Source organism: Adiantum capillus-veneris, chromosome 24 (genome assembly GCF_014529385.1).
Source record: "Adiantum capillus-veneris isolate H3 chromosome 24, ASM1452938v2, whole genome shotgun sequence".
Lineage (NCBI taxonomy): Eukaryota > Viridiplantae > Streptophyta > Polypodiopsida > Polypodiales > Pteridaceae > Adiantum > Adiantum capillus-veneris.
In genome coordinates, this window is record NC_140954.1 from 67,605,686 (window position 1) to 67,677,774 (window position 72,089).

Genomic DNA, 72,089 nt, shown 5'->3' on the forward strand with positions numbered 1-72,089 from the left:
TGGAGTTAGAATAGAAGGCCTGTTCAGAATTATTTCTGCCATGAGAAGAAGATGTGTCAAGGTTCTTCTCCTCAAGAATAAGCATAGAAATTAAATCTTGGAACACGGGGATGTCGTCTCTTGTATTCATGGAAGACCTAAAATGTACATACTCATCTCCTAGACCATCCAAGCATGCACGGACAATGTCATCATCTTCCACTGAGACTTTAATAGATCCAAGAGCCTCAATGATACTCTTGATCTTCAAAGCATAATCATTGATTGAGAGGTTGTTTCTCTTAACCTGATTTAGCTCCGACTTTAGTTGAAGCTTCCTGGCCTTGGTGTTCACCTCGAACACTCTGCCTAAGTTTCTCCATGCAATGGCGGGGGTTTCAGCATCCTGTAGACAGCCCATCATGCCATCTGTGATGCTCATAGAAAGCCAATACATCACTTTGCTCTGGCCTTGTTGCCAGTCCCTCAAAGCTTTCCTTTGTTCTGCTGTAGCATTTGCCTCGGGAATCTCTGGTTCCTTTTCATTGTCTCCTTCTACATAGTCCCAATAACCTTTTCCTTTTAGGAAATTTGTTATTCTGAACTTCCATGCAGGATAGTTATTTTTCTCAAGCTTCTCAGTAACAATCTGACTGAAACCGTCAGACATCTTGAAGCACTAAGACAAAATAGTTGCAATCTGCAAAAACCTGCAAATCTGCTGAACCTGCTATCGTGGTACCTGTAACGCTTTCTACACTCAACGAGTGTCCACAATCAAGCGTACATACAACCACTGTACTTGTACAGTAAATCTCTGTATACTGCACTTTGGAGACCTGTTCAGAAACTTGTGCGAAAAACCCCTAAAATTTTTTTCGCTGCGCGAGGCGTCTTCGGCATCTGGTCGTGGATTGCGAACGAAGGGATTGTGATGCTCTTGCTCTCTTAGCCTCTCTTGCCTGCACCAGGCTCTGATACCATGTAAAGAATGAGGATGCAAGAGAGCTAAACAAGACAAGCACAAAGCACACAGAGATGGAAAGCTTCTTCTTCTTCTTCACAGAAAAGAGAGTACAAAAATGACTAAGTGCTATAGCTGAAAAGTAGCACATATGTACATGCGGTCACTAAGTGTGAACTCGCTAGAAGCGTACTAGGCTGGCACTATAAGTGTAGTCCAGCTGTAGAATCACTGGCAGAGATCCTCCGTGTCGGTCACCTAACGCGCCAATGAGTAAATGCCGTAAGCGGCCAAGACCCGTAGTGGATGCCAGCTCAAGGTGTAGAGCTCGACATCTCAACATCTTGTATGGTCCTATTCATCCTCTCAGCAACACCATTTTGAGGAGGATTGTAAGGAGCAGTAAGTTCACGTTTTATACCTTTTGACTCACAAAAGTCCTGAAAGGCCTTTGAAACATACTCTCCACCATTGTCAGTGCGTAAGCATTTAAGCTTCTTGACACTATGATTCTCCACAAGTGTCACAAACGTTTTGAAAACACTAAACGCTTCATCCTTGTGCTTGAGAAAGTAAACCCATACTTTCCTCGAGTAATCATCTATAAATGTCATAAAGTAAGAAGCTCCCCCTAGAGATAGGTTAGGCATAGGTCCACACAAATCACTATGAACAAGTGCCAACTGTGTATCTCTTCTACTGCTTCTATGCTTATGTGGCTGCTGTGTTTGCTTACCATACAGACAATGTTCACAAAATTCAAAATCATTAAATGAAAAGCCAGGAAAATAACCAGAACGAGACAAGATTTCCATTCCCTTCTTGGACATATGTCCTAACCGGCTATGCCACAAAGAAACGTTCGGCTGCTCGGTTACATTGATTACATTTTTAGAGACATTTGATACATAAATCATGTAAAGTCCTCCAGACTTTACTCCATGTGCTACTGTCATAGAACCCTTGGATATCTTTCACATGTTCTGTCCAAAAGTGGTGACGTAGCCAGCATCATCAAGTAAACATGTGCTGATCAAGCTCTTTGTAATGGCGGGAACATGTCTCACATTCTTCAACGTGAAAGAAGAGCCATTCTGAAACTTCAATTGAACATCTCCAACACCTAAGATCTCACATGTCTACCCATTGCCTAGCCGAACATGATCTTTAGTGGTCACATAAGAAGTAAACCACTCCTTGTTTGGAGACACATGAAGTGATGCCCCTGAGTCTATAATCCAGTCACTCAGTGCATGTCCATCAGATGCTGTAAGAAGAGCTGAGTCCATTGTATTCTTCAAGAAGTAGATGTCTCCTGACACTAGACTGTCATCCTCTGCAACAGTGTTTGTCACATTTATTTCTTGAATCTTCACCGAGGACTTGTTCTTCTCACCATGGTCTTCAGCTTTCTCTTTGCCTTTTTCTGCTTTCCATTCTCTGCAGTCTCTTTTCATGTGAACCTTCTTGCCACAATGGTAGCATTCTATGTCACTCTTGCCTTTAGCACTGCAGGACTTGCTACGAGACTGATTCCTCTTTCCACCTTTGTACTTTTCTTTGGTCCTTCCCCTGACAACTAAGGCTGTTCCTTTGCCTTTGTCCGTTGTCTTTCTATTGGTTTCTTCAGTAAGCAGACTTCCTTCTACACCTGCTATGTTCAAACCATCTGGAGGTGCAGAATTACTCAAAGATGTGCGAAAAGTGTTCCAACTTTCCAGCAATGTGATCAACAGGAACATAGCTCTAACAGGTTCATCAAACTTGACACCTTGAGCTGACAACTGACTATAGATTGTGTTGAATTCATTCAGATGATTGGACATAGGTGTCCCTTCTTTCATCTTCAAGTCAACAAGCTTCTTAAGCCAGTATACCTGTGAAGCTGCACTCTGCTTCTCATAAAGATCACTCAGCTTTAACCATGCTTGATAAGCCGACATCTCGTTCGCTACATTGAAGTAAACGCTTTCTGCCAAAGTCAGCATAATGGTAGAAAGTGCCAATTCATCCATTTCGCTCCATTCATCTTCGTCCATATCTTCTGGTTTTATCCCCTTGAGCTTTATAGGTTTTATCTGCTTCTTTTGTACCAACACGTGCCAAATCTGCTTCTTCCACAATGGGAAATTGGTTCCATCCAGCTTCTTGATATTGTAAAGAGCAGTGTCCTGTGATCCAGCCATAGCTACGCTTCACAGTAGTTTACTTTTCTGGGAAAATTTCGACAGAGTTTCCCCTATAAACTGACCTCTGAACCAATATCAACCTGTCAAATGAACCAAGAAAGCTTCAGATTCTGCTGAAATTTTGGCAGAGTCTCCTTTGTAAAATGGCTCTGGTGTACTAAAAACAGACCAAAAAACAGCTCAAAAAACACTGTCTCTCTGACACTGTAAGCTGCGGGTAAACCTGTCCTGCACCTGTACTGTCTCTCACTGTCCTGTCACTGTCCTATAAGTATAGACTGCGACAATGCCTCAACGGCAGTAAAGCAAAGATGCAATCCCAACTGTCTAACTCACAGTCAATACATCCTAGCTGCCTATCTAAGGGTGCTCGAGGGATCGCTCCAAGACCTGTATCACCGAAAGGATCTCAACATTCGAGAATCCCCCAGCTCAATAAAACCTCACTCGACCCTCAACAAAGGCTGCAGTAAATCTGACAGTACATAGACTTCCCACAAAGTCATACATCCACAAATTTCCCACTATATGTTGTAACCGCTACGGCGGTTGTTTGCTGCGTGACTCACAACCAACAAACCCTCAACAGACATACATCATCTCTAACAATACATCCCATGTGGAAGTACCTGCAATATCAGGATGAAATCTGGAATATCAAGCAGCAAACACAAGCTACCTGATGAACTAGTGGATGTCGCCTACAGTCTGTGTGTAGATGCGTCCGTGTCGTATGTGACACGCCTCCAAGAACTGTGAGCCGTCCTTCGATGTGTAGACAGCCACAAATCAACACTCTGGGAGTGTCGATATCCTCAGCACCTACAATCGTAGGCCGAAAACCCCAAATTTGCAGAGTCGGCGGATCTGCACCCACTGAGACCACGTAGTCGAAAATGGCCTGCACAGAACTTTGTCGAAGCCGAACGGTGGCCGAGATGACCTCAGAATGAAATTCTGAGAACATCGAGTCCTTCGGCCTCGCCCACAGGATTTGGGGCCGTGTCTTCGCCTATCGAACTTCACTCCAATCTGAGTTGGTGACTCTAGCCTCCTGCAGTGCTGCCCCGAGCCTCGATCTGAGCTCAGATACCAGTTGAAGGAGTACGAGCGGAAGTGCGACGCGAGAGAGAGTGCGAGAAGAAGAGCACGACGATATGGTGAACTCGCTCTACTGTAATGTGTAGAGCATAGTGAGTTCTTATTAGGTTTTTACAAAAGAATATGTGTACATACCTGGCGACCCGCCCACTTACCTGGGCGACCACATTGGGCTTTATACCCCAACAGTTGTTAATGATGATTTTTAATTAATATTATTTATAAAATAACAAAAGTTATATTTTCTTTCATTCTTTTGTTTGAATTGAAAACTGTGTGCGTACGCCGTATATAGTGTGTTTATATTGTTTAGTGAGCATTTTTGTTTACTTGCGTGCATGTTTATGCGAATGTGTGTGTATGTGTATATGCAACAAAGAGAATGATAGAGCACTCACATGCGGCCTATTTGAGCAAGAAACACTTGAAGAAATGTCATCAAACCTGGAAAAAAAAAAAAACACACACACACACACACACACCCACACAAAAGTGAACAAATCTACTATACGAATCTTGAAAAGAAGCTTACATTATTGATGGGGAATAGCATATGAGTGGATATCTCAAGTTCGGCAAGCCGTGTGGCAGCAGATCTACATCAAGTGAGGAGGAGGAGGGCAAGAGAGGAAGAGAAAAACGAGCGAAATGTGCAGGAGAAACTCGCGGGTTCTGTTTTTGCAGAATCCTCCGGTACAAGCATCGGTATATGCATCTATGTAGATGCCAAAATAAACGTCGATATACACATCAACATGGGCCCCGATATACGTGCCGATATAGGGTTCAAAAATTTCAAAATTAAATTTGTTAAAAATTTGATCTCCCTCCAGATTTACCTACACATATATCGACGCCCACTATTGACGTTGGTAATCTGACGTCGGGATTTAAGTGATCTCTTGTAGTGTGCCATCACAAAGAAAGGTATGTGTACCGTTGTTTGACACAAAATGTCTTCAATGGTTGTTATTATCAACACCAGTCACATGTACCATCACACTTGTGCAAATAGTGAAGACCCAGTCAAATATGAGGATTGATGTAGGCAAGTGTTTTTGAGCAAGATGGGAATCAAGATTCCTTTTAGGATCTTGGAGGTTGAAAAATAAGATTTGGAACAACCTAAAAGGAATGCAAAACCTATGGCAATTGGCAAGGTTAGATTCTATTGTGAAGGTGAAGATGGATACACAAACCTAGCTGTTGAATATCAAGAAGTGAAAACATTAGCTATACTTTGCCATTACAACCAAGGAGACTTGGGAGAAATGGGAAAAACAAATTTGTTTGGATTTTCTTGGCATGAGATAAGAATAAAAATTTAATTTGTAGATGGAAATGTAGAAACACTCATAAGAGTATGGGAACAATAATTGCTACTTCTTGTGAAATGGAGTATGAACATACTTTTTCCATAATTGACTTTGGCAAAAGAACAATTTATGATGTTGTTATGGGCACCTCTATAGCAATGTATCCCCAAGAGTAAAAACACATAAAATTGGCACCAAGAACACACCAAAATAACAATTGGCAGTCCACAACACAAAATACCAATGCTCCTCTAGGAATTTACTAGCAAATGCCCACCTACAAGACCATCATAGAAGGTAGAAAGCACTTGTTCTGGCATGAAATTATGAAATTTGAGGAAAATAGCTTCCCCCTTCACCAATTCCATCTTTAAAATCATAATTTCAAAGTATGCATAGCCCACAAAGATGTTGGCTTCCATAGCTTCTCTACACCCAATTGCATGCACGTTGTTGTTTGCGGGCCTCCACATCATGTACATCGTAGGAGATAGAGTGTATTTTTTAGAACATATCTCCAAAAGAGATGCTTTAAAGCTTGAATAATTCTATGCAATATCTACAAAAAAAAGTTGTGAACATAACACAATCCCAAATTGAACACAACTCTGTAGAAAATTGGTGCAAATAGGATGCAAACATAGCATGATAGCAAGAAAGAAGACTAGTCAAGGGCAAACTATCATCCAAAATCACGAGGGAGGCACCACAACTTAAAACCAAAAAAATGTGATAATAAGCAGTCCTCTTACTTACTTATAGCTCAAATTTACTTATATACAAGAAGCACCTCAAACAATTCTCATACACGTATATGTAGTAACTTGCTAGTTGGTGCTAGTCAACAAGCAACTACCTTACACGTATATGTAGTAGCTTGCCTTACTCATACACGTAGATGTAGTAACTTGCTAGTTGGTGCTAGTCAAGCAAATTTCCTTACATATCCATGTTCTTAATATACAAAGATAAGCTTGCACAAAAAAAGAGCATGTACACTCTCATGTAGCTCTAGAGCATCTCCATATGTACAATATGTACACAAAAATGTTCTTCAAGATGCACACAACATACTTTGCCAACCCACTAAGTCTACTAGAGTATTCATGCTCAACAATAGGAAGAAACATATGATATTAATCATCCACCTGAATCAAAAGGAGATCAAAAGGCCATAGAACATAAGATCCAATATCTTGAAAAATTATTAGCCATATCAAAAGGCCATAGAACATAAGATCCAATATCTTGAAAAATTATTAGCCATGTCAATGCTGCTTCTAAAACCATCTACCAACATAAAAAAGGAATACCATATGTGTCATCCAATTACTTTTTGAGCAAGAAAAGATATCAACAAACAAGACAAAAGACTCACCCATCATCACCTCATTTAGGGGAAAATTTTTTATAAAGGCATCATATTTTACCTCTTCAATTTTCCTATCCTCAAGCATATCAAAATTATGATTGCCATTATCTCTTTGGCCAACATCCACTTCCACTATGTCATACAAATTGGATACATTATACTCTTCAACAAGAGAATCATGCAGGACATCAATAGCCATATCCATCATTTCTCATAATTAGACTCCTCATTAACAAGGTCAAAAGCATTCTTAACACCATTATCATATGTCTAAAGAGTTCAATCCATTTCTAGCTGGTTGTGGGATAAAACACCAATGTATACTTCCATATACCACACTGCAAAATGGTGTAGTAGAGAGGAAAAACATATCACTTATGGAAATGGCCCAATGTATGGTCAAAATCCAAGCTTTTCCACATGCATTTTGGCTTGAGTCTATCATGTGTGTTGCATATATACTAAACATGTGTTCCATTAAAGCATGGTAGTATATCATTCCTTATGAAGCTTGGCATGGCAAGAAGACATCCATTGGTCACCTGTGTATGTTTGGTTGCTAGCTTATGTTTTAGTTCTTGAGAAACACCATATAAAATTGGATGATAAGGCTATGAAATGTATTTTTTTGAGTGAGTCCAAAAAGAAAAGGTTATAGGTTTTATCACGTGCAACCAAAGCATTTCTAGATTAGTCAAGAGGTTGTCTTTGTGGAAGATGCAATTCACCCCTTGTTAGCATGTACTACGAAGATTAAAGCTCACAAAATGTATACGATACTTTGTTGCCTCTATTTAGTGGTGGAAGTATGCATGTTAGTCCTAATGAGGCATACGTGTAGCCTATCCAAGTTTTAGATGACTTTATAGATCAGCCATTTTTGACACAAATTTGCAATATGCAACTGCTAAGGATAGGGTTAGAAATGAGCAAGCTAGAGGTATGCCAAGGTGACTAGTGCAAACCTTCAATCATGTTGTCCATCTTTGGCTTGAAAATCTCTACCTACGGATGTTGTTCTAAGAACATTTATGGAGCCATGGGTGCCGTAGCATTTTAAAAACCAAAAACTCCCCCTCTTGTGTGGATCGTTTGTAAACTTTCCTAACTGGATACAAGTCTCTTGTTGTCTCGCTAGAGTTAGGGACTTGTGTAAAGCATGGCCTATACATCAATTCCAAAACACCATCGATCAATCTAGGCATCAACATTCAACAAATTAGCTTACCTCCTCATTATGTCGTGCAACCATTTGATCATGAACCAAACTATTAACATTCTTCCATATGCTAAAGAGATACATGACATTATTGTTACACAACCCACTTGAAATTGCTACAGGGACATAGCATTGTCTATGAGAGGCACATGTCTTGATCAAGTGCAATCATTGCTGCTCATTTTGTGTCTAGAATTGTGCAACTTTGGTTTAGGAACTGCTGCAATTGGAGGGCAATCCTAAATTGACACAAGCATATCAGTGGCATTGCACTTATGTCATTCTCACCAAAGGGGCTACAAGATTAGTGATGTACAAACCTCATCAAATGAGCTAGAGATAGAGATTAGAACTGACATAGGTCTACCTTTAGAGGAGCATATTTGTTTCATATCTCAACAAGATCTTGAGACAAAGGAGCATTCCTGTTGCTTAGGGCTGTATTTTTCTCCTCCCTCTTTGTTCATCCCCATCATCGGGGATGCATTATGGATACTCACTTGTCTCATGAGTTAAGATGCCCAATTTGACAGATACACACTACATCACATCAACAATTAGAGATAGAGGTTAACAGATATAGATCTACACCTCTCTTGATGAGATGTTTTTATTTGGGACCTAGGTCTTTATCTTGTTACATCCACACCCCCCCGCCCCCCCTTCCCCCCTTGATGCTGGTATCACATCTGATAAGGTTCTATAGTATAAATAAATAAATAGATTATATATATATATATATATATATATATATATAGATAGAGAGAGAGAGAGAGAGAGAGAGAGAGAGAGAGAGAGAGAGAAGAACATATAGATAGTGTTATTGTCCTTGAAGAAATATGACCTATGGAACTAGAAGAAATATACCATGTGGTGTGTGTGGATCTGACAAGTGACTCTCAATGCCCAAGAATTGTGGAAATAAGCATCACAATTGAGAGTCCACATCATGGTTGGGAGAGGAATGTGTGTAGGGAGAGCTCATGGTTGAAAATGTGGGGAAAGAAAGCTCTTATGTGATCAAATCTCATCACTTAGTAGGGTGTGATGCTCAGGCTCACAAAATTTTTAGGGACATAAAGTGCATAGTCAATGACACTCCTCGGCAGTGCCCCAATGCCATGCATGTCTCACATTTTAGAGACTCAAGAGTTGAGCTGGATGGGGGTGATAGTGCAAATTCTCAAGGTGATGGGCTCAAGCATGTAAAGTTGGGTACAGTTCCCTCATTCAAAGAAGAACTTGGTTTTGTGGTCGCCAACAATATAAGTGGTATAATGTATGGTGTGAGCCTCTAGATTTCTCCCATGCTGTGATACATTGGCACTACAAAAAAATCTTCATTCACTTTGGAATCTATCGAGGCACCATGAAGCAAGTGAAATGCTTCTCATCTTCCAAACCACCTTGATGTCTTGCATTCATCTCAAACTTGATAATTTTCTTTTGTGCATCTTTTGGCCTTTCTTACTTGCTTCCCATGCAATTCTCAAAAGTCAATATGAAGGGTTTTGATGTACTCTTTGACTCTCTCCATAGCCAAAACCTCAATGGGAAGTAATAAGAACTCAAGAAGGAAGATCATGTATGGTGTTTGTGTCTTGACTTGGAGAAAGTTTGTACAAAAATGCTTTTGGACATTCTCAAACTCTTTCCAAGTAGACTTAGAGATGCTACCACCTCAAACTTCAACTCCATAAAGAAGCATCGGTGTCACCAATGTGTCAAAGAGGTATTTGATGAGAACCCAACATTTAATCTCTCTCTCTCTCTCTCTCTCTCTCTCTCTCTCTCTCTCTCTCTCTCTCTCTCTCTCTCATTGCACATATGCTAAAATGCATAGTAGGCTCTCTTTCTGGCTTCCAAGGGTCGTGTGCCATAATCCACAATCATTCCATTTGAGGTTAGCCGGAACCTCAAGGCCAAGGTATTTGAAGCTCTCTGCCACTTCAAGGGGCTCTTTATTGTACACGATGCATGGTTTCTCCTTGTTGAGAGTTTTTACAAGCATAACCTTTGTTCTAGAGCCATTCACAATCAATCCACTATGCAAGAAAAAACTTTTCAAGACAATCATAAGGTTTTGTGTATCCTTAAAGTTTAGGGCAAAGGCATCACATGAGCCACATATAGCAAAAGCATGATCACTACATTCCTAAGCATAATCCTTCAATACCTTCTTGTTGCATAACCTCAAGTGCCATGTGTTCCAAATCATTGATGAGTAGCCCAAAGAGAGCAGGTGAAGTTGGGCATCCTTGCTTGACACCAATAGTGCTTGGTGAAAAACTTTCAAATTTCCTCACATCGACATATCACCTTCTCAAAAATGAAAGAAATTACAGGCATATAGGATTTCCTTCAAATATCTCAAATGATTCTCTTTGGGTATCAAAAGCTATCTTAAAGTCCACAAAAGCAACAATACAATCCTTTACCTTATGAATTGGATGGACTTCTTTGCTTGTCAAATAGGGGGCACTGTCGAACTTTAGTCACGAGCTGAGTGTGCAAACATGAAGATAAGGCTTGCCCTAGAGTGATGGATTAGTATACAAGTCGTGGGAAAAAAACATATAATTACACCCCTCCAACTCTTCCACTACAAGCTTTCAAACTAATTTCTTCGGAGTCCGCCACTAAAATGTTAACTTTGGATTGAGTGCATTGAATCCATCCTTCAAAATCAACCTGCACATACACATTTCAAGAGCCATATCCGTCTTTTGGCATATGATTGCGCTCCTCCACCACAAGTTTCTCAAGTAATTTCTCCCAAGTCCAACTCCGTTGCCTCTTCCCAAGTTCCTGTATTGATCACGATGATGCGGCTTTGTTAAATTTAGCAAAAGGTTCACCCTAAAATCTTACGCCTTAGTGACATTCACTCCAAAGCTTAGACGAAAGATTAGTGTTGGAACAATTTTCAGCAAAACTTCCTAGAAATCCATGTCTAAGAGAAAGCCTCATCAACTTGCGTCCTCAACAAAACAAAGAGTATAATGTCTCTATCATGCACTTTGCGTTGGCCTAGGGACCTCATCTGTAGGATTCAAAACTTCAAATTATAACCGTATCCATCTTCTAGTATACAATTGTGCCCTTCCATCACCTCCACCACAAGCTTCCGAACATGTTGACTCTCCCTCATGGCTCTTCAATCTCATCCATCTCCTCTCTCTTGACCACAACTCGCAAGCCCCTTCAACCACAATCTTCTCTACGCCACCCATGCTGCAATGATTCGACCCAAGATGAGTGGAAGCCGAAAAGGGATTTTGTAGCTTGCCCAACTTTTTGTGCGCTACAATTCTATTTCGCACCTTGCACAACTTTTTGTGCTCTGCAGTTCTATTTCTCACCTTCTGCATACTTTTGGCAAGCCATTCATAGTGGGCTCAAGTGGCATTATTCTCCTTGCCCCTACACCTTTTACACCAGGTTTACTTCGTCTCAGAATTAAGGTCCCCTCAAGAAAGACTTTAAGGACATATGCCCTTCACCTTCGCTAGCTTTACTACAACTTTGATGGTTCACTACTCTGTGTAACTGACTCACATATCTATTTTAAGCTCATCCAAGCGTATGCAGGCCTGATGGCGAACGTCGAGAGCAACGATGGTGTTCGGGAGACCGTGATCTTTCTACGACCTTCATGTTTTCTGCATCCAGGCAAGGTCGACTAGTGTGCTTTTTAGATCAACGCGCAAGGGCAACGTTCTTGGCTTTTCTGGTGAAAGAGGCAGGCATAACACAGAGAAATTCTGCTAATTTAGGCTTCCACGAAGCAGATTAAGGCTCTAAATCCTGCTTTTGGTGTCGCAAATTCTGTGTACTCTGCCATGGATCTGTTTTCCAGATTGCCTCTTCCTGTGTTGGGCAATCTCAGCCCTCTTTATCGCATCTCCCTGCTCATCGTCTCCACACTTCTTCTGGCCAAGATTTTGTCCACCCTCTTTTTCAGGTCAGCACACAGAAAGCTTCCTCCAACCGTGCGGACACTGCCCTTGATTGGTGGTGTTCGCAAATTCATGAAGGGACCCATCAACATGATACGCGAGGAGTATCCGCGCCTCGGCAGCATCTTCACAATACATGTGCTCAACCGGAAGATCACATTCTTGCTCGGGCCTGAGGAGTCCACTCATTTCTTTAAAGCTCCTGAGTCTGAGATGAGTCAGCAAGAGGTTTATCAGTACAATGTGCCTACTTTTGGTCCCGGGGTTGTGTTTGATGTCGACTATTCAGTTCGGATGGAACAGTTTCGCTTTTTCAGTGAGTCACTTCGGGTCAGCAGCTTGAAAAGTTATGTGGAGCACATGGTTTTCGAGGCTGAGGTATGGCCATTTTCAGAATGCAAATGTGATTTCCTCTCATGATTTCCTTTTCATTTTATTGTTGGCATTCTTAGAATGCGAATGTGACCCTTCACCTTGTTTTCTTTTCGAATTTTGTAAATATATTTGGTGAGACTCGTATGTGTGGATACGATTGGCAGGTTTGTGAATTCTGGAAGTGCTTGGAGTTGTGGGTTTCATGCATGCTATGCGTGTTATAGTCATTAGAGATATTTAGCTCTTATCATTTCACAAGAAAAAGATCTAATGTAGCTGTGAGATGAGTGCTGCATGCTTCCAAGTTTCAAGAAGACATGCAATCAAGGATCATGTTAAAGGAAAAACTGATCTTTGTGCATTGCTTTTTGCCTGGATTTGTAAGTCAAGTTGGTATCTGAGCTCCCTTTTTCTATGTGTCCATTGTTTTCTATTCAGAGCTTTTTCTCCAAGTGGGGTGACGAGGGCGAAGTGGATCTGAAAAGTGAACTAGAACATCTGATTATCCTTACCGCGAGCAGGTGTTTGCTAGGGAGGGAGGTCCGAGACCAGCTATTTCAAAATGTGAGTGATCTTTTCCACGATCTGGACAATGGGATGCTACCCATAAGTGTGTTGTTTCCATACCTCCCGATCCCTGCCCACAGACGGAGAGATCAAGCACGCAAGCAGTTGGCAGAGATATTCTCTAAAATTATCCAAAACAGGCGTGCCTCTGGAAAAAGTGAGCCGGATATGCTCCAAGCATTTATCGACTCCAAATATAGAGCAACAGGACGCTCTCTCACAGATGATGAGATCACTGGTTTGCTGATTGCGGCTTTGTTTGCGGGTCAACACACGAGCTCAATCACATCGACATGGACTGGTGCTTATCTGCTAAAGTGAGTGATATACTAGTTTGTCCCAAAAAAAAAGCATCAATCTTTTTCTTTTTGGAATAATACTTGGGGATTGCTTGCTCTACATTTTTCATGACTGTAACAGTGCTCGAAAAAAACGTAGGTTTAGTGTAATTTTACCTGCAAATTTTGGAAATATACCTCTAAATTCTCAATTTGAAGGTGAGAAAACCTACAAAGTTCAAAGAAATTTAGTGTTAAAACCTTACAGTACAGTAATTTTGCCTCTGAAATTTTGCATTATAGATTTTTCATGTTTTTAGAAAAAAGACTGCCTTTTTTTTTCAATTGTACTAATAGCCATATACATAAGATTTTTATAATGTATTTAGTTTTCTGTTGTGTCTCCTGTGGTGGTGGTACATTTTTCACGACATAAGCTTTCTGTTCAATACTTATCAATCTTTCTTTACTTGTTATCGCTTGCAGGCAGAAGGAATACTTGGCACCAGTGTTGGATGAGCAAAGAGAGGTAATGAAGCGCCATGGTGACAAGCTAGATTATGACGTTTTGGGTGAGATGGATGTCCTTTACCGGTCTATAAAAGAAGCTCTTCGCTTGCACCCGCCACTCATTCTTTTGCTTCGCTACAACCACAAGGACTTTACTGTGAAGACTAGAGAGGGTGTTGAATATGTGGTACCAAAGGGCAATGTGGTTGCGACGTCACCGGCTTTTGCAAATCGACTACCATACATCTACAGGAACCCAGATTCGTACGACCCCGAGAGATTTGCTCCTGGTCGTGAGGAGGACAAGGCAGCAGGAGCCTTTTCATATGTTTCATTTGGAGGAGGAAGACATGGGTGTTTAGGAGAGCCCTTTGCCTACCTTCAGATAAAGACTATCTGGAGTCACCTGTTTCGCAACTATGAGCTAGAGTTGGTTTCACCGTTTCCAGAAATCGACTGGGACGCTATGGTTGTAGGTGTGAAAGGGAAGGTTATGGTGAGGTATAAAAAGAGGAATTTGAATGTGGTGTAGCAACATGACTTTGGCTGGACTAGTTTTGATAATTCTGGCTTTATTTGAGGGCCAAAGGATTTTTGATGTGTATTAGGAAGTGAATTTACAAGCCACAAGCAGTGCTTTTTCTCTGTAACTTTGGTTTTTTGCAAAAATTTTCAACATTTTCTTTTGTTTGGGTATCTGATGCAACAGGGTTCTTTCACAAAGAATGACAATGTGTTTTTTGGGGTTTGCTTAGGATTACTACTTATTATGCCCCTGTTGTTGATTCTCATTTTCTGATTAAGGCCCCAAAAGCTTGTTTGCTTTGTTTGGTGCATGTACGCAGCGATGTTTGTTTTTCATCACAGGACAATAGTTAATCAATAGTATGTCATTTAATGATTGGTACTCAACTCAAAATGGTCCTTCATGAAAAAAGTGCCTGTACATTGGTTACCATTCTGGGACCAGGCTAAGGACGCTTGGTAACATGAAGATCTCATTCGCATCTGAACATAGAAAACCTGCATATGGAAAATTTCAGACTATGTTGGTTTTCGCACTAATTTTTTTTCTCTAGGGATTACAGGTTTTCTTCCCTTCTAAGTTAAGACTTGAACTTCAAAATTTGTAGGTGCTGTTAGACTTAAACTAGGTTTTTTTCGACTGAACTCATTGGGGCTTCATACAAAAAAGTTGTCCTGACTTGGAAATTCTAAGAAATACTTGCTCTATATGGTGGTCATTTCTGGCTATGGAGGTTGTGTTTGAGCACCTTCCCATAGTCCCACCAGAAGTGCCGTTGAAATCACCACTTTACTACAATCCCATACACCCACCAAACATACCGGCTTGTGTGTGGACCAGTCTCTTCACCTCCTATTGGAGGTTAACGATGGGGATGTGGATACAATTTGGAGGGCCTTACATTTTGGAGGGCCATCTACGAGAGGTGGCTGCTGGCGGGAATATGGGAAGGCCCTCTAATTCTCCACTGCAACATAGAATGAGAGAAATATAAGCATTTTCCATCTCTACCTGAAGCTCAAATTGACCTCAAAGAACCCATTATCTTTTGCAGCAGGAAGAAGAGAAAGGCACAAAATCATTAGTCATGTGTGCAGACTACCCTGCATTCTGCTCTCAAGGTAGAGTTCCCTTTTCTCTAGCCCATGGCCTGCTCTAAAGGTGGAGAAGAAGAAGAAGATAAGTTTTTGACTTCGTCGGGACAATCCCAATAGACCTCAGAGATCTATTAGACAACTCTTGAACCCAAGGCCAGATATTCAAGAGGGAATTGGGAACCACCCGAGAGAGAGAGAGAGAGAGAGAGAGAGAGAGAGAGAGAGAGGATCAATGACGACCCTGTTATGTACACGATATATTATGGCCAATCTAAACCAGTCTGGAAATGGAGGGTGCATACAACTTGTAAGATTCATCAGTTGGCCATGGTTAATGCAACCCCTGTGCATGTCGATGAGCTCAAGAAAACGCGGTAATTTGACAGGAAGCGCTCCATGTTCATTGCACCGATTGTGGATTGGGGATATTTACATGGCGATATTATATTCTATCTGTATCGTCTTATAGTAACAATACATAGTAAAAGGGTTAAACAAAGCGCAACAGGCGGGGATAGCTCAGTTGGGAGAGCGTCAGACTGAAGATCTGAAGGTCGCGTGTTCGATCCACGCTCACCGCATTTTTCCTCTCCCAGAGGAAGGTCTACACAAGGAAAGAACCTGCCTCCGTCAACGACTTGGTTGCATTGCATTCTAGTAAGCATTATGACACTTGAAGCAGACTAGATAGGATGTATGTGATGCATAACGATATTTTTGTATTAGCAAACTTTGCATATGACAGTAGAAAGGCAACATGTTCTTTCTAATCATTTCCCTCTTGTGTTGGAAATTATGCATCACTCTGTTGATTCTTACTAATCTTTGCTTACAAGGTTAACTCTTCGTTTCAATCAAAGCATCTTGACCATAAGGTCTTTCAAAAATTTATGACCCAACTGATTGATAACTTCACAATGAATGTGGTTAAACAAGGATTGCCGGCTTGGGAACATTTCCTTTGTAATGTTCAGCGAGTAGCGCATCATAATGGTATACATCATGCTGAAATAAGAAGAAAAGAATTACATATCTTACAATCTCTCTTGGGAGCATTGCAATCCAAGGCTAGAAATATAGGTATAAATAAGAGAGTGGAAACAGTCACTCGGCTATCCACGAAGGTTGTTGAAGATCAGGAAGCCAATTATGTACAATCGAGGATGTTCTCACCAAAGGCGACTTTAAATGACAAAAAATATTAAATGCATAAGTTCAATGCTCAATTGCATGCTTCATATGCTAGAGAAGATACTGTTCAATTGGAGAGTTCACAAGGAGAGATACTTACGGATAGACTGTTATTGATTTATGGTTCCATTTCTTGTATGAGGTATTATCTATTGACATTCATCATGCACGTGAGATCATATTGCAACTAGTATCAAGTCCCCTTAGATGTCGCTTTTACACTTGATGCAAGCATTATGGAAGAGGAAGTTAGATACCAAAAAGGAATTTTGTCGATGATATGGAGTGCCCAATTACTGCATGTCAGAGCAAGGAGACAACTCCATATCTGACAAGCCACTAGGCAACAAATAAATATGTCTTGACTTGTTTCTTGGGAGGTTCAACAGAAATAACAATATCCAATTGAGATATTTCTTCTCTTTAAAGTAGATGCCAAAGATAAACCTCCCAACATGACTCTCCAAAGGAATACTTTGCCTTGAAAAGAAATTTTAGAGTGCCAAGCACTAACAAGAAGTCACTTCCACCAAGATGCTCTGTTTTTCCTTTTAGAAACTTTGTTGGCCACATTAGAAAGCCATTTTTTCTTGTACTAAACAAGGATATACATCATTAGTAGAAGGTCTTATCAATCAAATGTGCTTATGCAAAAGGAAGTTAACGTGAAAGTTTGATGCATCTTTATCATGTACTCCACAATCCTTTTCATGCCCATAACCTCAATTGGAAGAGATCCTGACTCAAGAAGTAGGAGGACATATGGTGTTTGTGTCTTAACTTGGAGAAAGTTTGTAAGAAAATGCTTTTGGACATTCACAGACTCTTTCCACATAGACTTTGAGATACTCCCATCCCACTTCAACCGTATTAAAAAAAACTAGTGTGACCAATGTGTCAAAAGGTACTTCTTGAGAATCCAACATTTGATGTTTCTTGCATTACACATGTTCTCAAATGCATAGTACGCTCTCTTCTCGGCTTCCATATGATGCATAGCACATTCATGCCACTTATGATTGGCTGAAACTTCAACGCCAAGGTACTTAAAGCTCTCAACAACTTCAAGTGCTTCGTTGTTGTACACAATGCATGGCTTCTCCTTATAGTTAGCCTTCAACGGAATAACCTTTTTTTTAGGTTCATTCACAATCAGCCCGCTATGCAAGCAAAAGTTCTCAAGGATAACCATAAGCTTTTGTGTGTCCTCTAAAGTGTATGCAATAAACACTACATCATCCGCAGGGAGAGGGAGAGGGAGAGGGAGAGGGAGAGAAATGAGAAAGAGAAAAAAATGGCTACGCTAGAGAGAGAGAGATTTGGGAAGAGAGTCTTTGAAAGATGAAATGACAAACAGACTGTGTGATATGTGTGTGTGTGTGTGTGTGTGTGTGTGTGTGTGTATATATATATATATATATATATATATATATAGAGAGAGAGAGAGAGAGAGAGAGAGAGAGAAAGATAACGTGCACAAGAGGACCCTTGGTACTGTTATTGCCTCATAATGTATTGCTTTTGCTTCATAGCTCCATTTACAATTACATTTAACCCGCTCGCATGACCCGTCTTTGGTAGGTCTTGCTTGCTCTTACCATAACACATGGTATTTATAAGGTGTGAACAAAACTTTCTTCTAAAAACTTGGGTAACATGGTATTTATAAGGCTTTGATCTGTAAAAAATCTCTTCGTTCCATAATTTCATGTTCATTGATATAATATAATAAAAGTTCTTCAAGTGCAAACATAAATGCTGATATTTGGATTTAGAGCTTATAAATTCTTAGCTCATTGGTGTATGACCTTGTATGAAGTGGATACCAAATAACCATATTATAAGTACCGAGACAGTTTGTCCCACTTCGCCTTTAGGGAGAGGGAGAGGAGAGAGAGAGAGAGAGAGAGAGAGAGAGAGAGAGAGAGAGAGCTGCAAGGCCAGAGGCCTTTCAAACCGTCCAGTACTTGATACATACATAGTGTTCCAAACAGCCTACCAATCACTTTGTCCCACTTCACCTCCAACGTGAGATAGAGACATAGAGTGAGTAGGAGTCTGAGAGAGGGAGAGGAGAATGTGTGTGTGTGTGTGTGTGTGTGTGTGTGTGTATATATATATATATATATAGAGAGAGAGAGAGAGAGAGAGAGATAAAGTACTAATAAGCATATCATTAAAGAGTGTTTCTTCAAACAATATATTTTTCTATAGCATAAAAATTTTAGAGAGTACATTACTTTGGTTGGTATCCCCAATAGCTATATGACCCCCTGTGTTAGAAATTTCATGTAATTTGAAAATAAACATTTAAAAAGACAATATTTAACTCTTTGCAACTTCTAAGGGAAACCTTTTTGCAATGACTTAGACAAATGCTTTCACAATGCACAATTAAACTAAATTAGCACGCACAATAAAGAGTTGGTAATATTTCTTATGTCCAAAAATACGACAATGTCCAAAACAATATTTAAGCATAGTACATAAAGATCAAGCTTTCTACCTTTTAAAGAATAGCCTACAACATATTCTACCATGGTATCGAATCACCCATGGTTCATGATGTAAGACACCTCGACCAATCACTAAAGGAAGAGACCTTAAAACAAAAATGCATAGGGAACAAGTACCACGGCTAAAACTTTGAGCAAACACAACATTCATTGGGAAGGTTTCGTTTAACTCTGCAATGTGATACGTGCTTTGACTCCTCTCTGGATAGCAACCTGGACGTAGCAAAGCAAGCTCAAATCATATGAGGCTTCATATATACTTGCCAGCAAGAGCTGTGGATAATTTTATACATACCCAATAAAAAAACTATTAGCAAAAAAAATAGATACAAAACAAAACCTAATTACTTTACTACATCAACATTGTTACCTTGCTACATCCAAGACCTCGAGAAGATGAATAACCTCCATGGCTATTATAGGACCCCTAAATGGTAGTGGATCTAAAACATAGTTTTTGATTGTGAGTTTCAAATTCTTTAGAGAATTACAATATCACAAACATACATACAATCTTTTACCTTGGATGTGTTGAGATCACCTTCCTAGTATGTAATTCATGGAGGTGTTACGCTCCATCTTCCTTGATGCATAAAATATTAAGAATTCATCAAAAAACGCATGAAGTAAATGAGGGTCCAAGATTGGTGAAATCTTTTGTAGATAATCCTCTGCTTCTCAACAATTATACCTTATATGAAGCCATACCATGTTTCATCTATAATTTATCAAAAAATATCGATAATTACAACACTTTTTTGACAACAATGTTAGGTTGTCAGTAGTCAAATGTTTGAATGGTAACTTCATAAGGTCAATTGCACCTTGTTACAAGGATACAATTTTCATGAACACTGCTTTGGAAAGAAGTTTCTTAGGGGGATGGGGGGAGAGAGATGCCAACTTTGTAGGGTTTGTTGCAACGTATAACACAACATCACTAGCTAACGCTTTACCCATAGTCTCCATGGTGCTGATGAGAAGTGGGAATTAGCTGATGAGTGACTGACCAACTAATCAAAGCAATGTCTGAAGCAACAGTAGCAGATCAATACAGATGTACATAGTCCATGCCTGCCCTCGATGATCCCACCCATTACAATGGAGATGAGAGTTTCGGAAGGTCGAGGTCAAAAGGTGCAATAATACAACATGATGAATTCTCACATCTAAAATCTACGAGACACAAGTCCATTCTAATCAGTTGGTTTTTCTCAACCTCTTAGCAAGGAGCCTTCTCAATTCTGATTCCTTTCAAGAATCTCAAGCTTGATAACTCTCATCCTTGACTTTGTAGGGTTTGTTGCAATTGAAGAAATGCTCAATCACAAATTTCACTTTTCATCTACCGTTCATGTAGGTGGGATAAATGCAAAGTGATGAAATCTGGATAGAGACATGCTGAACTCTTTTAAAAATCTCGTCTACTATCAGAGAAGAATAAGTACTCCCCTCAACAAATTGCCCTACCCAAGATTTTGACAAATAGGTAAAATAAATACCTAAAGCCAAAGTAAATATAGGGATCGCATTGGGCTATTCTGTTGAGATGCTATAATTTTACAAGACCAATATAAGATGACGATAAAACCTAAAGGAGAAAATTTTGCAAATTGTCTGGTGCAACCTTTTGTGTGCAAAAAGATAGCTAGCTTACGGATGCACAAAATACAATGTAGGGAAACATTTCAACACAAGCCTAGTCTAATTCACATGGAACAAAGAGCAGCAATCAATGGTTTACAAACAAGGACATAGATCTTTACACAAAAGCAACTGGACGGCTCCTATAAGGCTCGAACTTTGCACCAACTCAAAATGTATCTTGAAGTCATGAAGCACTGCACAAAACGTCGATATAAGCAAAAGAATTCATGAGGTTATTCGCGACAGTAGATTTCTTGAAAAGAGCACTTACGCAACACATACATAATATATATGCCAAATGTGGTGTACTTCAAAAAGCACAAAGTGCTTGACGAATTGCCTATCCAAGATTCTCTCTTGTTGGCCTTGCCCTCAAAAAACTTTGGATTGTTTTCAACAGATGCAAAGGGAGGACATCTTTCTAGATGCAATCATGTACACTTGCACATTGAAGTGCATGTGACACTACACAAGACCCTAACATAGGCAAAAGAACTCAGTGATATTGTTAATCAAGGGCTACTGAAAAAGACACATCATGCTTAACAGTATCTTGATTGACATGTATGCCAAATGTGGTGTGCTTCGAAAAGCACAAAAAGTGCAATGGCCGTGGCATGGAAGCTCTGGGATTGGTTACTTGGTGAGCCAAAGGCTCTTTTTCTAGTATCTGAACGCAAAAGCCACCACGTGGCATTAGATTTTATTTGTTTTAAAAAAATAAACATGCTACCGTGAACGCAGAAGGCTCTAAATAAAAAAGCTTGCAACGAACAAACCTGCTTTTGAGAGCAATTGAGCAAGGCAGAGAATCGCCTTCTTTTGTAATGAAGCTTAATACAGCCACCCCGATCTCTCTCTCTCTCTCTATCTCCCACACACACACATCTCCAGATCAACTCGTCAATGCCCCGGTCAACACCATATTTTGAGCTCGAGGACTACGTCTGCAAGCATCCGAAGTACCCTCCATCTTGATGATTTGCAAATATAACCAGGTTTGAAAGGTCTCCAGTACTCCTTTCCGGTTCTGCCCGGCTTGCTGATGCACGACAAACATCGCGGAAAATAATTGGTGCGAATCTTTAGAATTACGCAAGGGGACTTGCTGCAAAATATTATTTTCATGAACATTGAAGGATGGCCGAGGGCACAGGACTGTTGAATCTGCATGAGCTATGGTTGGAGCGAGTTGCGCCTGCAAAAACCAGCTGAGTATGGTAGTACAAGCTAGACATGATGAGCACTCTCAAAGATTAATATTTTTTTGATATTTTGGTTTGGTTGTGCGAAAAAACAGCGACTGCGCTGAAAAGCTCCAAGCCCAGCAGCGCTACTTATCGCCTGCGTTAACTGTCGACGACGCCAAAAGCTCATCTTTCTTTCAACTTAGCCTCATGCTGAAGCTTCTTTGTTTTTGCAGAGAAAACCCACGGAAGCACTCATCTGGCTTGGAGCGACACGAGGAGAGAGAGAATAGGGTCGCCACCAGGGGGAAAAGGATTGATTGCAAGGTGGACAAGAACAACATGAGAAAATGTGGATTAATATAGAAGTAATTGTAGCCGCACGAATGGTGATCAAAGGAGTCATAGAGAGCACGGTGATCGCAGGGATATAAGACCCAAAGAATATGCTAGCAATGATGAAAATGATGAGCGTAGCGATCAAACCAGTATGCTGGCAAGAACGGATCGAGATGATATACACAAAGCAAAGATCATCATCTGTGCAGAAGACGGCAAGCATTTTAGGTGTTTTTTATGGAGCTCTCATCGCAAGGTATGCCCAATATGGGTAGTCAAAATGCCATCAATCATTAAATACGGCATAGTGGTAAATCTCCAACAGTTTTCCCTGATTGTCGAAGTCCTTGCCTCCCAGATGAGAGTCTCCTGTAGCAACGGCCTTCACATGAAATACCTTCTTCAATTGTAAGAAGAGAGACATCCAAGGTGTCACCTCCAAGGTTCAAGATCAAGTAACTCTTTACTTGGTGAGCCAAAGGCTCTTTTGTCATCCCTATGGAAGAATTACTAAGTATGTCTTCGTGGTAAAACACCAAGCCCCTCTTTGGCTTTCCCTTACCCAATTGCCCACCCTCTCCCACTCGCCCATCCTTCCCACTAAGCTCGCTCTCTCGCTTGCCATCCCGACTCGCCTAACCCCAATAGGAAACTGGATACAACATAAGGGAGGAGAAAGAGTTGACGGCCGAGCAGAGATAGATAGTGAAATTTTAACAAGGAAACATCTATCGAAAAGCATACATAACTCTTTATATAGAGAACCTTCGACATGTAATATAAAATTAGATATGCTTCTCTTTAGGCTTAATCAATATGTCACATCTCCTGTATTTGTCTTGATCCGTGTTTTGTGTTTGGCAAGGAGGAAATATATTCACAACAGTGGGCATTTCCATTGCACAAGCACGACTCAAGCTCGACAACGCTACAAGGTTCGTTATCTGGATACAGCACCCCATGACTATGAATTTGCTTGGCGCAACACATAAACGCTACAGGGCAGGGCACGGCTTCCGTTTCTTATAATTTTTGGAGAGAGCACAGTGCCAGCTCTCCACCATACTTTTGTATGGCACCTCTGCATGACGTGCTCTGTATACTTTGCAATTTGAGTCTATGACGTTACATTGCAAGACGACATGTTTAACTATTCACATTGCTTTTTGGTAGCTTGACTCAAACATTGTCCTCCGGCTTCCACAATTGGATGACATTTATACACGATTATCAAGTCGATAGTGTAGTGCAGTTTTTATAATCAGTTTATGCTTTTTGTATTTTTGAGTTTGTCAAAGCTTCCTTAACTTCAGTTTAGCCATATGTGTTTTTCATGAATGCATGCTCAATTTCGATCATTGTATCTATATATCAACTAGACTTGCATTTCTTTTCTTACAGTTAGCAATTTAACCTATATATTGAAATAAAGAAAAATTGATTACGCTTTATTGAGAATAAGATGGGTATCTCAAAGATGGTTCCACGATTTAGAGACTAAATGGTCGATATTTCTAAGTTGAATGGTACAATCTGCAAACAACTATCAAAGTAGCTTAAGTTGCAACCCTTCTGCTCGAATCAATTACCCTCTTTAGTAGCCCTTTGTCGTATATTGAGCATTGTGAAACACAACTTGCTTCTTTTCAATGCTCATCTAGTCCCAAACTGAGCTATTATTGGTGTCTATCAATAGGTTCTACTCATTTTCTCGTCTCACCACAACAAAACCCAAGGCGACAACAATCACAACTAACTAACCAAGTAACCAACTGCGCTCCAAAATCTATTAGATTATGTACGACAAAGGCCCACCAAGCAAGACTAGTTTAATCAAATGTGGAGTGAAGGCCTTTCTCAAACACTTATGCTTGCGCTATGACGTGTGGCCTAATGCAAGATGTTGATATGGGTGAAGGGAGCATTTTAACGTTGTGGGAAACTATCCCAAGAGACCTTAAAAATCTATATGACGAGGAGAGTTGACCTGGGTGAGAATCCACGATGAGGTCACTGATCAATGGTTATTGGAGAAGAACGTTTATGCGCTTCACAATCCTTCCAGCAATATGTGTGGCACCATCACAAGTACCAAGAAATCTTGATGGGCTTTATCACAAGACCGTCTTCACTTAAAGCCTACTGATTGCATGATATGCCCAGCATGGCTGTTGGAACGGTCTGGGCTGTTGTCACAAATGAGAAGGGAAGACCTTCCTCCAAATGTATTCACAATGGATTCACAAATGCCATCTCAGAAGCATTAATGTTGCCAAATATGGCCCAACGTGACTGTGGCAAGGAAACTCTTAAGCAGTTTCAGCAATATGCGAAGAGAAGTCCTTTGCATTCACCTATGCTTGCACCAAGGTAGCACTGGCTTGACGCAAAGGAAAGGCCTTTCTCCAATTGCAATCACCTATGCTTGCACCATATGCAAGACTCACAAGAGGATCGAACCAGCTACAGGTCCAAGCCCTCATTGAAGGGTGTTTTTCATGACTGTTGATGTTTATATTCATGGATTTAAATGTCAAATGAGATATTGTCAGACAGTAGACGAGATGTTTAAAACGGTTAACATATCTATATCCAGATTCAATCACTTCGCATTTATACCACCTATTGGAGCGACAGAAGGAAACTGTCTATATCCAGATTCAATTATTTCGCATTTATTGCACCTATTGGAGCGACAGAAGGAAACTGAAATTTGTGATGAGCGTTTCTTCAATTGTAACAAACCCTACAAAGTCAAGGATGAGAGTTATCAAGCTCAAGATTCTTGAAAGAAATCCAGAATTGAGAAGGCTCCTTGCTAGGAAACTTGCTAGGAAACTGAGAAAAAACAACTGATTAGAATGGACCTATGTCTCGGGGATTTTAGATGTGAGAATTCATCATGTTGAATTATTGCACCCTTTTGACTTTGACCTTCAAAAACCCTCATCTCTATTATACAAGGAAATGGGTGGGATCATCAGGGGCAAGCATGAACTATGTACATCTGTATCGACCTGCTGTTATTGCTTCAGACATCGCTTTGATTAGTTGCTCGATCACTCAACTAATTCTCACTTCTCATCAGCAGCACCTTACAATGGAGACTATCGCTAAAGCGTTAGCTAGTGATGCTGGTGCTAATACGCTACCACAAATCTCTCTGCCATTTTGGGCAGCAAAAGCTTGGTTTTTTGACTCACCTCTTCCATGCCCTTCAGCATGCCAACAACCAGCCCTACTTGAACATGGATCCCATTGATTTGCTGCCCATAGGCCTCGAGTACCCGGTGTATATCTTCCAAGCTTGCCCGGGGCTTGTGAAATGGGTGTGATCATGCTCTCAGCACTACATCGCCAGCCTTTGGCCCACCCACTAGATGCAGATTGGACATTCTCTGTTGCCAATTTTCTTTGTTTTTTTCCCAGCATTTCTTTCAGCAACTTATCATTTTCAGAATATTAGAGGTCCGCCTTGAAGCTCGTAGAAGACGGGGCAAAAGAAGTGGGCATGGGAGCTGGGAAGCATGAGGTGCTGCAACTCCAGCATGGGGCCTGGAAATAGGCTCTTGGGTAGAAAACTTAAAGAAGCTTCAAGACAGCAGCGCAGAGGTACACAACATCATCCATCTTCACAAGGAGAGAACTCATTACCAAAGTGAATATACATAAATTGAAATAATTGTCAACATCTATGTAAAACCAGAAACTGCTGAACCCCAATGGAGCATGACAAAATAGACACATGAGCTGTCTCTTATGACTAATCTGCAGCTAGAAAGTATTCAGCTTTCTGCTTCAAACTACATAGGTTATTGCAACAGATAATCATAAGACATGCGACATGATTTGATGCAGAACAATGAAGTATACCTCAAAAGATGGATTGTACTTGCCCAAATCCTAAAAGGTCAACTCATCATCACTAAAACTGACCCTATTTAACAATAGAGGCCATAGCTGTTGAATGGGAGAGCTTCAACATGTCAATACCAAAAGTTCCCGAGAGAGAGAGGAAAGGTGGCGTTGTCATAAGGGCACAAAAAAATATGGTATAGAGACTGCTTGCATCTGAAAGTAACCAATTTGCCACATCTCAAAAAACAAGGTCTAAAAACAATGTGAATCCACACCTTAATAGTTTTTCAACATACGAATCATGTTCATCTTACTGATCACAATAGCATCACTAGTAAAGACTTCAGGAAAGAAACAAGGAAAATTAAATACAAAGCAGCCAAAAGAAACCTCCAAAATGCCACCAATCAAAAGAAGTGATTTAAACAGCAATTCTGCCTTAATAAGAACAAAGAAGTATTTTGATAAAATTGCCAATAACACGAGTTAGCGTTGGGCAATGCACTGACCTTATTCTGATTTGGACTTCTTTCTTGGATAAAGGCAGGCATGAACGACTGAACAGTCAGTCAAAGCGGTTCCTAGAAATAGTACATGTGGAGTAAATAGCTATCATCACCTGTTATCAAATAGAAACTTTACCGACCCAGCCATCACATTGGACGTTACCTGTTGATGGAAATTTCTGGGGCAGTAAAGCATGTCTGATAAGCACCTACAGTCACTACTTCCATAGATGTAGACAAATAAGTGATAAAACAACATGTACAAATGGATTGCCACATCACATCACATCACACAGAAGTAAACTATTGCATTAATTCACTATTTCAAACACCCAAAAACAATATCTAGTTTTCTAAGAATGCATATCTGCAAATTAAAAAGGCATAAAACAACCTTCAAAAGCATTGTTAAGAACGCTGGAACAACTATTTCCACCATGAAAAGTAGCTCCTTTACTTATGGAATAGCCAAAGCAAAGCTATATCCCATCTTCTTTAAGGATTTCCACATAAAAAACCTGCCTATACTACAGAGAAACATATATTTAAAATCTGGTCCCAAAATTTCAACCTTTGCTGATTAAACATAAGCAAAAACAGAAGGCTGTTAAAGCACCTATCATACCATCATAGCCCATGCTGCACACCAACGATTCCATGACCTAGGTGAGTGCAAAGAGGACATCTCCAAAGAGATTAACAAAACTCGCCACTACCAACACTTTTAAGAGACCCCAAGAATCCTGCATTCCAAGTAACTGATCATCAACATAATCTTCCTAAAATTAGGGTGCTTTATTGTTTTGACTTCTTGAGCACAGACAAGGAAAAGTCAGGCAAACTAAAGTAGTACCTTGGACTCGAGTGAATGTGTCTTTACCATGAGGAATTGAAGCCCGAGGAGCAATAGTATTGTGTTTTATCCGTGTATCGGTCGTTCAAATAACCACCCATCTGACTTGTAGGGACTCGTAATATCCATATGAAACCTCATGAGGAGCACAAAACTCAAATTGTTGGAGGTGCTAACCTGTATTTGCAAAGAACCAGGTGAGCACAAGTTGCGGGAGGCCCTGCATAAGTAAATATATAGGGAACCCAACAGAAGCACCAGACATCATGTTGATGACTCCGGGTATGTATGGAGGAGGAGCATGAGAAGGAAAGGGGGGTCGGACAACAAACAACATGCTCACTGCAATCACCAGCAACATCGTCGACAAAGAAAGAATCGATAGCCCGCACTAGAAGGAAATGATGGGGAGACGAATCACGATGACAATTGTAAACGCCTATCTCACAACTCTTCCATATAAATAGGCGTTTCTGAAAGCAACACTGCCACATAAAATGAACCAATAATGGCACGCCAAAAATTGGTAGTTAATTCCTCTTATCTTCCTTTGCCTTTTGGCAGCTTCTTCTACAAAAAAGGCATCCTTCCTTTTGGCTGGCGATATGTTCCTTGCAGCTTCTTTAAATATAAGCATCATCTCCAAAATCTCAACCTACCCAACTAACACAATCCTTCAGTCATGATTCACGTAATGCCATAAGAAGCATGATGAAAGGCGTGCCCTCTGCTATTAATACATGTGTGAATTTTGAGTTGATTTTATCTACAAATACCATTTGTAGCCAACTAGCATTCTACACGTTCTTTGTTGAAACGACAATGGTTGTCATACCCTTCAGAGTCCACAATGGAATGATCATGCTGCATAAGCCTTTCCCAGATTAGGAGCAATTGGGACCCTACGAATTATAACAAATGAGTTGAAGAAAACAAACCCAATCTTTCAACATTACTGCTTCACATCATAAAGCTACACAACATCTGCATGTTCAGGTGTACAAAGTAGTGTTTCCAAAAATTGACCAACAGGGATTGGATCCAATCTTTCTTGAGCTTCCATATAACAGCCACTAGAATAAACTTTGTCACAACTCCCCTCAGGGTCCCCGAGTCGCGTAACTTGCAAGGTACATCTCACCAGGTGCTTCAAGGTGGCTTCTCGGACCTTTGGAGGATTCTGCAAGAATGGGCTTTGCTGACAAATACTTCTTCCCTTGATTTCCTCATTCAGACAAAGGATCTTGTCATATGTGACGTTGCCAGCCTTTCTCCAAGCAGGATTCTTGCACTTTTGTCTACTGCCGCAGAGCTTTCCACACAGCAACCACTAGAGCGAACTGTCACAAAACCCCCTCATGGTCCAGGAGTCACGTAAGCTACAAGGTATTCCTCATCCACGCCCTGCAACGCGGCTTCTTAGACCTTTGTAGGCTTCTGCTAGAACAAGCTTTGCTGACAAACAGACATAAATCCTCCTTTCCTCCAATTCCTCACACGGAGAACCAGCCTTTCTACAAGCATGCTTGTTGCACATATGGAAAGCTCCGCTGCAGTAGACAAAAGTGCAATGGCTTGGCTCTGTGTCATTTTCCCTTCGCATGCACCCCCATTTGTACCTCCATTTTTCTAATGGTCTACCATACAGCAGCCACTTTTTGGGCTTCCAAAGATCTTCTGCAGTCAAACCTGGAGATGGCCAATGATGAGCCATGTTTGGCAAGCAATTTCAGCAGCTGGAGAGCCAACTGCAGAGACCTCTCACTCCCCTTGTTGCACGAGATTGCTGACTCTGGCGGCAGTGTCCAAAAATTCTGCAAAGTCATGAAAGAAGAGCCTTAACGCGCTCCTAGCTTGATAGAATGGACTGAGACATTATCCCGATTTGTTTTCTGGTGAAGGGTGGGATCTTTCTCGGCAAGAACACCAAACCGGGATAATGTTAGAGCGCGCAACTATCTCCCCCTTGTTCAAGAGCATTCACCAACTATCCAAAAACCCCTTCTGGGGTTTCATTGCAAGGTTAGGGTTGGTGCCGAGCTTCTCCTCCTCCGCCTAACATCGCTTTGTCTCTCTCTCTCTCTCTCTCTCTCTCTCTCTCTCTCTCTCTCTCTCTCTCTCTCTCTCTCTCTCTCTCTCTCTCTCTCTCTCTCTCTCTCTCTCTCTCTCTCTCTCTCTCTCTCTCTTTTGTTACTCAGACTTTGTATCAGATCCACCACATTGTAACTTTTAGGTCTCATAGGTCACTTTGGCCTTTTGAAGACGTTAATATGACATCTCTCTCTCTCTCTCTCTCTCTCTCTCTCTCTCTCTCTCTCTCTCTCTCTCTCTCTCTCTCTCTCTCTCTCTCTCTCTCTCCCCAAACGTGCTCCGACTCTTTTGACGAGGTGTTGTGTAGTCCTTCGCAGTCGTGGGCGCCTGGATTTCCCCAGTTTAATCGCTCGATCGATCAATGTGCCGCTGGTGTGAGACGAGGGGGAGCTCTGCTGTGGGAGTGGCTCTTGCGGCTGTCCTGTGTCTACTCTCAAGAAGTCTGTGATCCGTCTTTGAGACTGGCTAGCCCTGCCATTCATCATGCTCTCTCTGTGTTTGCGCAACTCGAGCAAGAACAAACCTAGGCATCTCTGGTCTTCGTATCCCATTACTCTTGCGAGTGGTCCAAAACCCTCTCTGAACAAGCAATGGAAGCGGCCTCGTATCTCGTAGTAGACAAGGCAGCGGCATGTATAATGCAGCTCTGTCTCCGGTTCCCTGTCTCCGGTTCCATGTCACACAAGGGGCATGTCCTGGCCTCTGCTGGTACTCCGCTGTATCTCCCAGTTTCAATCCGCAGCTGGAGAGACGATGTGCGTAGTTGGCCAATAGCACATCGTATCCCATGAGACAAGTGGGTATCCATGTATCTTGGTCTCGTCACAAAACCATCTTCCGTAAGTTGGAGAAGGTGGTCTTTGTAGAAAGCCATCTTCATGCCCAATTCTTGTGCTGGTTGTATCCATGTCCTCCTGGTGTCTAGCTGGGTCAGGTCTTGGCGGATGAGCTTGGTGATCTCCGATCGTGTAAGAATGAGAGATGGTGCATCCAGTGAGTACTGGAATGGTGGCAGTCTGTCTATGCTGAACCCATGCGCATGTAGCCATGATGTCATCTCCCCATACCAGCATGTTGTATCTCCTTGTATGGCTAATTGTCGAGAGGACTCAAGTGCTATGCGAGCATATCTGTCTCTGGGAAGTTCCCATGTGCGGTTTATGAAGGAGATTGATCTGGTGAGCGCCTCCACCACTAGTGGGGGAGCCGCTAGCTCTGCGCGGATAATGGCCCGTGGTACTGATGCCTTGGCTCTAATGAGCCGCGAGATCATAGAGACGAGAGGTTTCTCTATGTTCCCCCATCCGTCTGTGCGACCCGACCTCCCGTGGTGATCTAAAGAAGGCCCCCATATCTTGGCCCCATAGAGCAATGCTGAAGCCACCAAGGTGTCAAAGAGCCAGAGCTTCGTCTTGGGCTCCTGAAACTGAACCTGCGAACACATCCTCTCCAATCTACCCAGTGCTGCGTGGGCTCTAGTCAGTCTGGTCTCTGCTGCTCTTATGAGTGAGAATGTGGGTCCGTTGAAAACCACTCCAAGGTAAGTGTAAGCGTCTGTGTACTCCACAGTCTCCTGGCCGTATGTGAATGTAGGTGCTGACCTCCTGATCCACTATGGGGAGGTATTAAACACCATAACCTTGGTTTTACCAAGGTTAACAGACAAACCACTTTCGTGGGCAAACGTATGCAGAGTATCCAGTTGACGTTGCATTCCCTCTGGGGATTCGGAGATCAACACAATATCGTCAGCATATAACAGAAGTGGAATCCATGTCCCTGCCAACTGTGCACCTTTATCCCCATCGCTGTCAATGTAGTCAGAAACCTCATCCACATACATACCGAAAAGAGTAGGAGAGAGCGGGCAGCCTTGCTTCACCCCAATAGTGGAGTGAACCGGTGTAGAAAGTCCCTCCGGGGTGCGTACATGCCCTACTATTGATCTGTACAATGCCATGATCCCCCAAATGAGCTCTGTGGATACTCCCATTTCCTGTAATCTGCGCATCAATCTAGCTCTAGGTACTGTGTCAAAAGCTTTGCGGAAGTCCACAAAGCTACAATAGATCCGTCTCCCATGAGATCTGCCTTCCTCGATGATGGCCTTGAGTGTGAAGATATGGTCAAGAGTAGAGAAGCCTCTCCTGAACCCATCCAGCCCAGTTGCACGCATTCCTTCCCTCTCTGCCCATCTACTCAACTGTTGCTCAAGAATCGATGCATACAACCGTGCCAGTGTGTGCCCAATCATAATAGTGCGATAATTCCCAGGCTCCATGGGGTCTCCTGCCTTGAAGATAGGTATGATCGTAGATAGGCTCCAAGTGTCCGGTCGGCCCTCACACATGGCACGGTTAAACATAACTGATAGAAGCTCTGCTAGTAGGTCTTTGGATGCATGAAATGCTCAGCGACTAAGCCATCATGATCATATGCTCTCCCAATCCTCATCCTGTCAATGGCTTTTTTCACCATCTCAGCGGTGAAAAAAGCACATGTGTGTGGGCATGGGTCGGGGGGGTTGGGGAGGGGCGGTTGTCCAGGTACTGTGTACAAGGATGATGCGTACTGACCCCAGGTCTCTGTGGAGGAAATTGCAAGGGGGGAGGACTGCTCATGAAAGAGCCGCCATGCCTCCCGCGAGTCCTGACTCAAGAATAGCTGATATAGATCTTGCTCGAGTCGAGCCAAGAAAGCTCTCTTTTTCCGCCGTACCAAGCGTCGGAAGTCAATCTGTGACTGTTTGTGAGTGACATTCCCCAAAAGCACCTCCTTCTGAAGTTTGGCTCTAGTCTGGCGGCACTCCTCATCGTACCAACTGTTCTGGGGCATGCTTCCTGATCGGCGGCTCTGCTCAGGCTGGGTGTGTGGGTATGCTTCTGCTGCTGCCTCATGCAATGTCTGTGCTGCTGCTGCCTCATGCAATGTCTGTGTCATTATAGAAGTTAGCTCCTCCAAAGGTCGCCCCGGGTCCTCACTGCATAGGCGTCTGTAGATCCCGTCCATGTATACCGAATCCGTCTCCCGTGTGAACGTGTAGCGAGTAGAGGCTGCTACCCGTGGCCTGTGTGCTACATTGAAGTGGAAAGAGATGGTCATCGACACCAGAGCATGATCCACTGCTACCCCGACCGGTCTGGGCCGACTGTGAGATCCTCGATACTAGCGATGAGATTCGGCTGTGCCATGACATAGTCCACTGTGCTGGCTCCATGCCTGTGTGGGAAGCATGTAAAACCTCCTGCAGCAGGAAATCTCTGTAGGCCGTTCAAGATGGCCAATCCATGTGCAGTGCCCATGTCTATCACGTGTCGCCCATACTCGGTATATTCCACATCATGTGATAGTCTGGACAGGCCCGTCTCCATGACATCTAGCTCTCTTAGCATCTCCTCTGAAGTATCATAAAACACTGCCTGGTGATGGGCAATCCTAGCATTGAAGTCCCCTAGTATGATAATGTCACCATCTCTAGAGAACTCCCATATGTCATCATCTAGAATAGAGAAAGGGGACTGTCCTCTGGGTGATGCATAAACTGATGTACTCGAGGGACAGTAGCAAATAGCTAGGTAGAGGTATTTGCCTGTCCCTGCTTTCAATCTCACCCACATGTACCTAGCCTATTCATCCTTGCGGGCTATATGTATCAGTGGCTGCAAATCTTCTCTAAATAACACTACCACTCCCCCTGAGCCCCGTCCTCTGTGCTCTGAGCGTGTCTCCTGTCTGTAAGCTGTCTCCCACCCTAACCATGGAGAAAATTGACGAGATTCGCCAACGACCGATGCTAATTTTTTTGTGATAAACCGCCCATTTTTGCTTAGTCTTCTGCTTAGCTCACATCGACCAACCTAGGATCCCATAGTATATATCTTTGTTTTGTACTGTTGTTAGGTTATTCATCTCTCTCTCTCTCTCTCTCTCTCTCTCTCTCTCTCTCTCTCTCTCTCTCTCTCTCTCTCTCTCTCTCTCTCTCTCTCTCTCTCTCTCTCTCTCTCTCTCTCTCTCTCTCTCTCTCTCTCTCTCTCTCTCTCTCTCTCTCTCTCTCTCTCTCTCTCTCGCAGAGTTTAGATATCAAGGGACACTCTGCGCAAGAAGAGAATGACACGCTAATGAACATCCAGAGAGTTCGAAACCATTCATCTGTTTTCCCGCGTTGTTCAGGGTTCTGGTTCCCACCATGGGCTAGTGGGGCTCCCAAATATATAGGGGAGTACAACAATGGCTGTACAAGGGAGTATAAGGGAGTACAACAATGGGTCGCACCCAACGCCAAGTTTGAGAAATTAAAAACTTTAACACCTTTCACCTAACATCTAACCCCACTAGTCCTTGGTCGCACCCAACGCCAAGTTTGAGATAAAAACTTTTAACATCTTTCACCTACCGGCTAGCCGGGTTAGAAGCGCCATACATTTCCTTTGAAAAAAAAAAAACAATGCAACCCAGCAGCCACACTACGGCTCTATCAACCGATCACCTGCAGCTCCTCCACTCCTTCAAATGCAGCAAACCTGAAGCTGAGACTATACCAATGTCTTGCCTTTGCGTCTATCAATCTCTCATCCTGCCGTAAACCTTACAGAAAGCTCTCTCTTCACAAAGCCTCAAGCTTAATCAATCATCCCACCTTCAAGAGGCAGGCAAATGCCCTGCAAGTTCTTCACAGAAAGCACAACAGTATTTCAAGATTGCTGAAAACAGAAGATAAGGTTGACTCATCGACTCCTGGTATGTGTAAGTTTTTGCATGCTCTGATATCAAGATACCAAAAAGCACATATGTTGATCTCCCTGCTCTTTCTTTGCAGAATGAATGCTGCTTCGCTGGTCCCAGCACTTTTGTTCAAATAAGCTGTCGTGAGCTATGGGGTACAGAACATTGCGCGGACGCCTTGCCATTACAATCATCACTAACGACCACACGATAGGAAACGACACCAAGTGAAAGGTGTTGTGGTATGTTCTCGCCCTGCTTCTCTGTGAATATAAACACAAATTAAATAAAAACAACAGTCAACTGCATGCATCAGTAAATATTACTTCTCATTGCGTTTGCTTGCCCACATGCAATGCCTTTATGTGCTCAAGCGCGCCCACATACACAACACACATTAATACAAACAAAGATCACCCCATGAGCAGTTCTTGAACCTTACCCAAATGCCTGTATTTGCACTTCATAATAAGGAACAATCATTCTGGAAATCAAAATTCTGGACTTTCAAACCCACACGACGACCTGCATGAGAGAGCAGGGGACTTGAACCCCTTACCGACTTGGTTTGCACCAGAGTGGATACGCGATGCTCTCTTTCGGGAAAGATCAATCAAGTATCTGGTCCACTTTGCAGTAACACCAGTAGCTTGCCTAAACCCCCCCGCTGCAAACAAAACCATGGAAAGCATCAGATGGAAAATTAAAGAACATAACAGTGAACAATCGAAATAAGATCCATGCATAGCATCAGATTGCATATTGAAAAACATGATGTTGAACAACCGAAATCAAAATTGAAGCCCGAGGAGCATTAGTATTGTGTTTTAACCGTGAATCGGTTATCTGGATAACCACCCATCTGACTTGTAGGGACTCGTAATATCCATACAAAACCTCATGAGGAGCACAAGACTCAAATCGTTGGAGGTGCTAACCTGTATTCGCAAAGAACCTGGTGAGCACAAGTTGTGTGAGGCCCTGCATAAGTAAATATATAGGGAACCCAACAGAAGCACCAGACACCATGTTGATGACTCCGGGTATGTATGGAGGAGGAGCATGAGAAGGAAAGGAACACAATCCTTCAGTCATGATTCACATAATGCCATAAGAAGCATGATGAAAGGCATGCCCTCTGCTATTAATACATGTGTGAATTTTGAGTTGATTTTATCTACAAATACCATTTGTAGCCAACCAGCATTCTACATGTTCTATGCTGAAACGACAATGGTTGCCTTGCCCTTAAGACTCCACAATGGAATGATCATGTTTGCACTTAGAAGCCGTTCTCAGCCATGTACATGAGAGCATAGCCTGCTGCATAAGCCTTTCCCAAATTAGGAGCGATTGGGACCCTACGAATTATAATGAATGAGTTGAAGAAAACAAACCCAATCTTTCAACATTTCTGCTTCACATCATAAAGCTACACAACATCTGCATGTTCAGGTGTGCAAAGTAGTGTTTCCAAAAATTGACCAACAGGGATTGGATCCAATCTTTCTTGAGCTTCCATATAACAGCCACTAGAATAAACTTTGTCACAAACTCCCCTCAGTGTCCCCCAGTCGCGTAACTTGCAAGGTACATCTCACCAGGTGCTTCAAGGTGGCTTCTCGGACCTTTGGAGGCTTCTGCAAGAATGGGCTTTGCTGACAAATCCTTCTTCCCTTGATTTCCTCATTCAGACAAAGGATCTTGTCATGTGTGACGTTGCCAGCCTTTCTTCAAGCAGGATTCTTGCACTTTTGTCTACTGCCGCAGAGCTTTCCACACAGCAACCACTAGACCGAACTGTCACAAAATCCCCTCATGGTCCTGGAGTCATGTAAGCTACAAGGTACTCCTCATCACGCCCTGCAAGGCGGCTTCTTAGACCTTTGTAGGCTTCTGCAAGAACAAGCTTCGCTGACAAACGTACATAAATCCTTCTTTCCTTCAATTCCTCGGCCACACGGAGAACCAGGTTCATATGTGACACTGCTAGCCTTTCTGCAAGCATGCTTGTTGCACATATGGAAAGCTCCACTGCAGTAGACAAAAGTGCAATGGATTGGCTCTGTGTGATTTTCCCTTCGAACCATGCACCCCCATTCCCTCAAAATCACCTTGCTTCTGCTCTGCAAAAGCCGACAGTTTTGTTAATGAGGCATTGTACCTCCATCTTGCAGCCCACAATGGTCTACCATACAGCAGCCACTTTTCAGGCTTCCAAAGCTCTTCTGCAGTCAAACCTGGAGATGGCCGATGATGAGCCATATTTGGCAAGCAAGTTCAGCAGCTGGAGAGCCAACTGCAGAGCCCTCTCACTGCCCTCGTTGCACGAGATTGCTGACTCTGGCGGCAGTGTCCAAAAATTCTGCAAAGTCATGAAAGAAGAGCCTTAACGCGCTCCTAGCTTGATAGAATGGAGTGAGACATTATCCCGATTTGTTTTCTGGTAAAGGGTGGGATCTTCCTCGGCAAAAACTGCCGAAGTCCTCAGGGTTGGCACCTGCTGCCGCTTCTCCTCCTCCTTCGCCTAACATCGCTTCGTCTCTCTCTCTCTCTCTCTCTCTCTCTCTCTCTCGCAGAGTTTAGATATTAAGGGACACTCTACGCAAGAAGAGAATGACACGCTAATGAACATCCAGAGAGTTCGAAACCATTCATCTGTTTTCCCGCGTTGTGAAGGGTGTGAAACTAAGAGCTGGGTCCCACCATGGGCTAGGGGAGTTTTAACTCTAACCCCACTAGTCCTTGGTCGCACCTAACGCCAAGTTTGAGAATAAAAACTTTAACAACTTTGACCTACCGGCTGGCTGGGTTTGAAGCGCCATACATTTCCTTTGAAAAAAAAATACAAAGCAACCCAGCGGCCACACTACGGCTCTATCAACCGATCACCTGCAGCTCCTCCACTCCTTCAAATGCAGCAAACCTGAAGCTGAGACTGTACCACTCTCTTGCCTTTGCGTTCTACCAATCTCTCATCCTACCGTAAACCTTACAGAAAGCTTTCTCTTCACAAAGCCTCAAGCTTAATCAATCACCCCACCTTCAAGAGGCAGGCAGATGTCCACTTGCAAGTTCTGCACAGAAATCACAACAGTATTTCAAGATTGCTGAAAACAGAAGATAAGGTTGAGTCATCGTCTCCTGGTATGTGTAAGTTTTTGCGTGCTCTAATATCAGGATACCAAGAGGCACATATGTTGATCTCCCCACTCTTTCTGTGCAAAATGAATGCTGCTTCGCTGGTCCCAAAACTTTTGTTCAAATAAGCTGTCGTGAGCATTGGGGTACAGAACATTGCGCGGACGCCTTGCCATTACAATCATCACTAACGACCACACGATAGGAAATGACACCAAGTGAAAGGTGTTGAGGAATGTTCTCGGCCTGCTTCTCTGTTAATATAAACACAAATTAGATAAAAACAACAGTCAGTTGCATGCATCAATAAATATTGACTTCTCATTACGTTTGCTTGCCCACATGCAATGCCTTTATGTGCTCAAGCGTGCCCACATACACAACACACACATTAACACAAACAAAGATCACCGCATGAGCAGTTCTTGAACCTTACCCAAATGCCTGTATTTGCGCTTTGTAATAAGGAACAATCATTTTGGACTTTCAAAACCACACAACGACCTGCATGAGAGAGTAGTGGACTCGAACCCCTTACCGACTCGGTTTGCACTAGAGTGGATACGCGTGCTCTCTTTGGGGAAAGGTCAATCGGGTATCTGATCCACTTTGCAGTGACACCAGTAGCTTGCCTAAACCCCCTGCTGCAAACAAAACCATGAAAAGCATCATATGAAAAATTAAAGGACATACCAGTGAACAATCGAAATAAGATCCATGCATAGCATCAGATTGCATATTGAAAAACATAATGTTGAACAAACGAAAGAAAACCAGGTCGTGTTTTACAAATAAAACAGTTTGCTTTAGAACTTTGTTCCAAATGCTACGTAAACCCGGTATTGAATGGCTCTTCACATATCGAGCTTTGGAAACAAAAAAATATGGCCCTGCTCAATGGAACGGTACACTGTGGTCTATCCCTGAAAGGGATTACTGAAGTCTTTGAAATGATTTCGGCGTCTCCTAAACAAAAAAAACCAAATATCAGCAGCTTAAACTACTCTTACTCATTTCAACTACTGAAAAGACGAGGCATCTGAATCTATTTTCATTATGCATAATTAGCTGGTCTTTAATTTTATTTATCTCTCGGTTGCTGGTGTCAGTGGACGAACCTATACTTTCAGTTTTTGTAATCTATTGTTCCTCAGCTTTTATCGTTCTGTATTATTTGATGGTGTCATACCCTGAACCCACGTCTTCAAATTTCAGTCGGTGTCAACTGCCAGTGTCATTTGCTGGTCTGGTATTTACAGGTTCCACCATTTGCTGATCCTAAATTGTCTTGTTTTACAGGTCTAGGAGGCATGGATCTTTAGAGCACTTGAGAGGAACAATTCCATCACTAAATTCTCTGATGTGTGCCTTGCTTCAGGAGTGGGAGTCTTTGCACTGTCTAACATCTAGTACACAGTCAATTCAAGAGGATGAGATGGAGTTTGAGGAATACATTGCCCCATATCTACCTCTTCTTTGGGCAACAGGCTCCGCGCAACACACCCCTAAGTATCAAGGTTCATTCAACAACGTGCTTGGTTGATGGTATATAAATCCACGCTCTTCGTCAATCGACTGGTGGAACCATTTTGTGTTCTACGCTCGTGTAGATGAAGAGCAGTGGAGAGAGATTTTCAAGTTGCCCGTCGACCTCTTCACGAGCCTGACTGACCTCATTCGCGAAGATGAGCAGCAAGGAGATATACCCGCGAGATTTTGTAACTTGCCAGGTAGGGTCTTCACTGTGGAGAAGAAGGTGGCAATTTCTGTGATAGTACTTGCCTCTGGAAACACGCACTACCATGTGGCAAATGCTTTTAGTTGTGGAAGGTCTATTGTCACCACCTTCATCCACGAGTTTGTGCGCTCCCTGGTCCACACAGGGGTGGACATCTTATCAAATGGCCAACTACAGTGTCTGAGATGCAAGACGTAAAGGATGGCTTTCGAGCTCAGAGGGGAATACCCAATTGCTATGGAGCCATAGATTGCACTCACATCAATATGAATTTACCAAAGTGACAAGAGGGTTTTGCGCAACTCAGGGATGTATAGACTTTGCCAAGTGAAGTCGCGGAGCGGAGCGTGGATCGACTCACACACACACACACACAGATGCACAGAGAGCTTACACAGTACACAGTACGCAGAGAACTTTGTTTTAAGGGTTATCTCCCAATGCCTTATTATCCACAAAAGTATAAGTAAGTATATACAAAGAGTTAGTGATAAGTGAGTTAGGCGGCCGGCTGGCCATATCCGTATAAGAGGCCACTTGGGCTTTAATCCCAACAACCTCCCACTTAAAGTCCAATGTGGCACTTTAAGTAACTGTAAATCTATGAACATAAATGTATAAAGATTTACATGGCTACCATCTATCCAATGCCCAATAACTCACGACAGTGCACAAAGCCCTCTCCTGGAAGTCCCTTTGTGAGTAGATCAGCAGGATTGTCCTTGGTGTGAATCTTCAGCAGTTGTATCTGCTTGTCTTCAAGTACTTCCCTAATGAAGTGATATTTCACATTAATATGCTTAGTCTTCGAATGGAACACTGGATTCTTTGCCAATTGTATAGCACTTTGACTATCACAATATAACTCTGGCATATCTACTTTGATTCCCAAGTCTGCTACCAATCTACCAAGCCAAATAGCTTCTTTGCATGCCTCATTTGTTGCAACATACTCAGCTTCTGTAGTAGATTGCGTAACACAATCTTGTAATCGAGATCGCCATGATATAGCACCTCCAGCCAATGTAAAGACATAGCCTGATGTAGATCTCCTCTTATCCAAGTCTCCTGCATAATCTGAGTCAGTGTATCATCTGACACTCAAATCCTGACTACCATAGCATATGCGCATACTCTTTGTATGTTTTATGTATCTCATGATACCTTTCACTGCCTCCCAATGTTTCTTGCCGGGATTTGACATATATCTGCTAACCACTCCCACTGTAAATGCAATATCCGGACGTGTAGCAATCATTGCATACATCAAACTACCCACTGCAAACGCATATGCAAACTACCCAATCTTCCTTGCCTTTCTCAACAAACCCTTCTGGCTGCTGCATGTAAATTTCCACATCTAAATCACCATGCAAGAACGCTGTCTTGACATCCATTTGGTGCAACACCAAATCCAATATAGCAACCAATGCAAGAAAGCATCTCAATGTAGTCATCTTGACCACTGGAGAGAAGACTTCATCAAAGTCAATGCCTTGTTCTTGCTTAAAGCCCTTGGCAACAAGCTTTGCTTTGTACTTTGGCTGACTATCATGAGCGGTGATCTTATACCTGTAAACCCATTTACAAGGTAGAAACTTTTTGCCCTATGGTAATTTAACTAGCTTCCATGTCTGATTTTTATGTAGAGCCGTCATCTCTGATTGCATGGCCAACTGCCATTTCTTCGAGTCAACCACTTGTAATGCTTCCTTGTAACAAGATGGTTCTCCGCAATCTGTGAGCATGACATAATTTAGAGATGGCACATAACGATCAGGTGGTTTGAAGAGACGCTCAGAACGTCTCACTACAACTGATTCTGCCTCTCTAGCCACTATAAGTTCTTCCTGAGCCTGACCATGCTGTCTTGATGTGCTAGCACTAGGTCCATCTTCCCTGAAGACAACTCTTCTGATCTCCTCTGTCTTCTCTGGCTTAGCATGAAACTTGGCTTCATTGAAATGCACATCATTGCTACGAATAAGTTTTCTGGACTCAGGATCCCAAAGCCGGTAACCCATCTCGCCCGATTCTCCGTAGCCAAGAAATATACAGTTCTTGCTCTTTGGTTCTAATTTATTCATGAACTCCTTAGGAATATGGCTATAAGCTTCACAACCAAAGACTCTGAGATGCTTATACGAAGGTGCCTTGCCTGTCCATAGCATCTCGGCCACTGCACTCTTATCCAGAACCCTACTAGGAGACTGTTGGGGTATAAAGCCCAATGTGGTCCAGAGTAACAGGGAACGGGCGGAACGGACCCCTCCCGTTCCCGGAACACGTTCCCGGCCAACTTGGGTCCCCGAAACGGAAACGGCAACGGAACGGCGTTCCGTTCCTGGGTGTAACCAGAACGGCTGGGCGGAACGGGCAGGGAACGGACAAACCGGAACGGGAACGCGTGAGCGGAACAGAACGGGAACGGCAGATTTCAAATTTTGAAAAAAATGACCGTTTTTAAAAAAAGCAGGGGGCGTTTAGGGACTGTTTTTGAACGTTTGAGGGAGGGGTAGACTCTAACTCCTATATAATGCCTCAAGGGCAAGGTTGTGAGCTCTTTGCCTCATCCTTCTTTCAAGGCTCAAGCTCTCTACGTCGGCTCTAGCCTCTTCCAAGTTCCTCAAGCCTCAAGGCTCAACCTTCAAGTCTTCAAGTCTCTCTCCTTCTCCCTTGGGCCTCAAGGCTTTAAGCTCAAGGCTCAAGTGAAAGCTCACTCTCCCTCTCTCCATCTCTCCCTTTTCCTCTCTCTCTCACGGCTCGCCATCTCTCCATAATACTTATCTCCCTCATCTCTCTCTCCCTATCACTCCTCTCTCCCTCTCCTCTCCCTATCTCTCCGAGTCCCTCTTCCTTTCTCTCTCAAGCTCCCTCCCTCTCTCGAGTCTCACATGGCGCAAGCTTCCGCATCAAGTGAACGTGTGTCCTTGGGTGCGAAGAAGAAGAAGGAGGAAGTATCATGGTGGGACGAAGTGCATTCCCGAGTGTTGGGAAAGTCCGGTGGTGCCCGTGCATGGAAGTGCAAACTATGCGGCTTCGAGAGGCAATCCGGCACAACCAAAGTCCGCGCTCACCTCCTTAAGCTAGAGGGACAACAAGTGGCAATATGCAAGGAGGTCAACGAGCATTTGTTGAAGGTCTTTCAAGCCAAGGATGCGGCCAAGCCGAAGCGCCCCGCAATCGACCCCAACGATTTGCTCTTTCCCTCTTCTACACCTTCTTCATCCATCGGTGGTAATAGTAATGCGGCGACGGCGGAGATGGGGGCGACATCATTTCGATCGCCATTCTCAACCCCTAATACTACGCCGGTCTCCACTCCCAAGCCGCACCAACGCACTCTACATGCCACTTGGGATCCGAAAAGGAAGGAGGATGTGGATGCAAGTGTTGCACGCTTCTTCTATCATGACCACATTCCCTTCATAAAGGCTCGGTAAGACATTCTTCCATTTTTGGATTTAGATATATTGACCAGTTTATTAATTTAACTTTGAATCCTAATACCTATGTGTTACCTCTTATGTGTAGGTCGGAGTACTTCAAGACTATGTGCACAAGGATAGGAGAGTATGGGGCACGATATGTGCCACCCTCTTCCGAGGCCCTCCGCACTACTCTACTCGATAGAGAGAAGGCCGTTGTGGAGACGGCAACCCTTAACATGAAGAGGCAATGGACCAAGTATGGAGTGACCCTCATTGCGGATGGATGGAGCGACACCAGGAGGAGATCCATTCATGGCATTGTTGCCTATTTCAAAGGGGAAATGTATTTTGCCCACTCCCATGATGCTACAGAAACAGGAAAATCAGCCGATGTCCTTGCAGGAGAGTGGGCCTCCGCCATAGAGACCATTGGGTCCGAACTTGTGATAGGGCTAGTCACTGATGGGGAGGCATCGAACAGGGCAGCCGGGGCTATTTTAGAAGGCACATACCCCCACATCACGATGTCCTTTTGTATGGCGCATTGCCTTAACAACCTCCTGAAGGATTTCGGCAAACTACCTTGGATAGAGCCTCTCTTTGCCTCTACAGCCAAAGTGGTTTCTTTTGTCAACAACCACAACGTCCTTCGAGCAGAGTTCTTGAAGCGGTCGGAGGGAAAAGTTCTTCTCAAGTATTGTGAGACCCGCTTTGCCTACAACTTTCTTATGGTAGGCCGATTTGTGGAGTGTCAGAGTGCAGTGCGGCAGCTCTTCACTAGTACAGAGTTTGCTGAGACTTCCCATGCACGTACAGCAGCAGGGATCATTTGTACAGAGAAGGTAGAGGATCCAGAGTTCTGGGAGTCTCTCAAGACTCTTGACAAAATGGTAAAACCAGTGATTCACTTGCTTAGAGTGATAGATGGTATGCAACCTTGTGTTGGCAAGGTTTATGAAGCAATGGATCGCATGGTGGAGGCGCTTGGAGATCTTGAGAAGGACCCAGATAGGCTTGAAGAAATCAAAGTCCTATGCAGCAGCAGGTGGAACTCCTATAGTTCACCTCTTCATGGTGCAGCTTTTGTGTTGGATCCAGAGTTCCAAGGTGCAGGACAGGAGCATGATTCAGAGGTAAATACACATTGGAACACTATTTTGAAGAGGCTTCACCCTGATAGAGACATGCAGCGCAAAATCAAGGATCAGCTTGCATTTTACAGGGATATGCGAGGATCATTTGGGACTGCCGATGCCCAAATTGATCGCACCAAGATTTCCTCGGTCTTGTGGTGGCAAGAAAATGGTTCATATGGTCCCGATCTTCAGCGACTTGCTATCCGCATTCTCAGCCAAGCGGTTAGCTCCTCTTGCTTGGAGCAATTGTGGAGTGTTTACAGCCACATTGCATCTAGAAAGAGGAACGGACTTGGAGTGGAGAAAGCAAATGACCTTGTTTTTGTCAGTGCAAACTTACGAATGCTTTGCAAGTCAGCATCTAAAGTGACAGACCCTTTTCTACAGTGGGAGATGGAGCCAGAGGCAGAGGTGCTTGGAGAGGCGGCAACATCTACACATGAGGATGAGCCTATGCAGGAGGATTGGGATGATATTCATGAGATCCAGGACACCACTACAGATTGGGAGGCAGGAGGCTCTTCTCAAGCATGACTCATGAGTCATGACTGATTGCTCCTTATATCTTTTTGTAGCGCCTTGGCTGGCCTTGTAAGCCATCGTCATGATCTATCTAGTATCATTGTTTTTCTCCAAGCTTTTGTGTGGAGTCTGGACTCTTTTAATTTTGAGTTAAGTTAATGTCCTTTCTATGAAGAATCAAGATGCTTCTGTGTCATGTGAATGGTGGATTCGTGTCATGAGTCATGACCGCACCTTAAGACTTAAGCATCATTGCAAAGCATGCCTAAATAGGATTCTACTTGGAGTAATGAGTGTGTGTGGCTCTCTACTAACATATAGGTTGAATCCACCCTAATTTAAGCATAATTCGAGTTTACCGTTCCGGCCCCCGTTCCCATTCCGCTTTTTCGGGGGGGCTCCGTTCCGGAAACGTTTCGGAGGCCCCCATTCCCGTTCCCCGTTCCCGTTTCGGGTAACTTTGATGTGGTCGCCCAGGTAAGTGGGCGGGCCGCCAGGTATGTACACATATTCTTTTGTAAAAACCTAATAAGAACTCACTATGCTCTACACATTACAGTACAGCGAGTTACCATATCGTCGTGCTCTTCTTCTCGCACTCTCTCTCGCGTCGCACTTCCGCTCGTACTCCTTCAACTGGTATCAGAGCTCAGATCGAGGCTCGGGGCAGCACTGCAGGAGGCTAGAGTCACCAAATCAGATTGGAGTGAAATTCGACAGGCGAAGACACGGCCCTAAATCTTGTGGGAGAGTCCAAAGGGCTTGGTGTTGTCAAAATTTCATTCTGAGGTCATCTCGGCCACCGTTCGACTTCGACAAAGGTCTGCGCAGGCCATTTTCGACTACGTGGTCTCGACGGGTGCAGATCCGACTCTGCAAATTTGGGGTTTTTGGCCTACAACTGCAGGTGCTGAGGATATCGACACTCCCAGAGTGTTGATTTGTGGCTGTCTACACATCGAAGGACGGCTCACAGTTCTTGGAGGCGTGTCACATACGACACGGACGCATCTACACACAGACTGTAGGCGACATCCACTAGTTCATCAGGTAGCTTGTGTTTGCTGCTTGATATTCCAAATTTCATCCTGACATTGCAGGTAATTCCACATGGGATGTATTGTCAGAGATGATGTATGTCTTTTGAGGGTTTGCTGGCTGTGAGTCACGCACCAAACAACCGCCGCAGCGGTTACAACATACAGTGGGAAATTTGTGGATGTATGACTTTGTGGGAAGTCTATGTACTGTCAGATTTACTGCAGCCTTTGTTGAGGGTCGAGTGAGGTTTTATTGAGCTGGGGGATTCTCGAATGTTGAGATCCTTTCGGTGATACAGGTCTTGGAGCGATCCCTCGAGCACCCTTAGATAGGCAGCTAGGATGTATTGACTGTGAGTTAGACAGTTGGGATTGCATCTTTGCTTTAATGCCGTTGAGGCATTGTCGCAGTCTATGCTTACAGGACAGTGACAAGACAGTGAGAGACAGTACAGGTGCAGGACAGGTTTACACGTAGCTTACAGTGTCAGAAAGACAGTGTTTTTTGAGCTGTTTTTTGGTCTGTTTTTAGTACACCAGAGCCATTTTACAAAGGAGACTCTGCCAAAATTTCTGCAGAATCTGAAGCTTTCTTGGTTCATTTGACAGGTTGATATTGGTTCAGCGGTCAGTTTACAGGGGAAACTCTGCCGAATTTTTCCCAGAAAAGTAAACTACTGTGAAGCGTAGCTATGGCTGGATCACAGGACACTGCTCTTTACAATATCAAGAAGTTGGATGGAACCAATTTCCCATTGTGGAAGAAGCAGATTTGGCACGTGTTGGTACAAAAGAAGCAGATAAAACCTATAAAGCTCAAGGGGATAAAACCAGAAGATATGGACGAAGATGAATGGAGCGAAATGGATGAATTGGCACTTTCTACCATTATGCTGACTTTGGCAGAAAGCGTTTACTTCAATGTAGCAGACGAGATGTCGGCTTATCAAGCATGGTTAAAGCTGAGTGATCTTTATGAGAAGCAGAGTGCAGCTTCACAGGTATACTGGCTTAAGAAGCTTGTTGACTTGAAGATGAAAGAAGGGACACCTATGTCCAATCATCTAAATGAATTCAACACAATCTATAGTCAGTTGTCAGCTCAAGGTGTCAAGTTTGATGAACCTGTTAGAGCTATGTTCCTGTTGATCACATTGCCGGAAAGTTGGGACACTTTTCGCACAGCTTTGAGTAATTCTGCACCTCCAGATAGTTTGAACATAGCAGGTGTAGAAGGAAGTCTGCTTACTGAAGAAACCAATAGAAAGACAATGGACAAAGGCAAAGAAACAACCTTAGTTGTCAGGGGAAGGACCAAAGAAAATGTACAAAGGTGGAAAGAGGAATCAGTCTCGTAGTAAGTTCCGCAGTGCTAAAGGCAAGAGTGACATAGAATGCTACCATTGTGGCAAGAAGGTTCACATGAAAAGAGACTGCAGAGAATGGAAAGTAGAAAAAGGCAAAGAGAAAGCTGAAGACCATGGTGAGAAGAACAAGTCCTCAGTGAAGATTCAAGAAATAAATGTGACAAACACTGTTGCAGTGGATGACAGTCTAGTGTCAGGAGACATCTACTTCTTGAAGAATACAATGGACTCAGCTCTTCTTACAGCATCTGATGGAAATGCACTGAGTGACTGGATTATAGACTCAAGGGCATCACTCATGTGTCTCCAAACAAGGAGTGGTTTACCTCTTATGTGCCCACTAAAGATCATGTTCGGCTAGGCAATGGGCAGACATGTGAGATCTTAGGTTTTGGAGATGTTCAATTGAAGTTTCAGAATGGCTCTTCTTTCACGCTGAAGAATGTGAGACATGTTCCCGCAATTACAAAGAGCTTAATCAGCACAGGTTTACTTGATGATGCTTGCTACGTCACCACTTTTGGACAGAACATGTGGAAGATATCCAAGGGTTCTATGACAGTAGCACATGGAGTAAAGTCTGGAGGACTTTACATGATTTATGTATCAGATGTCTCTAAAAATGTAATCAATGTAACCGAGCAGCCGAACGTTTCTTTGTGGCATAGCTGGTTAGGACATATGTCCAAGAAGGGAATGGAAATCTTGTCTCGTTCTGGTTATTTGCCTGGCTTTTCATTTAATGATTTTGAATTCTGTGAACATTGTCTGTATGGTAAGCAAACACAGCAGCCACATAAGCATAGAAGCAGTAGAAGAGATACACAGTTGGCACTTTTTCATAGTGATTTGTGTGGACCTATGCCTAACCTATCTCTAGGGGGAGCTTCTTACTTTATGACATTTATAGATGATTACTCGAGGAAAGTATGGGTTTACTTTCTCAAGCACAAGGATGAAGCGTTTAGTGTTTTCAAAACATTTGTGACACTTGTGGAGAATCAGAGTGGTAAGAAGCTTAAATGCTTACGCACTGACAATGGTGGAGAGTATGTTTCAAAGGCCTTTCAGGACTTTTGTGAGTCAAAAGGTATAAAACGTGAACTTACTGCTCCTTACAATCCTCCTCAAAATGGTGTTGCTGAGAGGATGAATAGGACCATACAAGAGAAGGTCAGAAGTATGTTGTCTAATGCACAGCTGCCAAATGGGTTTTGGACTGAAGCTGTATCAACAGCTGTTCATCTTGTAAATAGATCTCCTAGCAAGGTTTTGCAGAAGGATTCAGTGCCAGAGATGGTATGGTCAGGCAAAATGCCCTCATACAAGCATCTCAGAGTCTTTGGCTGTGAGGCATATACTCACGTTCCAAAGGAATTTAGGAACAAACTTGAGCCAAAGAGTAGAAAGTGCATATTTCTAGGCTATGGTAATTCTGGTGAGATGGGGTATAGACTTTGGGATCCCGAATCCAGAAAGGTTGTCCGCAGCAATGATGTTCACTTTAATGAATCCAAATATCATTCTAAACCAGAAAGGGTTGAGGAGATTAGAAGAGTTGTCTTCCAAGAAGATGGACCTGCACGTGCAAGACAAAATGTCAGGGCTCAAGAGGAGCAAGGACAGGATAGAGTGGAACCACAGGTTGTGGCTGAGCCTCAGCCACCTATTGTGCGTAGGTTTGGACGTGTCACGCGACCTCCTGATAGGTTTGTTCCATCTATGAACTATGTCATGTTGACTGATTGCAATGAGCCTTCATGTTACAAGGAAGCAGTGCAAATGAAGGACTCCGGGAATTGGCAATTGGCCATGCAATCAGAGATGACAGCTCTGCATAAAAACCAGACATGGAAGCTAGTTAAATTACCACAAGGCAAAATGGCTCTACCTTGTAAATGGGTTTACAGGTATAAGACCGCTCATGATAGTCAGCCAAAGTACAAAGCAAGGCTTGTTGCCAAGGGCTTTAAGCAAGAACAAGGCATTGACTTTGATGAAGTCTTCTCTTCGGTGGTCAAGATGACTACATTGAGATGCTTTCTTGCATTGGTTGCCATATTAGATTTGGTGTTGCACCAAATGGATGTCAAGACAGCGTTCTTGCATGGTGATTTAGATGTGGAAATTTACATGCAGCAGCCAGAAGGGTTTGTTGAGAAAGGCAAGGAAGATTGGGTATGCCAGTTGTTAAAGAGTCTTTATGGCTTAAAACAATCACTGAGGGCATGGTACCATAAATTCCACAAGTTTATGCTTTCTCAAGGCTACAAATGTAGTGAGTTCGATCACTGTCTATATACAAAGAAGGCTAAGGATGGCAGTTGGCTGATCCTTATTTTGTATGTGGATGACATGTTGATTGCTGGCAAGCACTTGGAAGAAATTTCAGCTTTGAAGTCAAAGATGGCAAAATCGTTTGACATGAAAGACATGGGTGAGGCAAGTCATATACTTGGTATGCGCATTGAGAGAGACAGATCAAAGAAGTTGATTTGGTTATCTCAAACAGAGTATATTGACAAGGTTTTGCAACGTTTCAATATGGAGAAGGGAAAGGCACTGAGTGTTTCATTGCCACTATATGTGAAACTTAGCAAACAAGATTGTCCTGTGTCTGAGGAAGAACAGGTTGAAATGGATAAGATTCCATATGCGTCTGCAGTGGGTAGTTTGATGTATGCAATGATTGCTACTCGCCCAGACATTGCATTTGCAGTGGGAGTAGTAAGTCGATACATGTCAAACCCAGGCAAGAAACATTGGGAGGCAGTGAAAGGAATATTGAGATACCTAAAAGCTACAAAGAGTATGCGTATATGCTATGGGAGTCAGGAGCTAAGTGTAAAGGGTTTTACAGACTCAGATTATGCAGGTGACTTAGACAACCGAAGGTCTACGTCAGGGTATGTCTTTACATTGGCTGGTGGAGCAGTATCATGGCGTTCTAGATTACAAGATTGTGTTACTCAGTCTACTACAGAGGCTGAATATGTTGCAGCATCAGAGGCATGCAAAGAATCAATTTGGCTTAATCGACTAGTAACAGATGTGGGAATCAAAGAAGAGATGCTTGTGTTATATTGTGATAGTCAAAGTGCTATACAATTGGCTCGCAATCCAGTTTATCACTCAAAGACAAAGCATGTGAATGTGAAGTATCATTTCATCAGGGAAATGCTCGAGGATAAGCAACTTCAGCTTGTCAAAGTTCACACCACAGAAAATCCTGCTGATCTACTTACAAAAGGACTTCCCTCAGAGAGCTTTGCGCATTTTCGCAAGCAGTTAGGTGTAGGGTAGTACATCACTTCTCTACATCTCTTGTATATTAGCTTGTATAGTAGCTTCTCTCACACTTAAAGTACCACATTGGACTTTAAGTGGGAGGTTATTGGGGTATAAAGCCCAATGTGGTCGCCCAGGTAAGTGGGCGGGCCGCCAGGTATGTACACATATTCTTTTGTAAAAACCTAATAAGAACTCACTATGCTCTACACATTACAGTAGAGCGAGTTACCATATCGTCGTGCTCTTCTTCTCGCACTCTCTCTCGCGTCGCACTTCCGCTCGTACTCCTTCAAAGACCTGTTGATCAAATGGACTGTTGTAGCCACTGCTTCCACCCAAAATCCATCAGGCAACTCAGCATTTGACAACATGCTTCTAACCTTCTCTTGTATGGTCCTATTCATACGTTTTGCAACCCCATTCTGTGAAGGATTATATGGTGCAGTAAGTTCCCGCTTAATCCCTTTTGCTTCACAAAAGTCTTGAAAAGCTTTGGAAATGTACTCTCCATCATTGTCAGTTCTCAAGCACTTCAGCTTCTGACCACTCTGATTCTCCACAAGCTGCAAGAATGTCTTAAAAACCTTGAGCACCTCATTCTTGTGCTTCAATAAGTAAACCCATACTTTGCGAGAATAGTCATCTATGAATGTACAAAAGTACGCTGCTCCCCCTAGTGACAAACTAGGCATTGGTCCACATAGATCACTACTGTGCACAAGAGCTAACCGTTCGTCCCTACGATTCCTCTTTGATCTGTGCGGTTCCTGTGTTTGCTTACCATAAACACAATGCTCACAAAACTCGAAATCTTGAAATGAAAAGGAGGGCAAATAACCATAATGAGAAAGTATTTCCATTCCTCTTTTTGACATATGTCCCAGCCTACGATGCCACAGTGACACACTTGGCTGCTCAATCACATTAATTACATGGTTTTTAACCTCTGAAACATGTAAAGTGTACAAAGTTCCTGACTTGCTGCCATGTGCTATAGTCATCGAACTTTTGGAGATCTTCCAAGCGTTGTTCCCAAAGACTGTCACATAACCCGCATCATCCAACTTCCCTGTACTGATCAAGCTCTTTCGAATTGCTGGAACATGTCTGACATTCTTAAGCCATAAAGAAGAGCCATTCTGAAACTTCAACTGCACATCTCCCACTCCAAGTATGTCACAAACCTACTCGTTGCCAAGTTTGACATAATCTTTAGTAGTCACATATGGTGTAAACCACTCTTTGTGCGGAGAAACATGTAAAGATGTCCCTAAGTCGACAATCCAATCACTCATAGCATGTCCATCCTCTGCAGTCAAGAAAACAGAATCAAGATTGCTTGTGAGGAAGATGTCACCAGCTGCTATACCATAATCACTGTCTGAACCAGATCCTGTGACATTCACCTCTTCAATCTTCATTGAACTCTTATTTTCATCTTGCTCAGAACTCTTTGTTTTGCCTTTTTCTTGTTTCCACTTCGTACAATCTCTCTTCATGTGACGCTTCTTGCCACAATGGTAGCATTCTATGTCATCCTTTGACTTTGAGTCACAAGACTTACTTCGGTTTTGTGTCTTCTTACCCTTCTTCTCTTTAGACTGTTGTCTCCCTCAAACGACCAAAGCACTATTGCCTTTGCATTTGTCAATGTTCTTCCTATTCACTTCCTCTGTGAGCAAGCTGCCTTCTACATTGGCACTTGTAAGACCTTCTAGCGCGACAGAATTACTTAACGCTGTACGAAAAGTATCCCAACTGTCTAGCAAAGTGATTAAGAGAAACATAGCCTTCACTGAATCTGGAAAGACTATCTCTTGTGATGTTAACTGGCTAAAAATTGTGTGAAATTCATTGAGATGATTTGACATGGCTGTCCCTTCCTTCATCTTCAAATCCACCAATTTCTTGAGCCAATAAATCTGAGAAGCAGCACTTTGTTTCTCGTACATACCACATAGCTTTTGCCATACGCCATACGCTGTAGTCTCTTCTGCTACGTTGAAGTAAACATTTTCTATCAGTGTCAGCATGATTGTGGAACAAGCTAACTCGTCAAGCTCTTCCCACTCATCTTCAGCCATACTTTCTGGTCTCTCCCCTTTGAGCTTCAGTGGCTTCACTTGTTTTTTCTGCACCAAAACCTGCCAAATCTGCTTCTTCCAGAATGGAAAGTTTGTGCCATCTAGCTTCTTTATGTTGTAAAGAGTCTCACTTTGAGAAGATGCCATATTTACCAAACTATTTACTTTTGGGAAAAATCCGACAAAGTTTCCCTTGTAAACTGGCCTCTGTACACAATAAACAAGCTGTAAACAACAAGCTGAACACTTTTCCTCAGGAACTGTCAGTATTTTGGAAAAATTTTGACAGAGTCCTCCCTGTAAACTGAGCTCTGAGAACCAAAAGATAGCTCAAAAACAATCATAAATAGCTGACCAGTGACAAATCTGAAAATCTCTGTAATATGCTGTCATGTACGCATACACTGTCTCCTGTCTGGGAGATCACAGAACTTGTATCTATCTCAAGAATGAACCCTGAACAATGCCTCAACGGCCTGACGCATAAGATGCAATCCAGTGTCTACACAAAGTCATACATCCTATGGGATAAAAGTTGCCGAAGAGGATGCGTGTAGAGGGGAACTCCAGCAACCTAATCCACCTCACACTGGGTAACCCAGCCCCTAGTGCTTGGCTTCAAAAAACCTCACACATGACCCTCACAGATGGCTCAGCAAACTGTCCAAAACTAGCATACATCCTACAATAGACCAATCACTGTCCTATGACCGCTGCGGCGGTCTGTCTGCTAGCGTGACTCACAACTAGCAGATCCACAATCACAGTACATCAATCTGCAATACATGCCAGTGGTGTCAAGCCGTCATATGGCCACACCTCCCCTGGAACCTGGCAAGCACAAGAAGTAGCAATGCAGACTGCAATATATATATCTGATGATATATATGTGTACCTGGTCTATAGATGATGCTTTGAAGACGAATGAGTGATGTATGTCGATGCCGTTATCGATGCAGACCACCTCCTGCTTGCCAATCTACACAAGACGGATTTCTTTGCGGCTGAAATCTATCTTCTGCTGTAGTGCTCAGAACGAAATTCTGAGGGCATAAACGGCTTCGAAAGGGGGATAAATCTTAGGTCACCTGGTGGAAACGCTCCCGAAACGCCGAGTGTGAATTTTCGAGCTTCGGATCCAGAATCTGTCTGAAAAGTGTGCGCGTGCGATTACGAAAACCGCACTGAACCAAGCTCTGATACCAATTGAAGTCGTGGAGCGGAGCGTGGATCGACTCACACACACACAGATGCACAGAGAGCTTACACAGTACACAGTACGTAGAGAACTCTGTTTTAAGGGTTATCTCCCAATGCCTTATTATCCACAAAAGTATAAGTGAGTATATACAAAAAGTTAGTGATATGTGAGTTAGGCGGGCGGGCGGGCAGACGGCCATATCCGTATAAGAGGCCACTTGGGCTTTAATCCCAACACCAAGGAGGAGACCGCTTGAAGGGCGCATCGTTCAATTTCCAGGAAACATCATTCCCAAATTATATTGTTGGTGATGGCGAATATGTGTTGCTGCTGTGGCTCATGATACCCTTTCAATGCCCAGAGTTGGTCAGCCAACGTCATCGCAACTACAATTTCATGCAATCTTCAACCCGTATAGTCACTGAGCGTGCCTTTTCACGCCTGAAGTGTACATGGCATATTTTGAAGGGAACCATCAGATCCCTTGACATACAAAAGCTTCCAAATGTCATTTTGGCTTGTATTCTTCACAATATGTTAGTGTCTCTCACTTATGACCCCATAGACCTTCAGGCTGCAGGGAGACAAACACAGCCAACAATGATGACAAAGGCAGCTATTCACGAAAAGTCTGGTGGTGGGATTGTGCTGGTCATTTGACAATGTAGAGTCAATGCATTCATGAAGGTGAGGGCCACGGAACAAGTAGCCAAGCATAACAACATGGATCAAGTAGTCAAACAACGACTAGGAAAAAGGCAGCTATCGAAAACAACTCAGGTGTGCATTCACAGAGTAGTGGAAAATTAGACAAGGCCTTTCCAAAGCAACCAAGCAGTCACCGCCATGCAAATAAGGGGGAAACGTCTACGCCGTCACTGGCATGCAAAGAAGGGAATGAAGTATACAAAATTTACATTTAGAAAAACAGTTCACCTCTGTTCACACTGCTTCCCAGATGATGTCTCTCAAGCCTTTGCTCTTTTATAAAAGGTCCTGTATAGTCGCATCTGCGGAGAAAGGTAACGTCAGTATTTGATGTAGAACTGCATCATGTCATCTCTTCTCCAAAGAACTCAGAGAATTCAACTGTGTTTTATCGCAACGGAGACAATCGTCGCACAAGAGAAGCTTCCCAGATTACAGTGCTGCCTATGGACTCCCTATTTGAGTAGTACATGCACCATAGTCCTCTCTCTCTCTCTCTCTCTCTCTCTCTCTATGATGAGAACCCAAGGCAGGCCTTGAGCCATAATCCTACCTTAGCGTGCCCTTGAATTCCCTGCTTTCAAGTTTCTGCAACTATCGGCAATGATGAGCATGCTGGCTTATAGAGAAGCAGGGCCAGCCTTTTATCGATACAGCCCAGATGCACTCAAGCTACATTGAGCACGCTTGTGAAGAGGGAAATATTGGCACTGAATCCGTTGCAGGAGTCATGGCGACTTTCATGGCACGGGATTTCAAGCCTGAGATGGTGCAAGCATCACGGGTATAGTTTGATTAGGAGGCGGTAGGTGTTGGAGTACTGCTAGTCGTAGGTAAGGGCCGGGTCGCACTCAAGGGTAGTAGGGGGAGGGGGGGAGTGATACTGTACAAAAAGTAAAGTTTCCAACACTTTCCATGAAAATAGAAACCCCACTGGCCCTTGTGAAATTGGAGGGATTAAGCGAATTGTACGTTCACTCTATTCTCTCGTTAACTCATGGAATGAGATAACCAATAGACTTCTCACCTTTTCTCCATGTTTTTCTCCCACATCTACCTTTCCTTTTTAACTCAAAGAGTGCGACCTGAATCCTTGCTTTCTTCCCACTCACCCCATTAATCCTTGGTGCGACTCAGCTCTAAACGTCCATGCTCTATTGGTTGCGTAGGTGCAAACACCGAAGTCTTCGCTTAGCCCCTTGCTTTTCAAGACGCTATAATGGGAATTCTAAAAACCCGGCAGTAACTTTGGTGCTATAGTGCGACCAAGTATTAGTGGGAATAACCAGATCCCACTACTCCTCCTCCCGGGTGTGACCCGGCTCTTAGTTGCTCCTTCCTATTCCACATTCTAGCATGCAATTGGCAAAAAAAATGATGTTGCACATGACTATAGTAATAGAGCAGAGTCGAACAATGCATGCACCCGTCACACAGATCCCCACGTATGCCAATGAGCCGACTTCGAACTTGATGAAATGATGAAATGAAGACTGCGTTGGGGTCTTCATTTGGTAGTACTTGGGACTGTCATTCTATTAGCCCCCTTAACTAGGATAGAGGTGCCACTAAAAGTACGGGCCCCTCTTTAGGACCCGTCCTACCCCCAAAAAATATCACCAAAATGGACCAGATTAGAGACAAGAGAGATTGAATGCTTTTGTGGTTGGCATAGCTTTAAGAGAATCTTGGCCGTCGGATCATGTGTTCAAGCCTTGTTGGCAGCTTTGTACCTAATTACCCCCTTGATGGGTTAGTAACTCACCCCTTTGCTAAATAGGAAATCGTATTTTGCATCGCGTTTGAGGTAGCGAGCACCATTCGAGCTGCTGATTTTTGTTGCAAAATGCGCGTGCTCATGGTGCATCGTTTGCACCCTTCCCCGCTCAAAATGGCTAACCAAAGCTCTTGCTAGATGCGTCGAGATTTCGACGTCTCTAAACGGGCTCCTCTACCCTAGGTCTACATTATGGTTCATGGTATTGTCCCGAATATAGATATAAAAGCCCTTGAAACATAAAACTTCATACGCGTATTTACCCAATTACCAAAAGCGTTACATAATTTTTTTTCTATCTTGACAATATCACATGTATAAAGCTAGAGAGAGCCACCTCAGAATGATAAAATTCCTTCCTAGAAGGTAGAAACACTCCAACAAAGTGAACACTTAGATGGTGTGCAAATGGCTAAGTTGGAACCCTATCCGCAAGAGTACACATTTAAACTTTATAAATTGGTTTTGTTGAAGGGAAGATTGAAGAAGATGGTGATAAGATTGCATAAAATTCCAAAGCAAAAAATAACAGGATTAGAGGTAGTCTTTTATCCTTAACAATGATTTCTCTGGATGTGCTTGATATTCTAAAAATTTGACCTTTATTGGACAATCAAAGTGATGCTTGTTGCAAAGAACAATGGAAGTTGGGCCATGGTCTTGTATACCTCGGTTTCATGATGCCCTTGGCAAAAGAAAGTCAGACAAGGATCGTTGTCTATGACCCACTAATGATGTTAGATTGACACCTTCATGTTGCCATGAAAAGTGAAAGCTTTTTCACAAGCATTGACTTGCTTTGAAGTGAACATGGAAGGCCAATATATCATGTATTTTCAATAATAAAAAAAAGGATTGTGCAATAAAGCTTTGTTGGAGTTACATTGGGGCACCTAGTGTAATAATATCACCATGAAGCACACACATAAGAAGTGCATTTGTTCGTGAAGTGGATAAGGTTTTGGCACCTCAAGAGGCTTCATGCAGATTATTCCCTACATTGCTAAGCCATAAATGTCAACTTAGCATGAGAAATGAGAGCAAGTTATATAGGCACACAAGCAAATATCTTCTTCAAGCTACACAATATATAGCTATTTTGAGTGTAGTTTAGGAATGGTGTTATAGATCTACGTGACGATTTTGCAAAGGAGGGTATATACAAGAGAGAGGAGACTTATTGGTTCGCTTTGGACTCCTTACAGAGAGGAGATACTATTATCATGTATGAAGACAATTTGTTGTGATGTTTTCTAGTCAGTATATTGTTCCTTTTTTTGAATATCACAATGAATTTTGTTCTTTGTTTTTTAGATCCTACCATGGAGGCTTGGGACCCCATTTGAATGGTATACACATTGAGTTTGATAATTGACATTACTTCAAGGCTAGAGTTGGAATCATTGTCAAGGATGATGTTTTATGTTTGGGAAGGTATACACATAATAGTGACTTGGCAAGGAGCCATCTATATGTATTCTATAACAGCAATCCGAGTACCCTTTGCATGTGTCAACGTCTGCAAGCTAAAGGCTAAATGCCAAGCATGAGATAAAGGGGGAGAGAGAGAGAGAGAGAGAGAGAGAGAGAGGCCACCTTTGGCGGCTAGCTGTACTCGTTATATATAAAAGTGGTTTAAGGATGTTGATATGCAAGCCATAAAAAGGTAACAATATAGGATGTTGATATGCAAGCCATAAAAAAGGTAACAATATAGGATGCTGATATGCAAAGCGATGGACAATCTTTATTAATGTGAAAGGACACTTAAGTTTTCCTATTTTGATACCAACCTAGTGTTAAAAATCTTAGCTTTACATGAGATTTTCTACTTTTGTTCTTACCTTGAAGATGTTTGAGAATTGGTTGTATGTACAAAGCTTACTATTTGGAGTAAAAGTACTGAGTGTAAATATAATTAATAGCCATACTGGGTATGCACTCCTAATTAAGGCGAATCTACGCAGACGCTGCTGACGTCGACGTGTAGAGTCTGGATCACTCACATTTACCCACAAGGTTTCTGCCCTGGAAAAAAAAACAAGATAATAGAGCAAGCATATGCGCACGCGCTGGCTGCTTTCTACTCTTGATTCGGTGGCATGTAACAGAAAATAACCAATAGTTGCAATGCCTACATGGCGCATGAAAGAAAAAAACACAGAGTGCCGACTATATTGACGACAATCAAACAGAGTATTCTCTCAACATTTCAAGAGCTTTGCTTTACATAATTCTAATAGCAGGCCAGGCATATTAGTTTTTGCAGACAAAACATCTACTGCATACAACAAGGAGGGATCAATGAAATATTATAAGGGCATTGTTTGTACAGTGTTTTCTACAGCCAGAAAAAGCAAAACATCTTTCTGCCGAGAGTAGTTGCGTTTACACTATCAGTAGTCAGAATTAGCTGCAGGTCTTGTTTAATATATTTGAAAACCTGGACAATATCGCATTAAGTCTATTCACTTGAGCTTTAAGAGCTATTACTTATTTTCCCAATGATGAGATTTCCTCTTCCAACTTTGTGACTTGTATATCAGCAACATTGATCGCATAGTTGTTGATTGCATCTTTCGAACTATGTATACCTTCAATAAGTTCTAACGAAGTGGACGGCTATTTCTGGTTTCATCTCCACTCAACTCTTTCAAAATTGCAGCAAGCATGTCCTCTATCCTGTCAATTCATGGGTCTTCTATCATACCACAAGAGTCATCTGCTTATGTCTCAGTCAATCGAAGCATCTGGTTCTCATCTTCCTCATCCATTTTGACACCGTAGACATAAAAAATCATTATCACTTGTATATTTTTTGGCTATAATAAAAAAGAATAAAATCATTGGTAACAAACACACCACACTAAGCAACGGTTGTCACATCAACACGATGCACAAGCGGAATGAAATCATCTCCTAGTTCTGCATCTCTTATGTCAAGATGAGAATCAGAATCATCAACAACGGTTCTTGGCGCACTACAAAACAGATTCGTAGTTGTGAAAAATTCCATACCAAACATACTTCTCCATTAACTTTGACAAACATACCTTTGTCTCTCTTGCCAACGAGATTGGAACCACTGTGCACGAGATTCTGTGTTTTCACAGACATCATCATCAACAAAAATATTGACAATATCTTGTTTTGTTGCTGTGGATGGATATATCATGCACCTCCATAGTGCTTTGATCTTTGCAAGGTGCATTCCACGACCCTGATAAGGAGTTATCCAGGATGATGATGGATAGTACTTTCCAGTTTTGATCATTATATGCAACGTAGATAGGAAGTCATTCCCTGTTGGGTGTCGTAGTTTAAATTTCCAATACATTAATGCCCTATCGAAGATGTTCGTTGGTGTCAAGCAGATCCTAGTTTTCAATTCATCAACTCCATACAAGCTATATAGCTCTACACTGGTACTGACATCATCACTACTTATATTGTGCATAACTTTTTTGAAAATACGGTTCATCCTGGTGTTTCAGACAATACCCTACCATGCCTTCGAACGTGTGCATCTTGTGTTGTTTCAACCCATGACACAAAACCATTCCCCCTGCAGCAGCAGGCGCTGACTTACCCCATCCTAAATAGGCTTTTATTTTCTTGTTGATAGCAATCAATGATGTTGCCCAAAACGGACAACCATTTGCAAATGAAGGTGGAAAAGTGCCCTCCTCTCTCCAATGCACACAATCCATCCAATGTCTCCCTTTCAAGAAACAATTTCATGCAGCCCAACAACCCTATGTCTACATCATCACCACCCACAGATATAGTAACACTAACTTCCATCACTCTTTGCTCTGGCTTCCTTGCTTTTGAGGAGCCAGCATTGCAACCTTCTATATTAGTACCAATGCCAACAGCTTGTTTCCCTTTCCCTCGCACTTCAGACTTCAGTCTGGTCATTCACCTACAAGAACCAAAACAACGCGAAACACCTATGCCTAGTTTAGACCAACATATTCAGCCCAACAACAAAAATGAAAAAACCGACCAAGCCAGAACAAACTTGCTAAACAGAGACTGGAACAATTGCTTGGTACACTCAAGACCAACAGTAGAACTATCAAACAATAATGCGCACATTTCCTACAGCTAAACAAAGACTGCAACAATCAGTTGATGCAGTGAAGAGCAGTAGCACAAGATGTCCATGACAAACAAGTTGCGGACCAATGGAGCAGTGAACTTACATCAGCTTGGCACTCGTATTCGTCAGCAAAAATCCCCCACATACACGTAGCAACCAAATCAACTTTGAATAAATCGAGGTCTCCTTTTCCCCGCCATGCCTTGCTGGAAAGTTCCTGCAACGCGTCATATGCAGCCAAGATTTGCATGACACACGGAGTTCTCTTTTCCATTAACTTCTGAAATTGTACCTAAATCACACCGCATCTCCATAGGTTCCGTGTAATAGCCCTGCTTCCCAAAATTGGGGGCTCCTACTCAGTGTACATATAATTAATAGCCACATTTGTGAAGCACGATAGACGTAGCCAAATGTAACATATTTTGGAGACTAAGGCATGCTAAAGGAGATATCCTAATTCAATGAAAATGAGAAGCTATACTGGGTCTGTGCTCCTAATTAAGGCGAATCTACACAGATGCTGTTGACGTGGATGTGTAGAGTCCGGATCGCGCACATTTACCCAGAAGGTTTCTGCCCTGAAAAAAAAACAAGATAATAGAGCAAGCATATGCGCACATGCTGGTAGCTTTCTGCTCTTGATTCGGTGGCACGTAATAGAAAATAACCGATAGCTGCAGTGCCTACATGGCACATGAAAGAAAAGAACACAGAGTGCCGACTATATTGACGAGCATCAAACAGAGTGTCCTCTCAACATTTCAAGAGCTTTGCTTTACATAATTCTAACAACAGGCCAGGCATATTAGTTTTCGCAGACAAAACATATAATGCATACAACAAGGAGGGATCAATGAAATATGATAAGGGCATTGTTTGTACAATGTTTTCTACAGCCAGAAAAAGCAAAACATCTTTATGTCGAGAGTAGTTGCGTTTACACTATCATTAGTAAGAATTAGCTGCATTTCCTGTTTAGGATATTTGAAAACCTGGACAATATCGCATTAAGTCTATTCACTTGAGCTTTAAGAGCTATTACTTCTTTTCCCAATGACGAGATTTGCTCTTCCAACTTCGTGACTTGTATATCAGCAACATTGATCGCATAATTGTCGATTGCATCTTTTGAACTATGTATACCTTCAATAAGTTCTAATCGAAGTGGACGGCTATTTCTGGTTTCATCTCCACTCAACTCTTTCAAAATTGCAACAAGCATGTCCTCTATCATGTCAATTCGTAGGTCTTCTATCATACCAAAAGAGTCATTTGTTTGTGTCTCAATCAATTGAAGCATCTGGTTCTCATCTTCCTCATCTATTTTGACACTGTAGAAATAACAAATCATTATCACTTGTATGTTTTTTGGTATAATAAAAAAGAATAAAATAATTGGTAACAAACACACCACACTAAGCAATTGTTGTCACATCAACACGATGCACAAGCGGAATGAAATCATCTCCTAGTTTTGCATCTCTTATGTCAAGATCAGAATCAGAATCATCAACAACGGTTCATGGCGCACTACAAAACACATTCGTCGTCGTGAAAATTCCATACTAAACATACTTCTCTGTTAACTTTGACAAGCATACCTTTGTCTCTCTTGCCAACGAGATTGGAACCACTGTGCAAGAGATTCTGTGTTTTCACGGACATCATCATCAACAAAAATATTGACAATATCTTGGTTTGTTGCTGTGGATGGATATATCATGCACCTCCATAGTGCTTTGATCTTTGCAAGGTGCATTCAACGACCCTGATAAGGAGTTATCCATGATGATGATGGATAGTAATTTCCAGTTTTGACCATTATATGCAACGTAGATAGAAAGTCATTCCCTACTGGGTGTCATAGCTTAAATTTCCAATACATTAATGCCCTATCAAAGATGTTCGTTGGTGTCAAGCAGACCCTATTTTTCAATTCATCATCTCCATACAAGCTATATAGCTCTACACCAGTATTGACATCATCACTACTTATATTGTGCACCACTTTTTGAAAATACGGTTCATCCTGGTGTTTCAGACAATACCCTACTATGCCTTCGAATGTGTGCATCTTATGTTGTTTCAACCCACGACACAAAACCATTCCCCTTGCAGGCACTGACTTACCCCATCCTAAATAGGCTATTTGTAACAATTACTGGTCTATAAAGCTTGTAAATAGCGGAAAATAACTTAACATAGCGAGCATTTAATTAAGAGCAAATTCCTAATGAGCATACAAGAGTGCTTGGTTGGAGATAACAACATTAGCATAACACATAATTAGTTTGGCATAACAATACTTGAAAGAGAGAGAGAAATAGAACAATTGACAACTATTGAGGACCGGATTTACATGGACTGGTCCCCCCTCCATTAGGCATTTGTATTATAACTTCTCCCATTAAGAGAGACTTTGTACAATACAATTCTTTGTGTTCCTTGGTAAAAACTCGTCGGTGCTATGAAGATGGAAGCTTCATGCACCAAACTTACATGTGATAACACATAACATCAGTTACTCGTTGGTCTCAGACCCAAGACCTCACACACCTTCGAAGATGGTGAGAGCTAGCGGGATATGAGAGTAGATCTAGAGGAAGAAGGAGTATTCTTACGAGAAAGAAGTATTTCCTCACTTAATTACTCTTGTAGCTTTGCTTAGCTTAGTAATTAGATAATAGAGGAGAGAAGCATGGCATTGAAGCTTAGCTCTTGGTTGGATTTGCATTCCATATCCAAGAGTTGTTGGTGTAGGCCTCCATTCTCAAACTTGGAGAAGAAGACGAGCTTTCCATTAAAGCTTGGAGAAGGAGATGATTTTCTTGCTCTACACATGAGTTGTGTGAGTGTGTGTGGAATAATGCCCTTCCAAAACAGCCCCCTCTCTCCTCTTGGTTGACCCCCCCTTGCCAATTACTCATGCTGCATTCCTATTGACCCTTGAAAAGCCTAGCCAATAGTATTTGAGTATGAGTTTTACTCTTGCTGGCTTCCTATTGGCCCGTAAATAATTTGGCCAATAGCCTTTGAGAGGCCCAGTCAAGAGCCTTGTGACAAGTGTCCATCCTTTTTTCCATTTTGTAAATGCCAAATAATTAATTTAATTATCTGCTTTGCTATTGGACCTTTTAGTCCTTTGGCCAATAGGAGTTAAGCAATTTTAGGAACTGCTTAATTATCATTGGACCTTTTGACTGTCCAATAGTCTTTTAGGGAGACTATTTCTTATTGGTTATTTTTTGAGCATTTATAAAAATAAAATTTTAGTTTACACTAGCTAACTTCTCATTGGTCCACCTCAGTGCCCATCCAATAGGATTCAGGCAAGAATTGGGGGTTTCTTTGCATGCCTGACATGTGTCCTCTTTACTTTGTGGAAAGGGTAAGCTTAGGTGTATAATGAATGTGTGTGTGTGTGTGTGTGTGTGTGTGTGTGTGTGTGTGTGTGTGTCTAGTCCTTATTAAGCTGTCATCTTCCCAAAACGTTTTTGCTTTTGTCCTCTAGCTTATTGGCCTTTTGCACACACACAAAGCATCCAATTCCATTTACAATTGACCATTGGACTTTACACTTTGAAATTTTGGAACTTAACTTTTTGGAAGTCTTAATGGGCTGAACCCTAAGGTCTTTGGATGCATCCAAGATTTGCATGACATGTGGAGTTCTCTTTTCTATTAACTTCTGAATTGTACCTAAATCACACCGCATCTCCACAGATTCCGTCTAATAGCCCTGCTTCCCAAAATTGGGGGCGCCTACTTCTTACATATTAAACTATTGATTTCTTTATAACTTTGGTAACAAAGACTAGATTTAGAAATTTGACAAAGGGTGAAAGCTTCATTTATTGAAGATAGTTTGAAATCTTGATTGGCTTATCGCACAAAAGCTTCAAAGCTGCCTAGCACCCCAAATTGCCATGGGATAAGCATGTAAAACCAAAGGTTGTGGATGCCCAAATGTAAAAAGACTTTCAAGCGTGAAATAACTTGTAACTTCAAGAATGGTAGCAAGACGTTGTTGCACAAGACCTTAGGGATGATGGCGCTCTCGATACTTGTCTCTAATCAAGACACAACAATAGCGAAAAAACCTCCAGACACCATGAAACTCACAAACGGTAGCATTCATAGTCCATTTGGTGCAAGAAGTCATGCTAAGAGTTTTATGTGGAGGAGCCTCTTCCCGCACAAGCTTGGGACAAACTCTATTCACACGGCTTGAGTGTGTGAGGAAGAAGAAGGAGCATGCCCCCCTAAATTTAGCTCATGCAAGTGATTCTTAGTCCAAAATTTCATGCCCAAGTTAAGCTTTGATACCAATGTGAAGGCATGGGAATAAGGAACCACCATGCTTCTCCACCCACCCATCCCCTCTTTATTTATAAGGAGGATCCCCCATGCTTTTTGTAATGGAAATGGCCTATGAACATTGAGAATAGCGGAATTAAGAGAACTATAGTGATCATTTTTATGAGACTACTTTGAGAACATAGAGGGTGAACTAAATTAGCAATAGCAACATAACCATTATACTTAATTAACTTGGCATGAACAATACTTTTGGAAGAGAGTGAATTAGAGAACTTGACAACTAAATTAGCAATAGCAACATAACCATTATACTTAATTAACTTGGAATGAACAATACTTTTGGACAAGAGTGAATTAGAGAACTTGACAACAGTTGAGGACCAAATTTACTTGGAGCTCCCCCCCCCCCCCCCCAATAGGCTTTTGTCTTATAGATTCTCGCATAAAGAGAGACTTGGTACAATCCAATATTTGTGTTCCTTGTGACCTAAGTGATGCAATGAAGATGGAAAGCTTCATGCAATACGAGCATAATGTAAACTTTGTAAAAGCATTAACTATCCCCGGCCTCAGTCCCAAGGCCTCAAACACCTTCGGAGGTGGAGAGAGCTAGCAGGGAATGAGGGTAGGGAAGAGAAAGAAGAATTTACATATGAGAAAGAAATAGTTCCTCACTTATCATCACTCTTCTTGCTTAGCATAGCATAATAGCATAGTAATAAAGATGGAGAATATGGCAAGCTTAGGCATTGAAGCATGGCTCTTGGTTGGATTTGCATTCCATAGCCAAGAGTGTTGGTGTAGGCTCTCAGCTTCCTAGAAGCTGTTAAGAATTTCCAACAAGATTTATGATCCCTTAGTAAGTCTACACTTTTAGAAATGGTTCCTAAAGTCTCAAAATGTTTTCCTTTTTTTCCTTCAAAACAAGTCGAGGTAGAAGGGGCAAGTGTGGACAATCAACTCTGGACGATCCCCAACAAAGGTTTTTTGGTCATATCTCTCTTGAATCTTGGATTTTTAAAGCCAACTTACCAGCTAATTGCATGGATGAGTGTCGAATTTATATTCTGAAAGGAATTCAATTCATGGATAAAGGAGAGTAGATCAATGCTCCCTTTGCCATGTTTTTTTTGGATCTTGCCAAATGTTCGACTAACACTGGGATTAATGGATGCACAAAAGGTTTTATGGCCTTCTCTAAGCCAAATGCAGATTACTACTCAGATTCTATTTGAAATATTTTTACAGGCCATATATCAAATGTGCTTGTAAGTTCCTGACCAACAAAGCTGCTTGTGAGTCAAGAATCATTTGGTTTGATCATGCGGTTTGTTACATACTTAATCACCTGGAATTATTATTTTCGGACAAAGCGACAGAGTTTCACTTATCATTAATAGGTTCATGTCTTGGGATAAAAGAACTTTACATGGTTTTAGCATTGATTGCGTTCATTCACTTTCGTAGCATGATGCTTGAAGTTCTCAAGGAGCTTAAAGAGGATGAACCGGGAACATTTCTTACATCATATGGCAATTACAAAGAAGAGAAGACTCTACTTAGTTTGCTTAACCCCACTACGGAGGAATAATCTACCCCATCCCTGAAAAGACCTATTTCTTTGACTAATACTCCTAATTCACTCACCTCTTTCTTTACCCCCTCTATTACTTCTAGTTCTAACTTTGGCAAAGGGAAAACTAAAAGTTACACCAATAAAGGGAGAGCCAAAAATCTTCCTGTAAAACGTCTTCTTGACATGTGATTATAATATTTTCAGGTAATCACCAACCTCGTGGGCAAGAAGATCTTGAGTATTAAGAAGGAGGCACAAAACCAGATTTTTTGTGCATTGTCTTTTTGCGGCTAAAAAAACTCTAGAACTGTACTCAACTAAATCTATTTTGATGGAAATTTTTCATCAAAAATTTGGTAATTCTTCCCTACTAAATCATGTTACTTTTACACAAATCCACTTACAAATTTTTACTACAATACAAACTTTTTAAGACAACACATCTTGCCTACTTGTACTTGCATTAAGCATCATTTTGATAAATTTGGATCACACCTTTGTACTTCAAACCTAGACTTTTGCAAGGATTAGGAGATTCGAGCTTTGCTTAACAAAGGATTAAATCATATTCCACTTCCACCACTTAATCCTCACTTAGCTTTTGTTGCCCTTCTTAATTGATTAATTGACTTGGTTAATAAACTCAAACTAGAGCTAAAGGTGCACCATATCCTCTCTCAACTACTTTTTCACTCCTTCTCAAACAAGGTATCAAACTTGAACCCATAGTGGCTTAGCACGGACACTAACTGGTGCTCTAGCTATACTTACAAAATTAGAGATCTTGCATCTAAATTTGTTATTATGGGACTAGAAAAAGTTGGAAATACAGCTGCAATTATGTTCAAACATGTTGTGTACTTGTCATTACTAGATAGATTGAATGGAGACAAATTCTCCACTATCCATTAGGAAAAATATGAACCCTTTAAGGGGCCTTTGGGATTAAGGTTAATTAGAGGCCAACCAATAGGAAGAGGGTGGTGGATACACTCTATACCCTCAAAAAAGTAGGGGGACAAGGTAGTCTTACATCTCTTAATGGCCTCTTACCTAGTGAGAAGGTAAAGGAGGTGGCTAGGGGAAAGGGAGGGAGGGAGGGGGACCACTTTGACCTCGTTCCCCCCACTTTTTGGCCCGGATTTAAAAATACACTAAAAATTTCAAATTTCCCTCCTTAAAAGGTCCCTTAACTTATTTTATGGTTAAAAAAGTATTTTTGACCTCCAAAAGTAAAAAATGTGCACTAAAAAATTCCAAAAAAATATTTTTTTAAAAGAAAATTCAAAACATCATTTTCCACCCTCCAAAGTCTTTCCAAACCTATGCTATAGCTAAACAGTGATTTTCTCTCTCTACAAACCCTTTTTAAAGCTCTCCATGGTTGCAGCAAACCACATACACCCCCTATAGTCCAGCATTATCTCTCTGCTAGATTTCTCCCATCTCCATTGTAACACCAAGCAAGCTTCTCCCCCATATCTTCCCCTTGCTCACCACATAGTTTCACACCAAGCTAGCTCCTCTCTCTTCTCTCACCTCCATTACAGCAGCATGAAACAAGATTCTACTCCTTCTACTTTCATTCACTCACACTACATGGAAACCACTACTCCCAAAGGTGGAAAACGCATGATCTCACATGACTTGCATACCACAACAACAGGAGGTGTGAATAGTGCGTGGCATTGCAAGGGTTCATCTCCAACATAAAGATAGAATGGTGAGAAAACTACCCTTGTAGCTTACATTCAGAGCTTAACATCATCTCCATCTTTAAGTTTATCATGCTAGAGAGAATTAACCTTTTTATGGTTTTCAATGTTTAGGCTTCACACCTCATAACACTGGGTGGTGCTAGTTTGTTGATGGCTTTGGTACGCCATATATAGTTGTGTAGCATGTGATTGAGTCTCACAATGCAAGTAAGTTGTGTTATCTCGGAGAGTCATCAAAGATTTTTCTTATAATTTATTCTTTGTATAGTTGTCATTAGATTATTAAAATGATATCATTTTGTACTTTATAACTTTGTGCTCACATAATCTGTTGTTTACTTACAAAGTCAACTTGTTTTGAGAGGACACGAGCAAGCAACCATGTGCAGAGATGGAAATCACCCTATTTTTGTTCCGTGAGAGGAACCTTTCACTACCATGTTAAAAGATTTTGATAAGAATAGTAGGATTTTTGTAGAATCTTGAACCAATAGGTACTCTCTAGGAGCTCTTAGAAAAGACATCCATATAGCACTACTATCTTTCCCAGTGTCATAGACACACAAATACTCAAGTGTATATGAATCTCTAGATGAAGAAGACAAATACTTGTAAGAGAAATGGTGTTGCATTGAGTGAGAGTATTTAATTTAGATTACTGGAGTTTCATACAGATTAGAGAAATATTGTTGATCTTTATGGATGTTTTGGTAAGATGTTTCAAGTCTTAATCATTCCACCATGAAGAAATTCATGCAATATTTTGATTTCAGTTTAATCATCGATGGTTATTCTTATTAAAGTGGATCATAACCTTTGTCAAGATGTCCTCATTTGGGATGTTGAATATATATCATTAGCAACATTTAACAAGTTGAGAAAGCTAAATTCTTGCTTTGCAACATGTTATTGTCTCCATAATATGCATATGCCAAGCTTGACTTAGAGAAATGACAACTTGAGATGGAGGTGTCAATGTATAGGAGTGACTTCTTATTGATTCGTAATTCATCATACATATATTGTAATGACTTTGAATTTTCATCTTTTGAGTAGCGTTGACAAGTTTTTGGTATCAAATCTTCTTAAATATCCCTATTCATTCGCTATTAGTAGCTATTTCTTTGGTATTGCTAAAGATGATACCAATAGTGTTCACCTTGTGAACTTAATTGTTAAATTGCGGATTTGATTTTTACTATGTAGCTCACTTGGATAGAGAAAGTGTAAACATAAATTATAGATACATGCATTGTTAACATAGAAGATATGTATCACTCGAGCCTATGTAAACTGCTAATCAAGAAACCTTTGGTTGGATACTATAACAGTAGGTGTCACATGTAGTTTCAAATACCAAAGAAATGGCTTAACCAAAACATTCCCAAGAACACAACGTGAACACAAAGAAGTAAAAATTGGCTCCTTGTTTGGTTGATTTCTAGTGCTAAATGTTTAGTGCACAGAACTTGTGAGGCCTTTGACCTGGGGAGTGCACTGAAGTATATGTAACATAGGACGTGTTCAACAGAAGGGAATTTATATTCTTGTAAAGTTACAGAAACATGTGTTGGTAAGGCCTATAAGGGGTACTTTTAATCCATTGTGGTGAATGCACATGATATAGGAAAATTTTACATAGTGAATACTCCGGACATCAAACACTACACCTCTATCTCGTGGCCATGCATTAAAACAAAGCCCCTATTTGTCATTTTAAAGCACCAGGGACCCTCAACAAGAGGGGCCACAAGGGCGCACAAAATGGCCATCCAGGACAAAATAGACCAAGATATTTCCAAGAACAGGGGACACAAGGAAGTAAAAAATGGTTGATAAGCATGATACAAGTTAATATTGTATTCATTGGGGGGGGGAGTTTGCTATGAACACATTAAACTACCAAGTTCTATCTCATGGCCATGCATAAAAAAGCCTGTATTTGCCATTTTAAGGCCCTAGAGACCCTCAACAAGAGGGGCCACAATGGCACGCAAAATGGCCATCCAAAATTTTTGGATAGCCATTTTGCGCGCCCTTGTGGCCCCTCTTGTTGAGGGTCCTTGGGGACTATAAATGGCAAGTACATGCATACTTTTGATGGATGGCCATCCAGGAATAAGTAGGGACCAAGATATTTCCAAGAACAAGGGATGGACACAAGGAATTAAAAATTGGTTGATAAGCATGGTACAAGGTTTAGGTATTTGCCATTGGGGAGGGGAGGGGGAGTTTGCTATGAACACATTAAATTTCCCAGTTCTATCTCATGTCCATGCATAAAAAAGCCTGTACTTGCCATTTTAAGGCCCCAGGGACCCTCAACAAGAGGGGATGGCCATTTTGCGCGCCCTTGTGGCCCCTCTTGTTGAGGGTCCTTGGGGCCTTAAAATGGCAAGTACAAGCATATTTTTGATGCATGGCCATGATTCAAGTGGTAAGTTGAATTTTTAGGCTATTTTCAAGAGCTTCTAGCTTCCAATCGGCTCTGAATTTGTCTAGGCTTGTCTCACATAAATTTGTTCATCTCGTCGCGCTCTTCGACCATTGTGTGATGCAAAAAAAAAAAATCTTGCTCGGGTTCTCAAAAAATCAATGTGCAAGTTGACAATTTCTAAAAAAATGATGTAAAACAGATATTTCTTACTTTTTTCTTAATCTACGGGCTCAAACGAGCATTAAAAACCATGGATATGAAATTTAGAAAGAAAAATGTTTTTTATTGTGTTAAGGTCTTTAATTTTCTACATAAAATTAATATTAAAATAACGCCTAAAAGGATCAAAAGTGGTTGCCCTCAGTCATAAATTGAAACTGAAGAAAAATCAGAATGAACTCCTAGATTGTGTACAAACTTTAAAATAACCAAATTTTTCTATTTAAAAAAATTAATTCCTAAAAATTTGAAAAAGACCACCCTTGACTTCCCACAATAGAGAGAAATCAAAGGGTAAAGAGAGTCTTGTCACAAGTGCATGGTATAAGTCTAATCGTTTATTTCCGTCAAGATCTCTTGTACTTTATCATGTCTTCTCATGTACAATCTTACCAACAAAAGCAAATTCACACTTTTAAATGACTACAAATATATTAACTTATCAAACAATCTAAAATATGGTAGACCTAAAGTGCTCTTACACATCAACAAAAAAAAAAGTTCCAAATTTATTCTCATTAACTTTGATCAACATACATACGTGAACAATTTTAAAAATAGTAGGGATAGTTCTTACAACATCAATGACATGGTATGCTCATGGGTGACCCATCACATAAAAATATTATTTGATAGAGTGCCCACATTTTTAGGAAAGGGTGTGTTGCTGCTGATGAAAAGCTATTGCATTGTCCTACTAGGGAGCTCTCATGTTTAGCATAATGATTTTGGGTGTAGTGGGAAACATGTGCGGTGAGCTTTGTGCCACCGTAAAAGCTTATGTTTAGGGCCAGCTCCTTGAGCCATCCTGGAAACAATGCACTCTCAACTAGCATAGTAAGAGGTCACCTTGTAACAAAACATGTATGAATTAACATTTGCAAGTTGTATAATAAAAACACTTGTTAAGTATATGTTGTACAAATTTGCAAGTATTTCCATCCAACTGGGAATAAACAATCCTAAAATATACATTAGGATGAGATTACCCACCTCCAATAAGCATGGATTTGAAGCACCTACCTGCAAGATGTAACAAAGAAGACTGTTTTAGAGGAAAAGTGGTGACACTTGGCCTCTCTAACGTGCAGCCTTTCACTATTTGTGCGCAAAAGCAACCTTTGTGCTAAGCACTACAAAACAAGTAGAGGCAACACCTTAGACTTCAAAGTCTATGATAAGAAGAACACAACCAAAAGTAAGAAATATATTGTTACCTTGCACAAAGGGGTGTTTTATTCAAATATGTGATGGTATTGACAAGCTTCATAATGTACACATCCTTTTCCTGCAATTGTTGTTGGAGAGTTTCAACCTCCCTCTTCGAAGAGGCAATACTTTCTTGTAATTCCGATGTTTTGAGCTGAAGAGCTTGACATTCATGCATCCACGAATGCGAAGAAGCACCTACACCCATACACAACCAATTGCAATAGCTTAACAAGCCTACTTCTCCCCTCCCAAGATATTGAAGAACCATCAACATTTGTCTCATCGACGGTACGACATTCCTAGAAATGATCTCTGCTCACCCTCATGTGCGGCCTTCGGCGTAAACGCCGCGGAGAAGCAAATATGTATGCATACAATTTGTGATGTCCGTGAGCACCATGGTAGTTGTTGCGTGAGGAAGCAAAAGAAGAAAAGAGAGAGGGGGGAGAGAGTGGGAGGAACATGGAGGAGAGAAGGGGACAGTGGGGGAGAGGGAGAGAGAGGGGAGGAGGAGGAGAGAAGGGGACATGGATGAAGAGGGAGGAAAAGAGAAGGGGGCAATGGGGGAGAGGGAGAGAGAGGGGAGGAGGAGGAGAGAAGGGAAGGGAAGAGAGAGAAAAGAGAGGAGGAAGAGAGAACAAACTTATTTTTTTTGGGAGGATGGTTTTTTTTGAAAATTGTTTAGTGCTTGTAGGTTTAAA

The 72,089-nt window shown here is 41.9% G+C and overlaps 3 protein-coding genes and 1 non-coding gene across 21 annotated transcripts; 2 read left to right on the forward strand and 2 right to left on the reverse strand.

Moving 5' to 3' along the window:
* The first annotated feature begins 11,569 nt into the window (after positions 1-11,569).
* LOC147426527 (obtusifoliol 14-alpha demethylase-like) lies at positions 11,570-14,525 on the forward strand. The gene is made up of 3 exons (XM_086498483.1): positions 11,570-12,477; positions 12,913-13,358; positions 13,806-14,525. Exons 1-3 carry the CDS (start codon positions 11,983-11,985, stop codon positions 14,359-14,361), a joined length of 1,497 nt encoding a protein of 498 aa, XP_086354609.1. The 5' UTR covers positions 11,570-11,982; the 3' UTR covers positions 14,362-14,525.
* Positions 14,526-15,960: 1,435 nt separating this feature from the next.
* Positions 15,961-16,033, forward strand: TRNAF-GAA (transfer RNA phenylalanine (anticodon GAA)). Its single transcript has one exon. It is a non-coding gene; the product is annotated as a tRNA-Phe (tRNA).
* Positions 16,034-19,047: 3,014 nt separating this feature from the next.
* LOC147426529 (uncharacterized) lies at positions 19,048-54,907 on the reverse strand. Of its 18 annotated transcripts, none has more exons than XR_015186225.1 (7): positions 54,575-54,906; positions 54,250-54,323; positions 34,277-38,469; positions 27,577-27,726; positions 27,322-27,439; positions 19,530-27,218; positions 19,048-19,372 (listed from the first exon to the last, which is right to left on the reverse strand). XR_015186225.1 is itself a non-coding variant. In XM_086498677.1 (4 exons), the coding sequence occupies exons 1-3, from the start codon at positions 35,455-35,457 to the stop codon at positions 34,492-34,494; spliced, it is 399 nt and encodes a 132-aa protein (XP_086354803.1). In that variant the 3' UTR covers positions 25,037-27,726; positions 34,277-34,491. The 18 variants fall into 18 exon arrangements, 1 of the variants encoding a protein (XP_086354803.1); XR_015186226.1 differs by having other exon boundaries at positions 19,530-27,223; XR_015186219.1 differs by having other exon boundaries at positions 27,550-27,726.
* On the reverse strand, positions 29,830-33,272 carry LOC147426530 (uncharacterized). The gene has a single exon (XM_086498676.1). It carries the CDS (start codon positions 33,255-33,257, stop codon positions 32,766-32,768), a length of 492 nt encoding a protein of 163 aa, XP_086354802.1. The 5' UTR covers positions 33,258-33,272; the 3' UTR covers positions 29,830-32,765.
* Positions 54,908-72,089: the final 17,182 nt, after the last annotated feature.

What these genes read in the sequence shown, in the direction of transcription:
- LOC147426530 (XM_086498676.1), bottom strand. Translation starts at nt 33,257, where the DNA reads ATGTGGGTGAGATTGAAAGCAGGGACAGGCAAATACCTCTACCTAGCT.
- LOC147426529 (XM_086498677.1), bottom strand. Translation starts at nt 35,457, where the DNA reads ATGACTGAAGGATTGTGTTCCTTTCCTTCTCATGCTCCTCCTCCATAC. An exon ending in CAGGTTCTTTGCGAATACAG is followed by an intron (nt 35,030 to 35,300) that starts GTTAGCACCTCC and finishes TTTTGTTTGCAG; the next exon opens with CGGGGGGGTTTAGGCAAGCT. An exon ending in CTCTGGTGCAAACCAAGTCG is followed by an intron (nt 34,626 to 34,921) that starts GTAAGGGGTTCA and finishes TTATATTCACAG; the next exon opens with AGAAGCAGGGCGAGAACATA.
- LOC147426527 (XM_086498483.1), top strand. Translation starts at nt 11,983, where the DNA reads ATGGATCTGTTTTCCAGATTGCCTCTTCCTGTGTTGGGCAATCTCAGC. An exon ending in ACATGGTTTTCGAGGCTGAG is followed by an intron (nt 12,478 to 12,912) that starts GTATGGCCATTT and finishes TTTTCTATTCAG; the next exon opens with AGCTTTTTCTCCAAGTGGGG. An exon ending in ACTGGTGCTTATCTGCTAAA is followed by an intron (nt 13,359 to 13,805) that starts GTGAGTGATATA and finishes TATCGCTTGCAG; the next exon opens with GCAGAAGGAATACTTGGCAC.